This window comes from Dromiciops gliroides, chromosome 3 (genome assembly GCF_019393635.1).
Source record: "Dromiciops gliroides isolate mDroGli1 chromosome 3, mDroGli1.pri, whole genome shotgun sequence".
NCBI lineage: Eukaryota > Metazoa > Chordata > Mammalia > Microbiotheria > Microbiotheriidae > Dromiciops > Dromiciops gliroides.
The window spans coordinates 491108784-491180872 of NC_057863.1; the positions used below are offsets into that span (position 1 = coordinate 491108784).

The window sequence follows — 72089 nt, forward strand, 5'->3', positions numbered from 1 at the left end:
CAAAGTGTGCAAAAAACAAGGTTACAAAAGGATGAAGAGGGGGAAATGCAGTTTGTCTCAAGGAATTCAAAAGCACTGAGACCAACTGGCTCTGCTGGCGTAGCTGGGACCAGAGCAAGACAGTTCAACTCCGCGCAGGTATAGACAGACTTCAGCTGGTGGGGTATTAAACAGAGAATTTTTTTTTTGTAAGTGGTATTTTTAAAATTACATATAAAGATAGTTCTCAATATTATTATTATTATTATTATTTTACGGGGCAATGGGGGTTAAGTGACTTGCCCAGGGTCACACAGCTAGTAAGTGTTAAGTGTCTGAGGCTGGATTTGAACTCAGGTACTCCTGAATCCAGGGCCAGCGCTTTAACTACTGAGCCATCTAGCTGCCCCCTCAATATTATTTTTTTAAAAAGATTTTGAATTCTAAATTTTTCTACCTCCCTCCCCTTGTCCCTCCCCAAGACGGCAACGTATGCAATCATGTTAAACATATTAGAGCAGGGAATTCTTGTAGCAAGGAATAAACCCTCTGCATGTAGATGGCTAATATTTTCCTTCATTTCCTCTATTTCCCTTGCTTTCCATTAGTCTCATTTGAAATGAAAAAATGGATTTGAAAGAATCCAAAGTTGAAGTTCATAGATTTGAGAGCTTAAAGTGACCTTAGAGGTCACATACTCATTGCTTAAACTCATCAGAGCTCAGGATACTAATAAGCAGACTGATAGCAGAATTGCCAAAGATGAATATTGCTTTCAGATTTGTAAATATTGTGAGTCAAAAGTATCTGCCTCACCTGCTGTAGCCATTTTCGACTCAGAAATAGGTGGATTTGTGTATTAAAAGCCCTCTCGTCTGACATCCTGGGACTTTGCCTGGTCCTTGTTGAACCTTACTCATAATCCATGGACTTCTCTTTCCACTTAGATCTTCAGCAATGCTTCTATCTTTTCCCAAACATGTTTTCTTCCCCCAAACATGTTTTCTTCTTTCCTTTTAGGGGAGCTATAGAAAGTCAAGGCATCCACATGTGGGCATTCTCTTGACTTAGACTTTGTGTACAAATTGTTAAGAGAATCTCTCTTAAAAGAATTTTTTAGTGAATTTTTAATTTGTCTAGGTGAAAATGTGTATATATGCACGTGGATGCATCTATACCCACATATAGTTAGGCCTTCTAAAATCCAACAGGATTATGCAACCATCAGATTTCTCACTTCTAGAGTCTTCTTCCAGAAGACAGGCTAGTTTCGGAGGAACCAGTACCATTTGCATCATGGCTGCCAAAAATGGTCATCTTTAAACAGACCTAGTTGTTATCCTACTACGTTCTAATTCCGGGTCCAGTTGATACCTGATTTTCAGCTACAACCAATGGGTTTAGATTTTCCTTGCTTCCTTCTTTCTAAAATGTTTCTTTTTCTTTATAGGCCAATTAATTTCCAGTACAAATTTCCAAGTTATACAAGATATGGCTGCTTAATTAATCAGGTATTCCCCTGGTAACTTTTAGTCCATTTAGTTTGTAAATGAGTATTTAATTCACTTCATCAAGAACTTATTAAGTACTTTCCAAGTACCAGGTACTAAGGTAGGAGCTGGGAATACAAAGAAAAGTCTCTGCCCTCAAGGATTTTATATTATACTTGGGGGGGAGGGGAAGAGCAACAACATGTACATAGGTAGTAAAAACAAACAAATAATTTCAGGGTCAAAAATCTAACAATTATGGGTATAGGGAAAGGTCCAGTGTAGGAGGCAGTATCAGGGCTGAGCCTTCAGGAGAGATAGGGACCCTAAAAGCCAGAGATGAGGTAGGAGAGCAATGAAAAGGGGAAAGCCTGGGAAAGAACATGCAGGAGGCAGGAGATAATACTTGACTGGTTTGATTGCATTGAAAAGTGCAAGAGTGGGGGCAGCTAGGTGGCACAGTGGATAGAGCTTCAGCCCTGGAGTCAGGAGTACCTGAGTTCAAATCTGGTCTCAGATGCTTGACACTTACTAGCTGTGTGACCCTGGGCAAGTCACTTAACCTAAATTGCCTCACCAGAAAGAAAGAAAGAAAGAAAGAAAGAAAGAAAGAAAGAAAGAAAGAAAGAAAGAAAGAAAGAAAGAAGGAAAGAAGGAAAGAAAGAAAGGAAGAAAAGGAAAGTGCAAGAGTGAGAAGAATAAGAAAAAAGTCTGAAACTGTACGTCAAATACAGATTTTGAAGGGTTATAAATGTCAAAAGAGGAGATTGTATTTTATCCCAGGTCAATAGGGAGGCACTGAAGCTACATTCCTGTCTTGGATAGGGTCCTAACTGTTGATTTCTTCAACCATGTCACAGTAGCCTCCTGTTAATTTACTCTGTCCTTGACCTTCTCACACTAGATGTACACTCCCCTCTGTGGCCCCTTCTTCTGACTGGTTGGTTTGTCTTAGAACCTCCATTTCAAGGAAAGTGCCCAGCAAAGTCGCGTCTTCATTGCTCTCTGGGCTCCAAACTTTATCTACCTCTCCCTGAGCAGAGAGCTCTCTACTCCCAGGCTTTCTTTTCAGCTTCTTTTCATGCGTTGTATTCTCCCATTAGAATGTAAGCCTTTTGAGGGGAAGGACTGTCTTTCTTCTTGGACTTTTATTCCCAGAACCTATCACAGTGCCTGGAACATAATAAGTGCTTAATAAATGCTTCTTGACTTGAGTAAGGAAACTGATGATGCTCAACTCTACGTCTGAGGAATATTAGTTTAGTAGCTACATGGAGAATGAATGGGAAAGGGGAAGAAGTAGAAGGGAGGCCAATTAGGACTTTAGTACATAGTTCAGGAAAGATTTGATGAGGATCTGCACTGGGTGGTAGCCGTGTGAGAAGAGAGAAAGTATAGATGGGAAGGGATTGTGAAAGAAAAATCAACAAAGAAATGGCAACTAATTGAATATAGGAGAGAGCATATCAAGATGGCTCTGAGGTTGTCAACCTGAATGAGTTAAAGGATGGTGGTATCCTGAGCAGAAATAGGAAAAATTAGAAAGAAGAGAGAGCTCAAGAAGTGATGTTAAGATAATAACTTTTAGACATGAGTTAAAAATGATTATGGGACACGGAGGTGGAGATGTCTAGTAGGCACCTGGTAATACAGGACTGGAGCTCAGAAGAAAGAAGAGAGTTGGATATAGTGATTACATAGAGATAAAAATTGAAATGCCCAGTGAAATTCTAGAGAGAAAAGAGGGCCCAGAACAGAGTCCTAATGGGCCCTGCACAAAGAAGGCAGATCATACATGATAATCCATTAAAGGATACTAAAGACTGCTCAGTGAAGCAGGGGGAGAATCAGGAGAAAGCAGCGCTAGGAGAATCCAGGGAAGAGGGAGTATGTAGGAAGAGAGGGTGGTTACCAGTAACAAAAGTTGTAGGGAGGTGAAGAAGACAAGGACTGAGAAAAGCCCAATAGATTTGTCAATAGAGATCATTGGTAACCTTGGTGAGAGCAGTCTCATTTGAGTTGTGGGTCTGGAAGCCAGTTCTAATAGGCTGAGAACTGAGTGGGAGGTGAGGAAGTAGAGGCAATGATGGTAGATCCCACCCCCACCTCCATCCCCAAGAATCCAGCTGTGAAAAGGACATGTAAATAATATTTTGGTAAAATGGACAATTTTTTAAGGCTTAGAGAGCCTTGGAGAGATCTGAGCATGTCTGTAGGCAAGAGGGAAGAAACTAGTGGATAAAGTGGTTAAAGAATGAATGTAAGGGGTGGCTAGGTGGCGCAGTGGATGGAGAACTGGCCCTGGAGTCAGGAGTAGCTGGGTTCAAATCCGGCCTCAGACACTTAACACTTACTAGCTGTGTGACCCTGGGCAAGTCACTTAACCCCAATTGCCTTACTAAAAACAAAAACAAAAACAAAAAACAGAAAAACAAAAACAAAAACAAAAAAGAATGAATGTAAGAAGGCAGCTAGGTGGCGCAGTGGAGAGAGCACTGGCCTTGGAGTCAGGAGGACCTGAGTTCAAATCTGGCCTCAGACACTTAACACTTACTAGCTGTGTGACCCTGGGCAAGGCATTTAACCCCAATTGCCTCACAAAAAAAAAAGAAAGAAAGAAAGAAAAACAAGAATGTAAGAAGAGGGGAAGATCAAAGTGTCAGTCCCCTGGAGGAGAAAGAAGGAGGGATAAAGGCAGCAGTAGAAGGGTGGCCCTTTTCAAGAAGGAGATCCAGGGGCAGCTAGGTGGCGCAGTGGTTAGAGCACCGGCCCTGGAGTCAGGAGTACCTGAGTTCAAATCTGGCCTCGGACACTTAACACTTACTGGCTGTGTGACCCTGGGCAAGTCACTTAACCCCGTTTGCCTCACTAAAAAAAAAAAAAAGAAGAAGGAGATCCACTTCTTCCTTGGAGCTAAGGAGGAGAGATTTGGGCATGACGCTGAGGAGATTTGAAATATAATATTAGGGAGAAGAGGGAACTTCAGATGGATGGCCTTAATTTTTATTTTATTATTATTTTTTGCAGGGCAATGAGGGTTAAGTGACTTGCCCAGGGTCACACAGTAAGTTTTTGTCAAGTGTCTGAGGTTGGATTTGAACTCAGGTCCTCCTGAAACCAGGGCTGGTGCTTTATCCACTGCACCACCTAACTGCCCCTAGATGGCCTCAATTTTTTCAGTAAATTATGAGGCGATGTTATCTGTTCTCATGTATGGGATGGTATACGTTGCCTGAGAAGAAAAGAGTTTTGGAAAAGAAGCTTTGGGGATGTGACAACCAAACAGGGAGGAGGAGGTTCTTTGTGCAGGAGTGAAAGCCCAACTGAGATTGTTGTTACTGTTGTTTATTCCTTTCAGTTGTGCCTGACTCTTCATTACCCCATTTGGGGTTTTCTTGGCAAAGATCCTGGAGTGGTTTGCCATTTCCTTCTCCAGCTCATTTTATAGATGAGGAAACTGAGGCAAACAGGGTTGAGTGATTTGCCCAGACTCACACAGCTAATAAGTGTCAGGGGCTGGATTTGAACTGAGGTCTTTCTGACTCCAGGCCTGGGGCTCTATCCACTATACCACCTAGCTACCCAGCTGAGATTAGACAACATAAATTTGTAGTGGACATGGTTAAATGTGTCTCTATGACATCTTCTTTTGGTACTCAGCCCCAATTTTTACATATGACACTGTGCAGAGATTAAAATTGTACAAGCCATGTATAATAGCATATTATAATAGTATATAGTATAACCTATATTTTAAACTAAACTATAAATCTCTAGTTTATAATCTAGAACAAACTTAAACCAAATGCAAAGATAACTATGAGACTTGCATTTCCACTATTTTTATCCATCTCCTTATACATAGGGGTCCTACACAAAATAAGCCCACTGGTTTAGCTATGGAGATTAAATTAAAATATGCCAGGGATTAGTACGTACAATCTAAGTATGTAAGTAAAACAAATGGAAGGAGAAAGGCTTTTTTATCCTATATATAGACATGGGTCTTGGGGTTGCAATATAACATGCCTGACCCTTATTCCTTGAGGAATCAATCCAAGAGCCTAAAAATGTTCCAGACTACAGTTATGGGATAAAGGATGGGATAAGTAACAGGGCAGGTTGCTTAAAGGAAAAAATCATCAGAGGATCTTTTTAGGTTATTTGCTATTTGGATTAGACTCATTATTCAGTGGCATGAAATCCTAGAAGGGATTCTGGGAAATGCTTTTTCTAGTCTATTTTTGATCCCTGTAATGAGGTACTAGAAATTCCAATCTTGGGAAAGTTTCCAGTCTAATTTGGAAGTAGCTGGACTTTCCTGATTGAACCCTAACCCAATCATGTCCTACTTTGAGTTTTTCCATTTCAACTAAAAAATTAAGTTAGCCTATCCATTTTCTCTGGTTCCGTAACCCCCCACCCTGCCTCACCATATGCTCTTTAAAGAAAATGTGGAAAAGTTTTAAAATGGGGGAGGGAGGGGCAATGAAATGATGAGTCACCCAAACACATACTTATTGTTATCTTTTTCCTTCCATTACTCTTACAGCATGAAGAAATCTAGATTTTCTCTTAGAGGTTCTTAACCTTAACCTTCTCCATGTAAGGATCCACTTTGGCAGTCTAGTGAAGGCTTCTAAGAAGAATGTTTTTAAATACATAAAATAAAATGCAGAGTATTATGAGAGAAATGAGTCATATTGAGATATTTATCAAAATGTTTTTTAAAAGTTACAGACCCCCAGATAAAAACCTTTCATCTATAGTCTTCTACATAGAGTCCATGAGAAACAGGATTATCAGAGCAATAGGAACACAGAGTACAGAGGAAGAATAGGGGCTGGACACTGTTGTGGAGTTGTAAAAAAATCCAACCATTCTGGAGGACAATTTGGAACTATGCCCCAAAGGCTATAGAACTGTACATACCCTTTGATCCAGCAATACCACTGCTAGGTTTATATACCAAAGACATCCCCCAAAAGAGAAAAAGACCCATTTGTACAAAAATATTTATAGCAGCTCTTTTTGTGGTGGCTAAGAATTGGATGCTCATCAATTAGGGGGAATGGCTAAACAAGTTGTGGTATAAGATGGTGATGGAATATAATCATGCCATAAGAAATGACAAGAAGGATGATTTCAGAAAATCCTGGAAAGACTTGTACAAACTGATGTATAGTGAAGTGAGCAGAACCAAGAGAACATTGTGCACAGAGAGAGCAATATTGTTTGATGAAGAACTGTGAATGATTTGACTATTCTCAACAATACAATGATCCAAGACAATCCCAAAGGACTATTGATAAAACATACTATCCACCTCCAAAGAAAGAACTGATATTGTTTGAACACAGAACAAAGCATGCTATTTTCACCTTCTTTCATTTTTTTACTTTTATTCAATTTTTCTTATACAAAATGACTAATATGGTAATGTTTTACATAAGTTGTACATGCATAACCTATATCTGATTGCTTACCGCCTCAGTGAGGGGGGAGGGAAGGGAGGAGAGGAAGGATAAAAATTGGAACCCCAAACTATAAATAAAAATGTTTATTAATAATAAGAGCTTGAAAGGATGCTACCCCCCAAAAAGGGGAGATTTTTACAGTCTTAGGGTATTGATGGCAGAGATAGAATAGCCAAAAGAAAGGCAACGCATATCTTTCAGTTTTTGTTCCATACTTTGGCTAATTCTTTTTTTTTTTGGTGGGGGGAGAGGGCAATGGGGATTAAGTAACTTGCCCAGGGGTCACACAGCTAGTAAGTAGCAATGTCTGAGGCCGAATTTGAACTTGGGTCCTCCTGAATCCAGGATCACTGCGCCACCTAGCTGCCCCCAGACTTTCTAATTCTTATAGGAGTTTTTCTTTAGTTGTAATAATAACAATAATAGTTTTTAGATAGTGTTTTAAGTTTTACAAAGTGATATTTGTTTAATTTCATTTGATTTTTATAACAATCATGTGAAATAGGGGCTATTATCACCCCTATTATACAGATGAGTAAACTGAGGACAAGAGATGTTAAGACACTTGCCCAGGGACACTGTCAAATGTCTGGTAAGATGCTAAGTTCGGTTTCCAGTTTTCCTGGCTCCAGGTTCAATGTTCTTCCTACTGTACTACCCTGCTACCTTAAGTTCTCAGCTACCTTCCTAGTTGAAATAGAGTATCTTCTCAGGGAGTCTAACAACAGCCCAGCCGCAACTTTATTTTATAAAATACAATTTACTTTAAAATGTGGCCTCTCTAAGGCCAGTCCAGTAGGGTTTGTGCTATCCATGATCATGCCCAGGTTGAATTCATAAAATTCAACAGTCTCAAACCAAGTGCAATAGAATTAAATATTGTGGAAACTTAAATGCAGATTCAACAGGTTATTTTTCTACTCTCTCTCTTTTAAATTTTACATATTTTAAATAAACGAGAGGGACTGAGGGTAAAGTACAGAAGAAAAACCACTGATACAAAAAGCCAAATCTACAAGCCAATTTACACTGTGTTAACTGTGAATCTTTCATACAAATTTCTTCTAGTGTGTGAGTTTTGATGATTCCCACATTGCACAGGAGACTTCCTAGCAAAAGTGACTGGAAAATGCTGAATATCAACAGGCAGAAATTAAGAAGAGTCTTGGGAGCCAATAGCAATTTCAGTAATACATGTTCTTATCCCACCAGCCTGTAGGGGGAGAAAGAGAGTCAATAAGAAACATGGAGCCTCTGTGGGAGATGTAAAAAGGCAAATGCTCAATAAACCCCAGCAGGATCTCCCAGATCTGGACCCAAATTCTCTTCCATTGAGGTTACTTACTTCCTGGATAGCGTCTGATGAAAAGTTTTCGGAACTCGTCATATACCCAGATGACAATGGCATATGGTACTGCCACAAACCAATACTGAACCCTGGAAATGAAATGGAACCAAAGCCAAGAGTCAGAGTATATCAAAAGATAAGAACCAGCTTCTCAGGTAAACTGTGGTGGGGTTATTAACTTCACTGCCCTTCTTGGTAACTGCAACAATTTGAAGTGAATCTACTGTAGGGGCAGCTAGGTGGTGCAGTGGATAGAGCACCAGCCCTGGAGTCAGGAGGACCCGAGTTCAAATCTGGCCTCAGACACTTAACACTTACTAGCTGTGTGACCCTGGGCAAGTCACTTAACCCCAATTGCCTCACAAAACAAAAAACAAAAAAAACAGCCCAACAAAAAACAAATAGATGAAGTGAATCCACAGCAGGGAAGGCTTTTTCTAAACTGGCCAAAGCCAGCATTTTTCTTTGAAGGGACAATACAAAGCAAGGAATACTCGAAGATGAGAACACAAAGCATGCTTTTTCCCCCCTTCAAATCTTTCCAAAGGGAATGTGGTTTTGGATTTGATCTCATTCCCCTCAATGGTTTGAGCAGGCCTAGCCATTTTTTCCCCAGATGGTCTCTAATCCTTACTTTCTGATTTCTGATCCAGATATCCTAATCTTAGCCCAGCCTGATCCCCTAATTTAAAACTCTTCTCAGAATGGAGTCCAGTGCTTTCCCTTCCCACAGTAGAGCAGATAACTCACCGAAGTGTGGTGAAACTGAGGACTGTGATACTTCCAAAGCCATAGGAGAGGATAAGTGCTATGATAATTTGAGATGCAATCCCAACCCAGATGACTTTATTTCTGTAAGAAATAAACACACGAACAGATTTTGAATACACTTAGTTATTCCTCCCCTATTAATGTAGAAGGTATTACCACCCTCCCACTTTAGGAATCATCCTGGTCTCTGCATAGTCTTCCACCGTCCATATCCAATCAACTGCCAAGCCTTGTTGATTTCACTTGTGTGACATCTCTTGGACATACTTCCTTCTCTCCTCTTAGACTGCCATCATCTTGGTGCATCACCTTATGTCTTGCCTATTGTACTAGTCCACTAATGGGTCTCCCTGCCACAAGTCTCAGGTCTTCAGTGCATCTTCCACTTAGCTTCCAAAGTTATCTTCCTAAAGTTCAAGTCTGAACATGTCCACTCCTCCCCCCCACCCAAATCAATAACCTCCAGTGGTTCCCAATCACATCCAGGACCAAACATAAAATCCTATTTGGCATTCAAAGCCCTCTATAATCTGCTCCCTACCTCTTCAGTATTCTTATACCTTCATACTTATTCCCCTTCTCCCCCAATTCTGTGATCCAGTGACCCTGGCCTCCTTGCTGTTCCTCACACAAGACATTCCATTTCCCAACTCTGGGTATTTTCACTGTTTGTCCTCCATTCCTATAATGTCTCCCCCCCCCATATCTTTGCTTCTTGGCTTCTCTGGGTTTCTTCACATCTCAGTTAAAATCCTACCTCCTATAGAAAGTCTTTCCCAATCCCTCTTAATTTTAATGCCTCCAATTTATCCTGTATATATTGTTTGTATTTTTTGTATATATAGTTATTTTGTATATATAGTTATTTGTATTATTGCATATACAGTTGTCATATTGTATTATTGTATATATATTTGCATGGTGTTACCCCTTCCCTCCCCCCCACCCACGATGAGATTGTGAATGTCCTTCTGCCTCTTTTTGTGTGATAGTGTTTAGCACAATGCCATACCAACACATGGTAGGACACTTGAAGTTCACTGACTGATAGATGTCCATCAGGCTAATATGATCCAGAGTAATATCAGAAGATCTTTTGCCATAGTAGGTATCATAACTTTAGTTCCTTGGAAGAGCCAACAGAATTTTACCTCCTTTGCACCATAAACCTTTGATATATAGTATAGTATCAACTAATACCTGAAGAGACCTTGCTGGAAAATAGAATTTCTCCGGGTCTTTCTGATGATTAAATCTGCTATTTGCTGGACCATGATGGCAACAAAGAAAGCAGTATATCCGGTCCATTCCAAGTTCTTCCGCTGATATCTTGTCTGCAAATGATCAGAAAGATAGAAAACTTTGAGACCCAGCAGAGAAAGCTCTTGGCAATGTTAAGGGTATGCAAACAACTGGTCATTCAGTCATCCAGAAACAGTAAAAGGTGAGTAGGAAAGAAGGGGATATGTTATTTATTCTACTTATCCCCATATATGATACCCTGCAGCCTAGTTGTTCTTTTGTATCTGTTACAAAGCTGATGTATGTCAGCAGTGTTGTTGTTCCATCTTTTCTGCCTCTTTGTGATTCTGTGGAAAATATCATGCCAGTTCTGTCCACAGGGTTTTCTTGTTAGAGATAAGAGTGGTTTGCTATTTCCTTCTCCAATAGATTAAGGCAAACAGAGGTTAAGTGACTTGCCCAGGGTCACACAGACAATGAGTGTTTGAGGCTGGATTGTATTTAGGTCTTCCTGATTCCAGGCCCAGCATTCTATCCACTGAACCACCTAGCTGCCTCTAGCAACTGTTATTATGAGGACAAGTCCTCATAAAAGTTAGAGTTATTTAAATATTTTGCACCTGTCATTTCCATTCTGGAAAATCAGCTACAGTTCCAGTAGGCACAATTCTCATTTTCTGCTTTCTGACCACCTTAAAATACAGATAACCATAAGAATCTAAGCTGGGTCAAATGACATTTCTTATGATGAAATGCCTTATCCAAGGGGCAGTCTTCAATCACAAACCGAGTTTTCCTCCATGAGACTCTCATACCATTGCTTTTTTTTTTTTTTTTTTTTTTGCAGGGCAATGAGGGTTAAGTGACTTGCCCAAGGTCACACAGCTAGTAAGTGTCAAGTGTTTGAGGTTGGATTTGAATTCAGGTCCTCCTGAATCCAGGAGGCTGCCCCCATAGTGTTGCTTTACATTTGTTTACATTTGTTTTAAACTGATGAATATTATTTTTAATAAACACACACACATATATAGCCATTTTAATAAAAATAACTAGCACTTATTTAGCATTTTAAGTTTTATCTCATTTGGTTCTACAAATTTGGTACCATTATTTCCATTTTACAAATGATGAAACTAAGGGTCACAGAAGTTAAGTGACTTGCCCATGGTAACCCAGCAAGCAAGCGTCTCAGGCAGGATTTGATTTGAGGTGTTCCTGCCTTCAAGCCCAAAGCTCTAACCACTGTGCCCACCCCAAACTCCAAAAAAGCTAATGAGGTAGTAGCTAATGTCCACTATATTTAACCTGAGATCTGATGTAGTTTAATGAAGTCTTTATTTATACAGTTGAAGGCTAATTATGCATATTTTCATTCTGTTTTCTTCATTTTGTATTATTTTTTATCTTTTATTTGAAAATAAATTTTTATTCATACTTTTTTCCTCCATTAGTTACTTCCCAGTAACTGTTTCACTCCATCACCCTCATTTGTAAAAACAGGGAAAGGACAAAAACAGTATATTGACCATATGGCATTCCCCACCTATTGCTCACCACCCCTCAATCAAGAGGAAACATCGCATGATCAGAGACCATGACCTGAAGGTTTCAACCTTTTCATTTCTACAGTTTGCTGCCAAGAGAGTGACCTTTTCTCCTCCCTGCCAGCTCTCTTCTAGTTCTAGAATTGTGATCGAATCAACTGAGTTGTTCTGGGGTATGTATGTCAACTTACTCCCTTACAGCTTTATATCTGGAAGAGGGAAAGGACCAAAGTACCTTTTCCTGGGCTTTGTTGTCCAGTAGTTTTTCAGTCATACCAAACTCTTCATGACTCTATTTGGGATTTTCTTGGTTAAGATACTGGTGTGGTTTGCCATTTCCTTCTCCAGCTCATTTTACAGATGAGGAAATTGAGGCAAACAGGGTAAAGTGACTTGCCCAGGTTTGCACAGTTAGTAAGTGTCTGAGACTGGATTCAAACTCAGGAAGATGAGTCTTCCTGACTTCAGGACCAGTACTTTATCCACTGTGCCACCTAGCTGCCCTCCCAGGCTATGAACCACCAAACCTTTCCCATATTTTCTCCTACTATTAGAATATATGATCTCTGAGGGCAAGGGCTGTCTTTAGTATGTGCATAATAAATATTTTCATTCACTGAATTTGTATTCCATGCACTTAGGAGTGTCTGGTGCATAGTAATCAATAAATGCCTATTGTTTTTTTCATTCACTCATTGATTCTAATAGGGTAGTCTTACTAGGACAGTCCAGAAGATGGCATGTCAGGATCAATCAGATCAAATGGGCAATAGCATGGAGAATAAACAGGGTTAGAACTTTGACCTCTCTTACCCATTCTTGTCCATAGCTATCTTCAAGGTCATTTATACTATCATCTTCCCATTCTGACCGCAAGAAAATGAGCTGGGCAGGCTTGAATCCTTGTTCTGCATAGACAGTGAAATAGGCAAGGAAGGCTCCCAAAGATTGCAGGATTCCTATGGGACAGATGAAACATGTTGAGAATTTAGGACCTCTGATGACTTCAAGATATTCTCTTTCCAATTATCCCAACCCATTAAAAAAAAAAGCCAGTTTCTGAACTCATTAGAGGATGGGGACTTAGGAAAGACCTTTGATACCAAAATTACACAAGAGAGATCTCAGCATACCTATATGGAGATAAGAGTACAAAGCCAGCTGTTGATTCACCAGTCTGTCCCTCTTTTTGTGGCGTGGCTTCCTGTTCATGATGTCAGTCTCAGCTTTCTCATAGGCTAAGGCAATGGATGGAATCTATGGCGGGGAAAGAAGATGGTGAAACCCAGTCACCACTACCCTATAACTAGAAAACAGTCAGTTAATATCCAGATAGAAAATAAAATAGAGAGAATAAATGAATCTCAAGACTCTTGAAGAAGGTTTGCCAGTAAACTTTCAGGCCTCCAAGCAACACGAGTGATTTGCTATTAGTTTTTATTTATTTATTTATTTTTGCAGGGCAATGAGGGGTAAGTGACTTGTCCAGGGTCACACAGCTAGTAAGTGCCAAGTGTCTGAGGCCAGATTTGAATTCAGGTCCTTCTGAGTCCAGAGCCAGTGCTTTATCCACTGTGCCACCTAGCTGCCCCCTTAAATTATTATTTTTTTTCAGATTGCTATTAGTTTTTTTCAGTTAGAATAAAATTATACTTTATTTAGGTGCCAGGGAAAGGAAATTAAGAGAGAAGTCCTTGGACTTTTTCTCATGGGGAGAAGGCATGGCACAGAGGTATGGCTCTCTGAGATACCTTTCTCCACTATTAGTTTTTTTTTTCCCCCCACTATTAGTTTTTAAACAAAGAGATCTCTAACCATGCCACAATGTATGAGCAATGCAATATGTTACTATGTGTAGAGAAGAAAGGGAGGAACGTCAGCAAGGGCCATTTCCCTTGCTTTGTTTCTAGTTTTCTTCTCTATCATCTACTTAATCTTTATACACATATTCCAAAGTCATATGAATAATTTACCCTCAATAGTGTTTATTCTTCAACTATTCTTTAATCATTGTCTGTTGTGGATTTAAAGAACCTCAGCCTAAAAACATCTACTTGGTGTGTCCTTGTGCAACTCGTTAGGCTTTAGTTTCCTTATCTATTTTATTCCCTGGGACCTCAGAAATCTACTTACAACATCAGTGCCCAAGTCGACAAACAAGATGGTGACAGTACCAATGGGCAGGGGAATCCCAGCAATAATGAAGATCAGGAAAGGACAAAGCTCAGCAATGTTCTTGGTCAGGGTGAAAGCAATAGTTTTCTTCAAATTATCAAAGATTAGGCGACCTAGGAGGAGAATGTTCTTGTTAGAGAAATTGATTTTGACCCACAAGGTTAAGTCAACCCTCTGTAAAGGCATTTGTAAGATGTACCTTGCATGGGAGGGACCTTACTTACCTTCTTCTACACCTGTCACTATAGAGGCAAAGTTGTCATCCAGTAAAGACCATGTCTGCTGCATTTTTGCTGCATCAGAGCCTGCAATTCCCATGGCAATCCCAATATCGGCTTTCTTCAGGGCTGGGGAATCATTAACACCATCCCCTGTCACTGCAACAACAGCATCCTGAAAAAACATAGTGGATTCAAACTTTAAATCAAGAAATTTCAAGGAGTAGCCAAGTGATTGGAGTATTGATGAAAATAACATCTTCCATCTTCTCCTGAAGATAGGATGACCCTCTGTTCTGTAAGTCTTTTCTGGGAGGAAAGGGTCATGCTTCCATGTGATGTGAAATAAGCACTCAATAAGATTCTTTTAAAGTAATACAGATGGTAATGTGATAGAGGACAGAGATGGGCATCTCTAGCTTTAGTGATGAGATACTGAACACAGGTTCTTATTTTTCCTTAGTTATTTCTGCATCTAAGCCCAGTCAAATGAATTTACTCAAAAGAAAATTAATAAATTAGAGAATGACCATCACAGGGGCCACCATTTTCTTCAAACAATTAAGAGGGGAAAACTTGTTCAAGTCAAGGCAATGTTATGTGAATGTAATGACATAAAATAATGTAATGACAATAATGAAAGGTACCATTTCAGAAAAAAAAAACATTTTGAAAAAACTTGTATGAGTTGTTCCAGAGGAAAAGAGCAAGACCAAGATAATTTATAAAATAACCACATCATAAAGACAAAAGACTGTAATACTCTATCAACACAATGATCCATCACTATTCCAGCAGATTGATGAAGCGCACTCTCCACCTGACTGGTACAGTCAATGAAACAGAATGAAGCTTTTTAAAATTTTAATTTTTAATTTTTAGACATGGCTAATGAGGGAATTTGCTTTGTTAGGACATACATGCTTATTACAAAAGTTTAGCTTTTAGTTTTTGACTCTTTTTTTTTACCAATAAAAGGGGGAAGGAGAAGGACAATATGGGAGGAAGAGAAACTTTTTTGTCAATTGAAAAATTAAATATATTTTTAAAAGTTGAGAACAGGAGGATATACTTGATATAAAAATGGACTCTAAGGAGCTTTCTTTTTTTTTTCTTTCTGAAGCCAAATACATGCTTATATGATACAGTGGCTAGAATATTGGGCTTGGAGTCAGTAAGACTTCAGTTTAAATCTCGCCTCAGATTATTATTAGCTATGTGACCTGGGCAAGTTGCTTAACATATGTTTGCCTCAGTTTCCTTAACTACAAAAATGAGGTTGAAAATTAGAGAATAACCCTAATTCATGTCATTATTGTGAGACTCAAATGAAATAATATTTATCAAGCTCTTAGCACAATGCCTGGCACATAGAAAGCACTATATAAATACTAATTATAATTATTGTTTTTTCTTTGTATTCCTAATGCTTGGCACAGGGCCTAGAACATAGTAAATGCTTAAATAAATTCTTGTGGAATTCAGTTGAATTTCCTTGAAAGAACCAGTCATTTCTTCTCCTGAGGCTTGGGAGGGAACCTCAGTTGTGTTTTAGGAAAGAGCCTTCTGTTCTAACAAAGCCTCCCTTCACACTAAATGATAGTCTGAAGGTATCTGACTTGGACTCACCTGGATTCCTGTCAGTCAGTCAATAACATCTGAGAAACACCTACTATGTGCCAGGTACCTTGGTAAGTACCATCTCCCTCATCACTCACCTGTCTCTGACAGCCCTCTACAATGATCAGCTTCTGTTGGGGAGATGTCCTTGCAAAGACTATTTCGGTGTGGTTGATCAAGATCTCATCCAGCTGCTCTGTGCTCATCTCCTTCAGCTCCATTCCACTTACCACAGCTGCCTTCGCCTCCCTAGAAGGGCCAAAGCAATGCCCAATCATCAAAAAGAATAGCTCTAATGCTGTGAGACTTCTGGATTGAGAAGCCCAGTAGACAACCATACTCTGAGGGGACTAGTCCCCCACTTCTCTAAGGCTCCCAACACTACTGCAAAATAGAGAAGCCTAGCTCACTAATAGGCCTTGCCATCTCCTTTCAAGATAGGGAAACAGAGGCTAGCAGGGAATCATATTGGATCGCTTGCAAAGAATACTACCAAATCCTTCCTTTTACAGAGGGACTCCAAAAGATAGTGAGAAAATGCCCAGCAGCAAGAATGTCCCAGTGATTGGAATGCCCCACTTAGCATCATTATCTGCCTGGTGAATTCCTACTCATCTTTGAAATCCCAATGCAACATTTTGCCTCTTCAGTGAAGCTTTCCCCACTTCTTCCAGCCACCATTTCCTTTCTTGGACCTCCTAGTATATTGCTCATGTGTGTATGTATTCATTCACATATATATTATTCTGTTTTCAATCCAATGAATGTTCATTAAGTCCCAGTTATATATAAGGTAGCATGCATGGCAGCAAGGAAACAAAGGCAAAAGTCACTTGAGGAGGATGAGAGCTAGGGAGAACAGGAAAGGATTCACAGAAGAGGTGGCATCAGAGATGAATCTTGAACAAAATTGGGACTTTTAAGCAGTATAGGTAAGAAGTAAGCATATTTTAGGTAAGGGAGACTATGTATACAAAGAAGTTCTTAAACTTTTTGTATCATGGAACTCTTTGTCAGTCTGGTGAAACATATGGGGACCGCTAGGTGGCACCATAGTGCCTGGAGTGCTGGGTCTGGAGTTAGGAAGACTATCTTCCTGAGTTCAAATGTGGCCTCAGACACTTATTAGCTACTTGACCCTGGAGAAGTCACTCAACCCTGTGTTCCTCAGTTTCTTCATCTGTAAAATGAGCTGGACAAGGAAATGGCATACCACCCCAGTATCTCTGCCAAGAAAACCCCAAATGAAGTCATGAAGAGTTGGACATGATTGAAGACGACCAGATGACAACAAAGCCCATGGATCCCCTCTCAGAAGAATGGTTTTAAATGCATAAAAGAAATAGATCACAAAGAAAACCAGTTATATTCAAATATAGCTATTAAATTTTTTTTTGAAAAAAATATTCATGAACCCCAGGTTAAGAACACCTTTTCAATTCTAATGTGGACTTAATGTTGGATTTTTTAAAAAGATCCCATTTTTGGTGGCTTTCCTGAGCTCTTTAGAGAAAAAGTTATTGTGTATCTATGTATGTATATCAAAATAAACAACCCCCAGTAGCAGTTTAAGAGGCTACAGACCCCAAAGCAATGAGCCCCAAAACACTGCAGCCTTTTGGAGTCGAAGGGTGTTGGCTCACCTGCAGAGTCACATTACCACTGCTCTTACCTTTTGTTAACCTGCTCCACAGGAATGTTAAGACGGTTTGCCATTTCTTCCACTGTCTCACTATTGGCTGAAATGATGCCCACACTTTTGGCAATAGCTTTGGCTGTGATTGGATGATCACCTGTCACCATGATAACCTAAAATGGGTAAGAAATAGATATAACCAGTGAGAAGCGGCCCAGTAAAAGCAGAGGGAAAAGTGACCATGACTCTTATTGCCTGAATCAAAGACTAGTGGAGTAAAATCAGTGGGAATGATAGATTTTCCCTTTGGGAGACATTAGTTGTGATGGGTATCTTCCCTCCCCCTGGAAAAGACAAGCAGCAGTACATTGTCAATACATCAGCTTGTCCCAATGTTTCTTGATTTTTTTTTCCTCCATCAAATGAGGAAACCTTTATTTCTGGCACAATTCTCATTTGTTCTTCTAGGAAAAAAAAATATGGGACACCGACTATTTTTTTCACTGACTTTTAAAAACAGTTTATTGTGAGAAATTTTTTCTTATATTTAATAACTAATTATTGAATCAGGACCAAGTTTTCCCCCCCTTTTTCTACTTGCTCATCCAGAAACCAATCAGTGTGGCAAATTTCTCTCTTTATTTTTTTTTTAGTGAGCCAGTTGGGGTTAAGTGACTTGCCCAGGGTCACACAGCTAGTAAGTGTTAAGTGTCTGAGGCCTCATTTGAACTCAGGTCCTCCTGAATCCAGGGCAGGTGCTCTGTCCACTGCACCACCTAGCTGCCCCTGGCAAATTTCTCTTAAAGATTTACCTAGGACTAGAACTAAAAAGATAGCAAAAGAAATGCTAATTTTGGGCTAATGGGTGTATTCCTTCTTATGGTGTTTGCTCTGAAAGTTTTGGGAAAATGTATATCCTCCCTTTTGATATGTGACAAGTAATATGGAAATTGATGTCTCAGATCAAGATTTAAGTGATCTAAATCACTACCCCAAGACCCTCATTTTAATATAACCTGCCTCTCCTGATGTTAAACAATCAGAGTTTATTGGCACTCCTCAGAAATACCTACTCTTTGAAGGGCATGTAAACTGTAGAGATGGTCAGATGTCCATCCTTTTATTAATAATATGCTGGCTTTATTAATAAAGTGATTAAATTACCCAGGAATTATGCCTCTTGGAAGTTTTTAATCATCATAGTATAAATGTGGAATTAAATATTCTAAAAGATCCCAAAGAAATAGAATTAAGAAGATGCCATAAGCTACTACTACCTTGGATTTATGTAGTACATTATAGGTTAAAAGGCTATTTTGTGTCTATTAATATCAATATAATAATCACAATAGCTTGTAATTATATGACACTTCAAGGTTTGTAAAGCATTTAATCCTCTTTCTTACATGAGGAAATAATTTCAGGGAGGTCGTGATTTGCCCCAAATCAGACAATGTAGATTTGGGAATAGAGTCCTTTACCATACTGTCAAAAACAACCATTGACTTTAAAAAAATAGTCTTTCCTTTGTCTTTTCATTGCTTGTCATGGTTCATGGGAAAACACAATGGGATTCAATAAGATAATATGTGTAAAGCACATTGCAAACCATAGAAGTGAGTTATAAACGTAAGCTATTGTTATCAGTTAATCATTCTTAAGGCTGTCTCCACTCTACCAGGTGTTAGCTAAACAATGATTGTAGTGAGAAGAAACTTCTCTCCAGAATTCCTTGTGGTATCTTAAAAGGGATTAATCACTAAAAATTTGACATAGTCAATTTTAAAAGAACAGGGATTGGGGTCGGACCTGTAATTTCATCGATGAGGAAATGCCGTCTACCATTGCTAATTGGTGCCCTCTCTCTGCAATTGATAGTCTTACAGAATTGCCTACAGGACTGAGAGGTTATCAGTATCTTGCTCAGGGCCACTTAGTCACCGTATATTAATGAAGGACTGTTGTATCTGAGGAGGGATCGGAACTCAGTCCCTGGCTTTGAGGCCAGCTCTCTATTTATTATGTCATGATGCCTCTCAAATGTATGAGAGAAGAAAAATACATGGGATTGATAAAGAGGACTTTATTGTAAAATGAAACTTCCTCAAAGGATCTTTGGAACCTGGGAAGGGTTCCAAGAGGTAGAAAAAGGGAACTCTACCTTGATGCCAGCACTGCGGCACTTGGTGACTGCGTCAGGGACAGTGGATCGAGGGGGATCGATCAATGACAGCAGCCCCACAAAGCAGAGGCCAGAGGTGGGAAAATTCATGGTCTCTGCATCAAAGGGATAGGTATCTGGAAACTCATCTTCTGGCAGGTAGAGATGACAGAAACCTGGAATAGACACACATGGGGAACAAGAAGGGGAGGCATCAATCAGAACAGGAGGAAGATAAGAAATAAGAGAAACACTGTACTTTCATACCACAAAAGTACATTAAGGCAACAAAGTTCTTTTTTCTTGAATAGAAACTTGAGTCTCTCCCCTGCACCTTCCTTAGAAAAGATGCAGTAGGGGGCAGCTAGGTGGCACAGTGGATAAAGCACTGGCCCTGGAGGACCTGAGTTCAAATGAGGCCTCAGACACTTGACACTAGCTGTGTGACCCTGGGCAAATCACTTAACCCTCATTTCCTCATTTCCTTCCTTAGAAAAGATGCAGTAGATATTTGTGGGAAAGGAATCTTATTAGGTACAGAATAGAGTCCTTTGATTATCAAAAGGAGTATTTATCTAGTTCTAGGATATTGTAAAAGCCATTCCTGAATTAGGTTGAACATTAGGTTAAAGAATCAGAGATATTTAAGCTGAAAGAGGCCTTACATGCCAACTAGTCTAACCTCTTCAATTTTACACATAAGGAAAATGAGGCCTGGACTTGAAAGTTTAGGTAGGAAAGCTCCTAAAAGCCATCCTAGTTGGGTTAAACATCTGATGTTTAAAAATCTCCCCATTTCCCAGAAGCTACAATGTTTTTGAGCTTCTTAAGAACTCTCCACCATATCACCTTTCCCCAGTCTCATCACTGGGGAATCTCATTATGCTGCAAGATTAAATCTGCTCATCAATACCTTCAGCTTTTCTGACTGAATGGACCCTATGACTGGAGGGTAGGGGCCACCAGCTCCAAGGCCTCTATTTAAAAAGGGCACTCAGCAAAGTTTTTCCCCCATTTCCTAACCAGCTACATTTGTTTTTGGACTTCTTCAGAACTTTCCATTATACCCTTGGATGCATATTTCCCCTTTCCCCTTCCTTTTGTGTCATCTTCCCTATTAGATTTTAAGCACCTTGAGGTCAGAAACTATCTTTGTTTTCATTTGTATTTGTATCCTTAGTGCTAAGCACTGTGCATGGCACATAGCAGGTGTTTGATAATGTTTATTGACTGACTAAAGGAGATTATATGGTGATAACATTTTGTCAGGCAGAAAAATCAGATATTTCTGTGGTGGGATTTCCTTATGTGAATAAAATTGGTTCCCAACCATTAAACACCATTAAAAAATAAAAAGCATAGAGCATTCATTCAAAGATCCATGAGTTCATTGATAGTTTCTGTATTAGAGAATGGTGGGTCATTAATACAATCAAGGATCTTTGAAGCATTTTTAAGAATATGTTTAAACACCAACCATATGCTTTTTTTTCCTTCCCCCCCCTCACATGTGACCCTCACAAACTTCAACATCCTTTAGAGATACAAACTCCATCAATTCAGATTCATTTACTTCCCTTGGAATCACCTTCTATTGTTTTTAATAAATTTGTCATCCATTTTCTCAACTTAAATCCTTTATGTAGTACTGGCTAGTGGCCCCGCTCTGTCACCATCCTAGGCCAACTCACCCAGCACTCTCTCCCCTAAGCCTCCCAGCTCCATGTATGCAGTTTGGAAGGCCTCTGCTGTGCTTTCATCAAGAGGCTGTTCCTGGCCATTGATCATGATGGTGCTGCACTTCTCCAGGATCCTCTCAGGGGCTCCTTTCATCACCAAGAGGAATCGCTTGTCATTGGGGTCATCTGTCTCATGAATGGAGAGCTGGAGGAAGAAATTAAATGAAGGTGTTAGATGGGGAATGTCACTGTTACTGTCACTTCTTCTTTTTTTTTTTTTTTCAATGAGGCAATTGGGGTTAAGTGACTTGCCCAGGGTCACACAGCTAGTAAGTGTTAAGTGTCTGAGGCCGGATTTGAACTCAGGTACTCCTGAATCCAGGGCCAGTGCTCTATCCACTACGCCACCTAGCTGCCCCTGTTACTGTCACTTCTAAGAGGCCTGAAGAGTTCCTCCACAACTAGCCACAAATCAGGAGAAGGCAAACCATCTCTTCCTTTGTCTACACTAGACCTTGGTGTGCATTCAAGCCTCCCCCATTGAGGGAACAGGGAGCTAGAGCTTAGAGATCATATTGTCCAGGTTCCTCATATTATAGATGAAAAACCTGAAGCCCAGCAAGGTTAAATGACTTGCTTCACTTGGGTAACACAGTTAATGAGTGGCAGAGGTAAGATTTGAATCCAAGACTTCTGGCTCCACAGTCAGCATCCCTTCTATTGTGACATGCCATTGAAACCCATGGTGATCTCCACGATCCCTTGTGCTTCCCACTAGAAAAGGAGACTCAAACTTGACCCTAACCTAAATCTGAAACCTGGGCTTTCATATGAGAAATCAGCCTTGGAGGCAGTGGTGCCACCTCTTCCACACAGAGACAGTAAAGGGAGTTGGACAACTGGTCAGAAAAAAATGACAGGGGACTTTTTGTTGGCACTGGGGACAGTTGGTATTGATTTGGCAATTCTGTTGCCCATATATAATTGTGGGTTTCAGTTCAAGGGAGGAGAGGAGTGCTTGTGGTCCATCACAAAGAAGCAGAGAGAGAGGCAGAGAGACAGCGAGAAGGATAAGTGGAAGAAAATAGGATGGAATTAACAGTAATCATAGCTGTGAATGAGAATGGGATGAGCTCACCCGTAAAATGGAAGGAAATAACAGAATAGATTAGAAACCAGAATCTAACAATATGTTGTTTACCAGAGACACACTTGAAGCAGAAAGACACACAGAGTTAAAATAAAGGGCTAAAGCAAAACCTATTATGCTTCAGAAAAAGTGAAAAAGGCAGGGTTAGCAATCATGTTCGCAAAGGAAAAGTAAAAACAGACCTAATTAAAAGACATAGTCAGGGAAACTATTTTCTAAAAGCTACAGTAGACAATGGAGTAATATAAAATTTTTTACAGCAAGTTTCTCTGATTAAAGGCTGAGTAAAATTTATAAAAATAAAAGCCATTTCCCAATTAATAAATGGTCAATGAATATGAAAAAGGTAGTTTTCAGAAGAAGAAATTAAAGCAATCTATAGTCATATGAAGAAATGCTCCATTGCTTAGAGAAATGCAGATTGAAACAACTCAGTGGTACCATCTCACACCTATTAGAAATGACAAATGCTGGAGGGGATGAGGGGAAATAAGTACACTAATAAACTATTGGTTGAGTTGCGTATAGGTTTAACCATTCTGGAGAACAATTTGGAACTATGTCCAAAGGGCTATAAAACTGTACATACTGTTGACCTAGCAATACCACTACTAGATCTGTACCCTAAAGAGATCAAAGGGAGTCTAAATGTACAACAATGTTTATAGCAGGCAGCTATTTTTGTGATGACAAAGAATTAGAAATTGAGGGGATGTGCATGAATTGAGGAATGACTGATCAAGTTGTGGCATACGAATATGATTTAGCATTACTAATGCTAAAGAAATGAACAGGGGGTGGTTTCAGAAAAAAAATAAAACATGGCGAGATCTAAATGAACTAAGAGATCATGGTAATAGCAATGTTGTAATGATGATCAACTGTGAAAAACTTGGCTATCAATACAATGATTCAAGACAATTCCAAAGGACTCATGATAAATAAAAAAATGCTCTCTCTCTCTCTCTCTCTCTTTCTCGAACTGATAAACTCTTAGTAATATTGAAGTATAATTTTCTAGCTCTTTATTTTTTTGTTTTGTTTTTATGAGATGGCTAATATAGATATGTATTTTGTATTATTTCACACGTATAATATCGTTTTGCTTGTCTTTTCAGTGAGTGATGGAGGGGTAGTAGAGGGGGAGAATTTGGAACTCAAAATGTATAAAGAATATTAAAAATTTTTTTTTAATTTTTAAAAGAGGAAGCAAGATCTTTTTAGGTCATGGCACAAATTCCACTGAATTTCATAGCAGCAATAGTTATCTACTTCTGTGATCCCTTTCTCTATTCCAGATTTCAGGCTGTTCTTATAGACATTGGGGAGTAGGCCCCATAGTCCCACCATTAGTGTTGGACACTGTTTCTTTGTGGTATAGAGAACTGAGATCAGCAAAGATCCCCTCTGCTTTTTCCATCCATGAAATGACCTGCATGCTGATACATTTTCCCTGATCTCCTTATATTCCATCAGGGCCTCTTAAACATTAACCCAAACAGTAGGGAAATATAGGGTCCTGTCAAGAGAGGTAATTATTTTTAAAAAATTCTGGAAACCCAGAGACTTAAATTCCATTAGTTTTTAGTCTAAACTCATCTGGGGCTCTTTTTAGCTCACTATCAATGAACAGAATCTTACATTATATGTATTTTCTCTGACCAGCGCCTGGGAGTATAGGTTGATGGTTACCTTGGTGGGACTAAACTTATTTAATTAAGTATATTTTAGGAGGTTGGAAAGGAAGTGTATTTTGCATGAAGGGAAGGTTGGGAAGTGTGTGTTTGGGGGAAAGGAATTTCTACTTTATGGTTCAATTCCACTTTGTTCCAGACTGAGCAAGAAAGCCACCAGTGGAATTTCTAACATTAACTAGGCTTTTCTCACAGTACCAGCTGCCCCAACACTTAGTGATTTTCATTCCCATTCCGACAAGAAGGAGATAGAGGCTGTCAGCCTTTGAACACCCCTGAAGCAAAAACACCAATTGCTACTAGGTTGATTTCGTGAGATATTGGCAAAAAGACCCTACAGATTCTCAGAAGTTCAACTGCATGGAATGGGATGAAATCTAGAACCATCCTGGCTTTCCCACAGATTATCCACATACTATCAGAAAGGGTATTTATTTGTCTCTAGTTAATGTGGTGGACGTTTAACTGCTTTGCTGTCTTTTGAGATTTAAAAAAAATCATTTTATTTTTAATTGATGGAATAAAACAAACATTTCCATAACATAGTATAATAAAAAGATTGCACATGAAACCTCAAATCTATTATGTACAACTTTCTATTCCTTTTAAATACATAAAGTTAAAATGTAATTTTTTCTTTTCTTTTTTCTTCTCTCCTCCATTAGAAACAAATATGTATATGTATGTGTGTATATATATGTATATACACATGTATATATACATATATATACATACACATACATATACATGTATCTAAAATCATTCTATATATACTTCTATTTATCAGTTCTTTCTCTAGATGCAAATATCTTCCTTTATATGTCCTTTGTAGTTAATTTTTTTGGTGGGGCAGAGCAACAAGGGTTAAGTGACTTGCCCAGGGTCACACAACTAGTTAGTGTGAAGTGTCTGAGGACAGATTTGAACTCAGGTCCTCCTGAATCCAGGGCCTGTGCTTTATCCACTGCGCCACCTAGCTGCCCCATAGTTAATTTTTATAATAGTCAAAATGTCTTATTCACTCAAAGTTGCTCCTAAAACAACATTGCAACCAAAACCTAGACCCCTGATACCTCAGAATCAGAAACTAAGAGAGTACACATGGATGGATAATCTCTAAACTCATCTTTCTTTACCTTCTATACTTCTGTGAAAACAACAGTGAAAATACCCTAGATCAGAGATTACTAGGCCATATTCTTCAGGCTCTAGACCTGCGAGGGCATTTAGTAATTGTAGCTAAGAATACTGCTGGGCTAAGAAGTAAGATCCCCGGTCATGAGCAAAAACCCACCTGGAATTTGTTGGTGGAATTAAAAGGAATTTCCGCTACTTTTCTGTTTCTGTTTCTTCTTTCCATCACATCACCCATGATGACTTCTGAGAACTTCAGGAGGGCCGTCTCTGAAGCATCTCCCACCACAATTTTCTAGATTTAAAGTAAAAGTTAAACAAAACAAATCATTATAACCACATTCTGGCTCTTTCATGGCATTGAAAACTAACCTATTTACTGAATGTCCATGATATGTTTAAGTATTGAAGGTAATAAGAGGGGGGAGAAGATGATCCTTGCCCTCAAAGCCTCTAATCTTATTCATTCATTCATTCATCTATCTGTCTGTCTGTTCATCCACTTGTTTATCTATTTATTTGTAGGGCAATGAGGCTTAAGTGACTTGCCCATGGTCACACAGTTATTGTCAAGTGTCTGAGCCTGGATTTGAACTCAGGTCCTCCTGAATCCAGGACTGGTGCTTTATCCACTGTGCCACCTAGCTGCCCCCCAAAGCCCCTCCAATCTTATTGAAGATAAAATAAAAATAAATGAGACAAGATAATAAAATTAAGTATTGAATTGTGTTTTCTAGGCAATAAGGTTAGAGAAAGGGGAGATAAAAAAGGGCTGGAGTAGTTGAGGTAGGAAAGATTTTCTTCCATGGCAAATTTAAACTAGGCCTAGAAACATCAGAAAGAAGAAATGAAGTGGGGAAAAAAGTGAGTTATGAAGAAAGAAACAAGCTTGGCACATTGCCATTCATGATAGTAATGTAGTAGACTTCATTAAAGCTGGAAAATAGTAGAGAAACAAGCTTGGACAGAGCAAAGTGGAGCCACATTACAGAGAGGTTTGAAAATCAGGCAGAATTTAGATAATATAATAGACTAAGGAGCTATTGAAGAAGGAACAGAAAGAAGAACAGATGAAAATGTTGTTTAATCTAGCAGTGAGATGTATGAAGGATTAGAATAGCAGGAAGTCAATGTCCAGCAGCCCAGTTAGGTGACTGCTACAGCATTATGGGTAAAAGGGGATGAGGAAAGAGCCCAGGAAGTTAGAGATGAGTGACATTTTACAGGGGGAAAAAGGCATTTACAGCTATCTTGTGGATGTAGGAAATTAAGGAGGGAACCAAAGGTGACTCCAAAGTTAATGCTTGGGTGACAGAAAGAACGTGGTATTGAAAGACAGGATATTTAGAAAGGGAACTACTTTCCTGCCACTGACTGGTTCTGTATCTTTGGACAAGTTTTAACCTTTCTGAGCCTAAATTTCCTTTCATAATATAAGTGGATTGAACTAAGTGATTGCTAAGTTTCTTAAAAGTTTAGAAATGGAGACACAAATTTCACCATGAAAGAAAACTTCTCATCTCAACCACTCCAATCCTTGTTGATGTCCCCTTACTCTAAACTTATTGTCTAGAAAACACAATTTGATGCTTAATCATATTATCTTATCCAATTCATTTTTTTGGCCATCTTTGTTGAAAAGTGGAAGAGCTTAGGCTTGGTTTTAGATATATTGCTTTCAGGGTAGGTGACAGCAGTTTGGCTAGGTGGCAAAATCTATTAATCATTTGGAGATTAGATATGGGACTAAAGCTTGGATCAGATAAAACTGGAAATTAAGATTTAGCTAAGCACAAAGTCCCAGGGACTAAGCTTTGGAAAAATACCTATAGCAAGGGGCAGAAGGCAGATGAACAATAAAAGACAACAGAGCAGGAGAGGAAGTAAGAGGAGAAACTAAGGCAGTTTCAATACAGTGACTCTGGTGAGAAGTAAAGAGAGAATGAAGTACATTCTAGTATGCCAGTGTTCACAGCTGGATACTATGGATGAGAAGACTAGCTCTAGAATTGACCTGACTAATATATATTTAAATCTATAGTTGTGATTCTACTGAAGTAAGCAATTCTATCTACCAATGAAGATTAGCACCTTCTATGATTGTTGTCTGTCTTATTCTAAGAAGACCCAAAATGACATCACCATGTTGGAGTCAATGTACATAGTGTATCTGACTATGGCTGATCAGACCAATATGAGCTCAATAGGCTCTACCACAGGTCAGGCACATAAAGTCCATATGAACATTTGAAGTGGGGATGTCTCTAAATTCACACATGTTACATTTCTTTTGACCTATTGCAATTCTGCTTTGCTCAGAGAGCACGGTACCTTCTTTGATGTGGGCATGCCATGCTGGGAGGTCTTGTGCCAGTTTCTCCCATGTCTCACAATCAATTCCAAAGTTCTTCAGAGAGACCTTGAGAATGTCCTTGTATCACTTCTTCTGACCTCAGTGTGAACCCTTGCCTTATGTGAGTTCTCCATAAAATAGTCTTTTAGGCAAACCTGATATACAACTATAATCTTAGAGAGTAACTAGGGGCATTCCATTAATTTTAGCATCTCAGACATTTCTGAATTATATAAGAGAAAAACATTCTCCTTCTTACACCAAATTAAACAGAAGTCAAGGAAGTAAAATATGTTGCATAAAGCCTTATTCATTTGTGACTATCATTCTTCTACTCAAGAAGCATCATTGGCTCCCTATTGTATTCTGGTATACAATACAAACTCTTCTATTTGGCATTTAAAGCCTCATAGTCTGTTTTTTCATCCTACCTATAGTGACCAAATTGGACTTATTACTACTCCCCTTAAACAGCATTCTATTCCTCATGTTCTTGCTTTTGACAAGCTGTCTTTCAAGTCTGAGACCCACACTCTTATTACTGCCTCTTATTACCTTTTATTTCCTGTGGTTTTCAGCCCTAGTTCCATTCATTAGAAGAGAACTTTTGCTAGTGCTTCCTGCTTATTTTTTTATATTTATCTTTGTTCATGTCATTTTTTCCCCAGAAGAAAGTAAGCTCCTCTTGTTCCTTTAGTGATTACCAGAGTAAATACTTAATAAATGCTGAATTCAATTGTTTAGGTGAGTTGGGTCTTGGGAGGAACAAACAGGATTAATTTACATAGTTTCAACATTGGAGAGCAAGATCATATGTCTTCCTTTAACAAAATATTGAGCCAGTATTCTGGGTCCTACTCAGTAAGAGCAATAATGAACTGCAGCCTTTTTCAGTTTTATTTATAGGGTTTTCTTGGCAAAGATACTGACTGAAGTGGTTTGCCATTTCCTTCTCCAGTGGTAAACAGAGGTTAAGTGACTTGCCCAAAGTGGCACAGCTAGTAAATTTCTGAGGCTGGATTTGAACTCAGATCTTCTTGACTCTGAGCCCAGGGCTCTACTTGCTGCATCACCTAGCTGCCTTGTTCAAACTACTACAACAATATCTCAAGCCAGTATTTTGAGAGTTCCTTTAATTTTTCTATGACTCTATAAAGCAAAGTAGAATGAAGCTAAGGTACTATGATACTTGATTAGATAACATGTTGGCAATTTGAATTTGGTCTTATGTATACTAACTCTTCCCATCTCATTAAGTGGTACCACAGCAGAAGGGGATGGAAGACAGTAAGATGACCCAGAAATTGGCTTTGATGTCACAACCAGATGAGCAGAACCCCTACCTTCATGATGGGGACATTTTCTTGTCCTGGACTGAACTCAGCTCGGTTGCAGAGTGTTACAATCTTGGACAAGGAGGCCCAGGTTGCAGAACTTTGGTCAAAGATCTGGGCTGGAAAGCAAGAGAAAGAATGATATAGCATATAGAAGTCTGCAGGGGGAGGAGGGGAAAGGAGAGTGAGTTTGTATATACACAAGGTTCAAACAGATCTGATACAGCCTCCTCTCCCTCTCAGGATTGACCTTACCTTTCCCATACTCATTCCCACCTTGAGATTGCTTCCAGAGCCTCACCTTTCTGATCTTCACTTGTATCAGCCTGATAGACTTGGTTGTCAAACCACAGGTGGGCCACAGTCATTCTATTTTGTGTTAAGGTCCCAGTCTTGTCAGAGCAGATGATGGAGGTGGAGCCCAGAGTTTCCACTGCTTCCAGGTTTTTCACCAGACAGTTCTTCTTGGCCATCCGTTTTGCTGTCAGGGACAGACTCACCTAGAAAGGAAAGAAGGAAAAAGATATGAATGCTATTGAGTCAGAATGGTGGAAGACATTTGCTTAATCATTACCGCAGAGAGACACAATTTGACCTATCTCTTAAGAATAATCATGCTCAATGTTTATGGATGGATGAGTTTTTAGGAAAATAGTCATGATTGTTGTGTAGATAATTTTTGTGGGTTATTGATTGAATGATACCAAGAGAATTTTTAAAAAAGGCAAACAAAAGCCCAACTTTGGTTCTTTATTCCTTTGAATAAAGTGATCCACAATGATTTAGTGTTTAAGGAATGGTCATCAGGTTTATACTATATGGATGCAAATCACCATTTGATCTTGGGCCAACTTCAGGAACTATTCACCTTTTTAAAGAGACTGTAAGAAAGCTACCGGACCAACTTGTGCCAAAGTGAACATCCTAAAGCACTAGGTGCCATCCTAATACTCAACATTTCAAAGTCTTTTGGTTTTCTGTTGAACTCAGAAATCTCAAAGACACTCTAGTGTCCACTATCTTACACCTCAATTTACAAGTTGAGTCCAGGTAAGAGACTACCATAGAGACTTATTTAAAATTTAAAGTTAATTCTTTGCATCTTTTACCTTGTTTCCAGGGGAAAGTACAGTAGAGAAATGAATACATAAGCCTACTTTAACAGATCTCCTAAAAAGGAAGACTAATACCTTATAATCATGCATTTCCAATGTTGAAACTATCCTAATTAATTCTATTTGATCCTCTAAGACCCAACCCATTTAAAACATTCAAAATTTCTCCCAGTGGGGGAAACAATCCACTTTAAAATATAGAAATTATTTGTAACATGCACATCCATAATAGAGCATAGGGATCAAGTCAGAGTGCCTGGATCACATCTTGGACTTACAGTGACAGCAGCCAGAAGGCCCTCTGGCACATTGGCCACAATGATGCCAATGAGGAAAATGACCGATTCTAGGACTGGGTATTTCATGGATACCGCAATGATGAAGAAAATGACACCAATAGAAACAGCCACCCCTGCCACAATATGGACAAAATGCTCAATTTCTATGGCAATGGGTGTCTTCTCATTCCCAACACCTGAAGCTAGTGAGGCAATTCTTCCAATGATAGTCCGGTTGCCTGTGTTAATAACCATTCCAGTTGCTGTCCCTGCAAGGAAAATACACAGATGAAGTTTCAGGAGGCCTTGCCTATAAAGGGAACAGACTACTTGGGTTTCTGTTTTAATTGTCTGGCCTGACATAACCTGCCAGATAGGCATTGCCCTGATCTGAAGAACTGCATAGTGACCAAGTGTTGGCTTATTGGTTATAACTATATATATATATTTAAATTCCCTTTGGGAAAAAAAAGTCTTGATGAAGTAGTGGGAATGAGATGACTTTTATGGAATGTTTGCTACATATATCTCACCAGACCTACCTTCCAGGCAGGTTGTAGAGTAAAAGCCAATGTTCTTTGTTTCCAAGGGATTCTCATGGGTAAAATCACAAGATCGAGATTGAGGCTCTGATTCCCCAGTAAGAGATGAATTATCTACCTGTGAATGGATTCAATTCAGTTTAAGAAACCTTTATGAACCACCCACTATGTATAAAGCATAGAGATAGGCACTGAGGTTATAGAGACAAAAAAATATAGCATCTGCCCTTGAAGACTTTCTTTCTAATGAGGGTAAAAGAAACAACATATACACAGTTAAATAAACACAAAACAATTTCACAAAAATAAATTTGAGAAGTCTAGAATTAGGTACTTTGGCTTTCTTCCCCATTTGGCTTATTCAGGAAAGAGGAAAGTCAGGTAAAGCTGTAGGTTACAGTGACTGGGACTAGATCCAACCATCCTTACAGGGTACACCACATCGGTACTTACTTTACATCCATGTGAGGCCAGGATTCTGATATCAGCAGGAATCTGGTCTCCACCTTTAATCTCTACAATATCTCCTACCACCAGCTGCTCTGCAGGGATCTCCTTCTTTTCTCCATCTCTGATGACAAGGGCTTGCTGGGAAATGAAAATGTAAATGAAACTTCAGAACCCGACATGGTATCTTTTTTATTTACACTGCCTCCATCCTTTGGTCTGGATGCTCATCATCAGAGGGAATGGTGGCTATAGTTGTAGTTAAAACTAAAATCTGGCATTTAATTAGTGCTTTGATATTTGCAAAATGCTCCATTCTATCTCATTTGATTCTCACAACAACCCTGAGAAGTAGGTGCTATTATTGTACCCATTTTCCAGATTAAAAAAACAACTGAGGCTGAGATAGGTTAAATGATATATCTGGATCACAAAACTAGTATTTGAGGAAAAATTTCAACTTGGGTCTTCCCAGCTTCAAGTCCAACATTCCATCCACTATATTGTCTACCTGTAAATAAGGTAAAAATGTTTCTCTTAGGCCCTGAGGGTCTTTAGGTGAAACAGTACACAGAGGGACCAAAATATTGATAGAAGATTTGGGGTGGATTGCAGGCTTGACAAAAAGAGAGAAAAACAGGGACCTACTGGAATTGCAGCTAGGTATAGTCTAGGAAGAATCTTAGCTTGAACAGTGAAGACATAAGCCAAAATCCAATATCTTAGATTTAGAGTTGTAAGGAATCTCAGAGGCCAACAAGTCCTATGCCCTCGTTATACAGCTGAGACCACAGAGGTCCAGAGAATTGAATGGCCTAAGGTCATGCAGCTAGAAATTAACTGGGGTAGGATCTCAAGTCCAGTCTTCCTGACTCAAAGTCAAGGCCCTATCCCTGATGCCATGTTGATTTTGTGTGATAAAAAAACAACATAATTGTACCACTGATGAGTAGGATTCTTTCCTTCTTTATGCATAGAAGAAAGCCCACTTCCTCTCTTCCTCCCCCAATTAAAGTTGATAGTTCCTTTGGCCATTGTGGAAGAAAATTATTAGTTTCAAACATAATACAGAAAAATCTGCCATTGGAAGACCATTCGGTATGCAATAGGAAGGACATTGGGTGAAGCCATTTTGCTATCCTTCTGGTGGTACTGTAAATGGATACAGATAATAAGTTGAGGGATGCAAAGAGACAAAGTGTCAGGCTCATTACCCCAGGCAGATATGGACACTCTCTGTCCTAGTAAGTAACTCATTAAAAGTTATTGTCTGAAACTTTCAGGTGGCACTTTATGAGTGAATAAACAAAAATCAGGCAGAACCATATGAGAAGATTTAGAAGTAGCAACAAGAAGCATTTGCCATGACATAGGTCAAGAGAGTTTTGAGCTACTTACCCGAGGAATCATTTTACTGAAGCTGGCAATGATGTTGGTGCTTTTTGCCTCTTGGTAATAAGCAAAAATCCCAGTGAAGATAACCACCAAGGCAAGCACCACACCTAAATAGACCTGCATGAAAAGGAAAGAAGACCTAAGTCAGAGGAAGAGATACTCCAAATGAAGCAGGTATCTTTTAGGGTGAGAATCTCTACCTGCAAGCAAGTTAGAGGGCCAGGTATTTGTTATCTAGGTCAATGGGGAATCATTTCATACATTTTGGTTGCCAAGCAGGATGGTTCTGCTAACAGCTTTCCTAATGCTTCATTTATTAAAGTAAGAAGAAAGAAAACAGGTTTTGAGAGGGAGGAGGTTAGAGCCCAAGTACACTGATTATTGATACAGAACTTTTGCTCTTTAAGAACTTACAATGCTTTTTTGTTTTATCTCTGTGGGATAGGAATGGCAGTCATCAGTAGATCCTGACCCTTACCTCCTATCTTATAGACCTAGAAATCACAGCTTGGAGAGGTCCAGCAGGTTGGCCCTATTCAAGAATGATCCCACGACAGAATCAGGATTGAATTCCCTGCTTCCCTCACGTTCAGTCCTAGACTCTGGCTATGAGAGCCCTTAGACTCTGGTATCCCTCCTATGACAAAACCATTGAAAGAGGCCTGGTAGGTACTTACGTTGTCCATGGAAACAGAATTGTCCTGTGCAAACTGGATTCCATAAGCAATCCAACAGAGGACAGCTCCTGCCCACAAGAGGATGGAGAATCCACCCACCATTTGTTTGAGGAATTTGATGATTTCAGAAGTTTCTTTGGGTGGAGAAAGAGCATTGGGGCCATCTTGAGCCAAGATCTCTGCTGCTCTTGTGCTAGTGAGACCCTGCAAGGACAGAGCCAAGAAAAACATAGTTTACAAGTGACTGAACATTCCTAACCACAAAGATGTGGAACTCCAGATTTTTTGGGGGGTGGGGTGGTGGGATAGGGAGCATGGTTGGGAGGGGTCTTTGTGTTTGGAGTGAACATCCTGGCTTTATAAAGCTGCTAGTCATCCTTTAACTTTTACCTTTGGATTTTTGTGTTGTTTTCAGAACAAGGAAAAGACTAATACAAATTCCCTAAAGAGCTAGCCAGTTTGCTGATATAAAAAAGAAGAAATAACTTTTCTTGGGCACAGAATGAAGATTTGCAGAGAAGGCACAAACAAGATGATGGTAGCTCTGGAGACAGAGGACCCAGATTCAAATCTTGCCTCTGACTCTATATGACCTTGGACAATTTACAATCTTCATGATCCTCAGCTTTTTCTTCTGCAAAATCAGTGGGTTGGGCTAGAATGTCTTAGAGACCCTTTGTAAATCTAGATCTTTGATCTTTCAATGCTAATCAGGATTAAAATCAAAACAGTTCTTACCCAAACCTCTAGGGTAGAGATTTTAATCCAGTCCTTTTTCTATAACTCTCCAAGATAGTATGTCATCCATCATTATGAAATCCTTTATATCCTTCAGTGCCTCACTCTCATTTCACCTCCATGAAACATTGCTCTGTTATCCTAGCATTATGTGTCCTCTAAGAAATATGTTTCTGTCCTGGCCAATCTAAACAATTTTGGTTATACCACTTATACTTAACATATACTGCCTTGTGTTATATTTATTTGTATACATAGTGCCCATTTTCTCTCCCTTGCTATAATGAATTGTCACTAAAGATTGTTTCCTACTTTCCCCCAATCTCTGCCAGAAGGCAAATCCCTAAGGTTCATAAGTCATCCTCTCAGTGACTTACTCGGATGATGTTTGTTCCATACTTGTCTTCTAATTCAGTAGTGTTGAGTTTGTGGTCATCCTAACATTCAAGAGAAAAAAAGAGAGAACCAAGTGAAGGAGATGTCATTTAAATTAAGTGGCTATATTTCTGAAAGCTATTAGAAGATAGGGACAGAACTGGATTTAGGGTATAGAATCCTAGATTTGGAAGGGGCCTTGGAAGACATATAAATTAATGTTCTACCTTAATACATGCATTTTGTCAACAACAGCCCTAGTAAGTGGTTGTTCAGCTTTTCCTTAAGTACTTCTAGAGATAGGCAACTCATGACCTCACAACACAACTTATCCCATTGATGGGCAGCACAGATAGGAAATTCTTCCTTATATTGAAACAAATATACATCTCTTCAGTTTCCACCTTTTAATATATTTGAAAACAATTATTCTTTCTCATGAAGCCTCTTCTCCCAGCTCCTAGTTCCCCAGGACAAACTTCTTAGGATTCACAGGTAGGACACTGTGAATTACTTTGAGACAAAGCTACTAGCTGTTGAACACAGAACTGGTGCCTCATCTTCTCACACAGTGTGAACCCGACACAGTTTGTCAGCCTAATTTTTTTAGGGATTTTGCTTTCCTACCTATCCCAGAATGGTGTATACCACCTAGCACAAATATTCCTGTTATATGAAACTCACCAGCAATGCTCATAATCACTAATTCTACCCCCTCATTTCTAGGCTAAAGGAACACAACCTTCCTCTTAAAATAAAATCCAAGGTTCCCTATGGATGCAAATCCCCATGAAAATTCAAGCTAAATGTGAGATTAAGTGATCAAATGTCCTGTAGGTCTGAGGTCTTATTTTTCATACCCTAAGTATTATTACTTCAGGTTGATTAGCATTAGAACTTGTATCCACAACAGCCCTCGCCTTCAGTTTTCAGGATTTTACTTTGCCCTAGGTGAGAAAAGACTCCATTTACCATCAAAATATTAAATTTGAATTCTAGCTTTCATCTCCCAACTTCAGTTCTGCTTTGTTTACAAGTTTTTCCTACTATTGTTCCTTCCCACATGTTTTAAAAAGTGACTTTAATGCTAAACTAATCTATTCTAGTACAAGGTCCTGGACTCTTTCTCCTAGACATTATGTAATAACAGCATAATGCAGACCATCTCAACTGGGCAGCAAAAAGACCTTCCTTCTCTTTAACCTCAAGCCCAGTCATGCTCTCTTCAGCCAGAGCTCCCAGGGTAGAAGTGAAAGGCTAGTAAAAGTCCCAGAGTGGTCCACAGCACAAGAGGGTTGGTTAGAGGGGAAGGAATTGCTCAGAACACCATCTACCCCATGGTCTTACTGGTATCAGGAAAGAAAGGAGGACACTTTGGCCAATAACACTAGGAATCTTTGGATCACAAGCCATTTAGACTGAGGGACTTTGGACATCATTTAGTCCATCTCTCTCATTTTCCAGGTGAGGAAACTGAAGTTCAGACAGCCAAAAAAAACTGCTTGAAGTCACACACCCACCTGACCTATGGTATAGCTATGACGAGAACTCAGATCTCCAGATTGTCAGCCTTACTCTTTCCACTATGCTACTGCAGAGGCATTTATCTTCTCAGAAAGGTGTGAAATACCCAGAGAAAGGTTACTATCATATTAAAGAGTCAAGATAATATTTAGAAATAGATCTCCATTAAAAGTAATCATTTCATGGAGAGAAAAAAGGGCATTTTTTAAACCTTAATTTTAGATGCTTCACTTGTATCAATATAAATTTGCAATTTTAGTGTTGAAATAAACAGACACCCTTGAAAATACAGGAAACCCTTCCACAAAACTTCTGACAGATGGTCTTGAGCCTTATTTACTTGATCACCTTTAGTAACAGGGAACTTCCTACTCTGTGTGGCAAAACTGTTGAACAGTCCATTGTTAGAAAGCTCTTTCTGATATTGGGTATACTTTGCTGTTTGGTCATGCCCAGTTCTCTGTGGCCCCATGTCCATGGGATTTTCTTTGCAAAGATACTGGAGTGGTTTGTCATTTCCTTCTCCAGTGGATCCTTCTGTTCGGCAATCAGAGATTAAATGACTTGCCCAGAATCACACAGCTAGGAAGTGTCCGAGGCTGGATTTGAACTCAGTTCCTCCTGACTCTAAGAGCCCAGTGCTCTATCCACAGAGCCACCAACTATTTCATGGTGTTTCATATCTCTATATATGTATGTGTGTGTGTGTGTGTGTGTGTGTGTGTGTGTGTGTGTGTATGTGTACACACAGGCAGTGGCCATATATAGATATGTAATCTAGAGGCGGGATGACAGGAGAGTGGATAGATAGCTGCCTTTGGAGTTAGGAAGACTGAGGTTCAAGTCTTACTTCTCATATATAATCGCTGTGTGATTGGATCTTGGACAAATTACTTAATCACACAGTGCCTCAGGCAGCTAAAAGCATGTGTTAGCAGTAGACCTTATCTGCAAAGAGTGTATGTACTTCTATGGTGGGAATTCCGTACTCTGATTTCAGTTCACCTTTCCCCACCAGAAAAAGACAACCCCTTCTTCCTTCAATCGTTGGGAATTATTCCCCATTTTAAAGTATGATAAACAGAAATTCAAAGCTTCTCTATTAATCCCATGCCCTATTAATACCACTAGAAGAACTTAAAATGATTCATTTTGTTTTATCTCACTTTAAGCAGTCAGGTAGAAGAGAAATTCTAAACTATGTGCCAATGATCTTTCTGATTAGGATTCCTAACTTGAGCTTTACACCTCAGTGCCTTTATGCAGAATACAGGAACCATCTAGTATAGATGACCTCCGGGCAAAGATTGTATCGGCCTAATTTTAACATGGAACAAATTTCTTAGGTGCTTTTTAAAAAAAAAATTTCAGACACTGGATTTTTCTTCTGCAAGAGGTATCTTAAAGGGGCAGACCTCAAGGGGGTCTTGAGTACTATGGACAGGATGGTATAATTAATGGAAATAGCACTGGGTTACAGAATCCAGATGATAGAGATTTGAATCCTTACTTTACTAATTATTACTCATGTAACAGTCTTTGTGCCTCAGTTTCCCCATCTGCAAAATGATATCATTGAACCACATGATTGTTCAGGTCAATTCCAATTTGAAAATGTGATCCCTTGGCAAAATAAATGTGCCATGAAAACAACAGGATGCTCCTTGAGATAACTTACCAGATCAAGTTCTTTCTTTAGTTCTTCCTTCTGATGGTCCTTCTTATGTCCCGAGTGGTTCTTTAGGCCCCTGTACTTTTCTTTGCCATCCCCCTCATCCACTGTTTCGATGTCTTTTATTCCATTGACCTCAACAGAATAAACTGCTGATTTTTTCTGAAATGGAAACAAAGATTGAGTGTCGGCTGAAAATTGTTCTTTTGAGGAATTGGGGTCAGAGCGGTGAGAAAAAGGAGATGTATCATGATAGGTCTACAAATATCTCTTATGGTTCCCTGACTCCCATCTCCACAACTTTAAAGAGAGGGAGAGAAAAGTGGAGTATGGATGGACAAGGTATCTTTTTTCCATTAGCCCCAAGGGCAATGTCCTTTTTCTTCTCTTCCCTTATGGGAGAGAGAACCTTAGGATTTCTTTGCTACTCTTTAAGAGAGGCACTGTGGCAAGACACACAGAGACAAGCCAGCTAAACATTTCTTTTAAATGGATGATTAGTTAGGGGCAGGGTGATCCAATCTTAGGATAGACCAGAAAGGAAAATGTGCCACTCTTCCTCAACTCTAGAACTGAGCTTTTCAATGAAGCAAACATTTAAGTACCTACTATGCGGTAGGCGCTGTACTAACAAACTTTATAAATATTACCTTTGATCAAGAAGCCTCAGATACTTTCCTTTGGCTAAAACAAACATCCCAGACTAGAAGCCAAGAAGACACTTCCACTATCAGACCCAAGTGGGTAAGTCTCCTTTCTGGAGAAAGGGGATGTAGATCCCAATCATGTGAAGAGAAGAAGCTTAAACAGAAGGCAGCTCCCCAGAACTATGATTTGCCCATTTTCCTTTAGCTTTTCCCAATCCCAGAGGTCTCTGAGTAGGTTTATTTATTTTTTTTCTCTTTACTGTTCACAGCAGATCTGGGCTCAATTTTTCACAATGAATCTAAAGTTTTTACAAATTCGTTGTAGATAGTTGGATTGGGGAAACTGATGTGGAATTATGCCTCTCCATCTCTGAAGAAACTAATAAAACCTGAGGACAGAGAGATTCTAATGCACAGATTTCAATCCTTTTCTCTACTCTGTATAATCACCTCTGTAGAATTCTCCCAACCCGCACTTCTTCCTGCCTTTCCCAAGCCCTGTCAGCGTGGTGGTCTGCTCTCTTCAGCCAAAGGCAGGCACCATAAAGTGGTGTAGACAACTGTGCGGGTGCCGATTTTGCCACATCAGTCTAATACCCCTTCTCCCCCAACAAGTCCAAGAATGAGTCGTAAGGGTTTGAGGTGAGGCGCAACGCAACACGAACCTTGCCCATAAGTGCTGATGGCTTGGTGTAGGTCAGAGGCTGGGGTGAAACGGTGGGGTCCTGGGCTGAAGGAGCAGTGGAGAATTCAAGGAATTGAGCCGCAAGCCAAAGAACTCAGGAGTCCGGCGATCAGGTCACAGGAACTCACAGGTTCGGGTGGAACAGTTACCGGGTCCCAGAGGTAAATCCAATGTTAGCTGCGGGCTTCTCCCTCTGCTGACATCCTGACAGGTTCAGCGTACTGCTCCCTGTAGGGCAGTGAGCCCATGCCCTCCTCCTTTTAAATCAACACCTGGGCTCCTCCCACTCTCACCTCTTAGTGCTGGTCTAACCGGGTCTCTGACTTCTCTGGGGAGGCGGGAGAAAAGTGCCACAAGTATGTGGACCGCTTGGACTAGGGATGTAGAATGGGCATCTGGGGGCAGAGGCATGGGGGAGCGGAGGGGGGTGGGGGGTGAGGAGGGAGGCGGGGGTGGGGGAGCGACGGGAGGGAGGAAGGAAAGGAGCTCGCACCTCCCCGCCTAAATAATCGCAAGAAAAAATGCTCACCATTCTTCAGCCCTAATTGAAAACAGTATCTGCTGTTGGGGGAGGGCGCTGTGAGATGCTAAGGCCTGTGTTTTATTCACATGCTCATTCAAGGGCCAGCAAGACCCTAAAGAAATAGGAAGCTCTACTTGACATAATTTTGTAATTTAGGTTTTAATAAAACTTTCCTTTTCTCTCTCTCCCCCGCCTATATGTCCCAGGAGGCAGACCTCTAGGTAACCCATCTAGGTGTAAAGAAAAGTACCTCCTTCCTTTCTTTGCATATAGTGGAAGTACAGTCTCTGCTTGCATACCCAATCACCCTTTCATGGGATGGTATCTTCACATGAAAGCTAAGATTTGCTTGCTAAAGGAATGGGTACACACACATATTCATATGCACACACATTCAACCAAGACCCATCTGCTAAGAAAATGCTTTCCTTTTAAAATGATGTTTATCAAATGAAGAAGTAACTGCTATTTCCCCCAGGTCAGAAGATAGGTAATTTGTCATGAGCATAAAGCTGACTTTCTGGTGGTTTTTGGAAAGAAAGCACAGGCTTTACAAGCAGTAACAACTGCAGAGGAAAATCCTTTCCACCCCTCTCCCCCCTTCTGCTTACAATCCACTACTTCACTTACAATCACCATCTTCAAAGAAGCAGGTGTCATTGGATTTGGATCCACCTGTGATCCTAACATCTGAATTGTTGATTTGCTTTTGGTAGTGGGGGGTAGGGGTTGGGAAAGTAAATGGAAAGAGAATACACAGACTTTTAAAATTACCATTTAAAAACTGACCAGGGGAGAATGTGCCCAGCCATTCCCTTTTTGATTAATTTTAGAAACAAGTTTCTGCCGAACTGGACATACAGGTTTCCACCATCAGCTGATGGTCCCCCTATCCTCCTTTGGGTACCACAGGTCCCTTTGTGGGACATTTGCTCAGAACTTTTCCAGGGATGCAAATTCAGTCACCACTGTGGTGACCATGTGCCATCTTCTGGATGCCTGATTCTCAGGTGTCCCAGAGGGGTGTGTGTGTGTTGACATGTCCCAGGGAGAACAAATGGTATCTTTCTCCCAGGCTCATTCTTCTGTTGTTACAAGTCCTCCTACCTTACCTTGTGGGTATTCCACAGTGCCCTGAACCACAAGGGAGATGATGAGCTTTCCGAATTTCCCTGTGAACACCAGGTGTTTGTGATGCCATAACTCAAGTAACATAGCCGGCACCTGGTGTGGTCTCCACCTTGTAAAACTATGAAATGGATTTCCTCTCGGGAAACTCCTTCCCCGGGGGAAGTCATCCACACAATTTTGGGCGATGGCTTTGGAACTCCACACATCTCTAATGAATCTTTGAGGGAAATGGAAGCTGGGTTGTGACTGTGGTCTGAAGGAGGGAAGGGGTGGGGAAAGAGAATAAGCATTTATTAAGCACTTACTAAGAGCCAGGCATTATGCTAAGCGCTTTACAAATATGATGATTGCCACTGCCATCATTTTACATCCGAAGAAACTGAGATAAAGGATCATATGGTCAGGATCACCATGGCTAGGAAGGAAGTGACTCCCTCTAAGTGAGTTTATATCTTTAAATAGAAGTCTGTTGGAGAAAGGGTCCAAGATAGGGATTACTTCAAGGATTGTCCTGGGCATGCTCAGGTAGATGGAGTAATTGAGTAGGCTTATGCTTTATATCTGCAAGGATTATAATTTAGTAATGCAAGGACTTTAGGGGTCTTCTAGTCCAAATGTTTTATTTTATAAAGAAACTAAGACCTGGGGGGGGTAAGTGACTTGTTATGGTCATATATAGATAGACACTGGCAGAGGCAGGATTTGAACCCAGGTCCTTAGCATGGCACTCTTTCCATTGTGTCACAATAATTATATGTGCAATACTTCGCATTGCTCAACAGAATGTGTAGGCTATTCTTGGAAGGTTTTCAATCAGTCAAGTATTGTGGTACACCTTTTTACTCAGGGCTATTCTCAATGCTTTGTGGTTATGGAAGAATTATCAGGCATAACACTTGCCTTTAAAGAGTTTACCTTCTATTGGAGAGACAAGACTGACACACAAAACAACAGGGAGAAATACAAAATGTGTAGTAGAGTTTCTAAATACTTTAAGAGCTTAAAGGAGAGCTAGCTCAGAAGGAGACCAATAAGATTTCATTTTTTTTTCTCCCTTAAGATTCTTTTTTTTTTTTTTTTTTTAGTGAGGCAATTGGGGTTAAGTGACTTGCCCAGGGTCACACAGCTAGTAAGTGTTAAGTGTCTGAGGCCGGATTTGAACTCAGGTACTCCTGAATCCAGGGCCAGTGCTTTATCCACTGCACCACCTAGCTGCCCCCTCATTTTTTTTCTTTTGCTTCTCCATCTCTCAGGTCCTCCAACTCAGAAAGGTAGAGCAGAGAAGAAAGGTATTGGATTCCTGGAAACCAGGGATATTGGATTACTGGATTCCTGGAAACTATGTTTTGTAGAATACTTATCTAGAAAGGGGGATAGTCAGTCCCATACTGAATTGTTCATTATGCATTACCCCAAAAGGATTTCAAAGTATAAACTAAAGTAGAGAGAGGTGGTAGCTAGGCTCCAGGGAAGAGAATAATTGGGCTAAGAATGGAGAGCAAGATTTTACTTCCTGTTCCACATCTTGGTCAATTTATGATTCATCTGCTCTTCAGAGTCCAATTAATCATATTGATGCCTCACTGACCCACCTTTGATAATTCCTCCCAATACCTGTCTCACTTACCTCCTCAGGTAATGTCTAGATCAGTTCTACCTTCCCACTGAGTGAGGGCTTCTCTGAGCCTGAAGGAAAATTGTGGAAAGACTTCAGCTGAATATGATTGGACACTGCTACTAAAAGACCTTTGTTTATTAAGATGCTTAAAAATGGCAAATATGGGGGGCCATTTTGCTGAAAGAAGCTCACTATGGAGAAGTAGGTTTCTGTAAAAAGGATCTCTCTGCCTGGTGGTCTTAACTGATGCTAGGAGAGAATAATAGCTTGAATTTTTATAACCTTAAGGTTTACAAAGGACTTTACATATATTATCTTATTTGATCCCCACAAGAAGCCTGTGAAAAAGATGCTATGTTTAACCACATTTTATAGATTAGGAAACTAGGACTGAGGGGGAGATAGGTGGCGCAGTGGATAGAGCACCGGCCCTAGAGTCAGGAGTACCTGAGTTCAAATCTGGCCTCAGACACTTAACACTAGCTGTGTGACCCTGGGCAAGTCACTTAACCCCAACTGCCTCGTGAAAGAAAGAAAGAAAGAAAGAAAGAAAGAAAGAAAGAAAGAAAGAAAGAAAGAAAGAAAGAAAGAAAGAAAGAAAGAAAGAAAGAAAGAAAGAAAGAAAGACTGAGAGAAATTAAGTGACTTGCCCAGAGTCACACAGCTAATGACTGTCTAATAGGATGCAAACTCAGTTCTTATTGACTCCAACTCCAGTGAGAGATAATCGGATCCCTGAAAGTATAGGCTTAATAAAGAAAGATGCTATCTGCATCCAAAGAAAAAACTGATAAATAGAAGTATGTATAGAATAATTTTACTTATATATACCTATTTGTGTTTCTAGGGTGGTAGGGGTGGGGGGCGACCTCCAGGGAAGTTCTCTTCTTTCCTTGATGAGTTCAGTGTCTTTGGCTCCTCCCCAACTTCTGCCCTAATATTAGGAAACTTCATCATACCTATTGATACTCTGTCAAACACTCTAACTCTTAAATTCCTCAACTTATTCATTTCACATGACGTATTTCTCCACTCCACCTGAGTCACATACAAAGATGGTTATATACCAGATATTTATGAAATGTTCTATGTTCATGAGCTCTGAAATTCTTTTATCTGATCATTGCCAGAACTTCTGGTCTTCATTTCACCTCCCCCACTGCCTTGTTCATCTACCCCGTGGCCTCCAAACACTTGACACCTCATTTCTCTGGCAGGCTATCATCCCTACACTATCTCCTTTTCCCATTTTGACTCCTTGGCAAACCTGTTCAACTTTATATTGGTCTTTTGATTCCCTTGCCCCTTTATCATGTCATTGATCATACCCTACCAAGCCTCGGTCTTGGATCACCTCCAGCATCTTCTGTCTTTGCTCCTACACAATTGCTACTGAATGAAGCTGTAGAAAATCATGAAATCGTGCTCACTGGGTCCACTACAAATTTATGTTACACAATCTCAACTGAGTCCTCACTGCTACAAGGCAATTCTTTATCTCCCTAATTAACTTACTATTTCACTCTCCATAGTGGCTCTTCAAACTTTTTCATCCCTCCTCAAGTCTCCCATGGATCACCTTTCCTCTACCTTCTCAACTAAGAACCTCGCCTCATATTTTACTGAAAAAAAAATGAGACCATTCACCAAGCACTCCCTTTTCACCCCTCTTCCTCATCGCATTACCCAGATACCTTTTGTCATTATCTCCTTCTTCACCCTACTTACATGAAGAGGTGGGCCTTCTCCTTGCCAAGGTACAAATGATCCCATTCCATCCTTTCTCCTCCAGCTGATTGCCCTCTCTATCATCCCCACTATCCCATTGATCTTCAATTCCTCCCTGTCTATTGGCAGTTCTCTACTGCTTATAAACATACTTATGCCTCCCCCATCCTCAAAAAGTCCTCATTTGATTTATCCATTCTTGCTAGGCATCATTCCATATTTCTGTTGCCTTTTGTGGCTAAACTTGAGACATAGGTGCCTCAACTTCTTTCCTCTAATTCCTTAACTTTATATAGACTGGATTCTAATCTCATCATTCAAAACTCTCCTCCCCTAAATTACTAATTATTGTTAATCACCAAATCTAATGGCCTTTTTTTTTCAATTCCCATCTTCCTTGATCTCTCTGCAGCCTTTAACACTTGCAATCACTCTCTTCTCCTTGATACTCTATTTTTTTCTAGGTTTTATTTAAAAATTTTTTTTAAATTACATTTTTTTGTGTTGGGCAATGAGGATTAAGTGACTTGCCCAGGGTCACACAGCTAGTAAGTATCAAGTGTCTGAGGCCGCATTTGAACTCAGATTGTCCTGAATCCAAGGCTGGTGCTTTATCCACTGCACCACCTAGCTGCCTTTTCTAGGTTTTCAAGACACTATTCTCTCCTGTTTTACCTCCTATCTATCTGACTGCTCCTCAGCCTCCTTTTCTTTATCCAGGTTTCTGCTAATCTTGGGTATCCTGCTGGACTTGGGTGTCCTGGCCCCCCCCCATACTATTTCTCTTGGTGATCTCATTGACTCCAATAGATTTAATTATCATCTCTATGCTTTTGATTCTCAAATCTAAACCTTTCTCCTGACCTCCAGTTTCACATCTCTAAGTGTCTATTGTACACCACAAACTGAATGTCTTGTAGAAATCTTAGACTGAATATATCCCAAACTGAACTCATTATCTCCACCCCCCCCTTCACAAACCTTTCTAGTCTTCTCACACCTTACACTCTTTCACCTACTCTGAGATCCAATGACACAGTTCCTTCTGGAGCACAAGATACTCCATTTCCAGGCTCTGGACATTTTCACAGACTGTGCCCCATGCCTGGAAGGCTCTCCCAGCTCATTTCCACCTCCTGGCTTCCCCGGTTTCCTTCAAGGCTCAGTTAAAATCCTACCTTCTAGAGGTAGCCTTTCCTGATTCCTCTTAATACTAGTGCCATCCCTCAGTTGGTTTTTCCTCAATTTATCATATCATATCATATCATATCATATCATATCATATCATATCATATCATATCATATCATATCATATCATATCATATCATATCATATCATCCTATCTATCTGTGTGTCTGCCTGCCTGCCTGTTTCTGTCTGTCTGTCTGTCTGTCTCTGTTTCTGTCTCTCTCTAGCTTGTTTATACATAGCTCTTTGCATGTTGTCTTCTCCAATAGATTATTAGCTCAAAGGGCCAGGACCTGTCTTTTACCTTTCTTTGTATCCCCAGCAGTTAGCACAGTGCTTAGCACATAGGAGGTACTTAAATGTTTATTGATTCACCTTGACATTGAACCTATCTCAGCCTCAATTTTCTCACTTGGAAAATAGCATCTCCCTCTCAGAGTTGTAATGAGCATCAAATAAAATAAGCAAAGTGCTTTGCAAACCTTAACTAGCTATGTAAGTGTTAGTTATTTTCAGGCAGCTAGGTAGCCCATTGAATAGAGTTCTGGACTTAGAGTTAAGAAGCCCTGAGACACTTACTAACTGTGTGGCTCTGGGTGAGTCACTTAACCTCTATCTAACTCAGTTTCCTTATCTATAAAATGAAGGTAATAATAGCACCTGCCTCCCATGGTTGTGAGTACCAAAGAGGTAGCTTATTATGTAAAGTTATCTTGTAAACCTTAAGCACTATACAAATGCTAGTTCTACCCCCTTCCTGGAATTTTTTTCTCTGGTTCTTTTAACATTTCATGGCTACTGGGCAGCACTTGGCTTGTCTACATGCTAACTGCTCATTTCCCTTCCATGACTGGCCCACTTTTTTGATCATCTATGTGTAACGAGTGAGAAACTTTCATACTAAAGAGATCAGAGTTTGAATCCCATCTCTGGCCCTTATAGTTGGGTGGTCTTGGATAAGTCAGATCTCCTCTTTGAATCTCAGTCTCTTTATCTGTTTAGTGGAGACAGTAATACCCATAGTATCCACCTCACAGGCTGTTGTAAGGGTCTAATCAGATAATGTGTGCTAAGGGCTCTAATTATTTTATGGCACTTCTTCATTTGGTAATTGGATACAGCCTATTTGCATCCACTCAGCATCTTTCCATTGCCCTTTGGATCTCTTGATGTTAATTCTTCTGATCATGGTTTGTAGACATATATCATCATGGGGAGAATATTAGTAATAAAAACATGGGTTTTTACCTAAGCTTGGGGTAATTTACGATACTACAAAATGTCTCAAATATGGTAAGTTCTATCTCCTTCTCTGACTAATTCACTTCTGAGAACAGCTCACCATACATCTGTAGTGAATGTGTGTGTGTATATACACACACAAATATACACATATATGCATACATACATACACATGTACATATGCATGTGTACTCATGTGTATTCATATGCACGTGTGTATATATGTGTGTGTGCACACACATATATGTTGCTATCTGGTCAATATGTGCTTTTCAAAGACTTTGTCTTTTTCCATTGTGGGTCACCAGGGAGATCTTTGCTAAATAACCATGGATCTTACTAAATAGGCTTGTCCTGGACTCTGATGGTATCAGTACAGTGTCATCTGTGAATAGGAAAATCAATAGAACCTTGTTATCTATAGGAGAAATCTCTCTTTTACATGGACTCTTTACAAGATGCCATCTATGACATTGGGTAACACTTGAGATAAACATGTCTCCCTTTTTTTTTTATCCTTGCTGTTAATTGTTAGAAAGCCAATTGCTGAATAGACTTGTCTCCATGATATCATCTCTTCCAGGTTCTTATATGTTATTAAATATGAATGGGAGACACCTCATTTTAGAAAAACTGAAATTTAAAGCTTTATTTTGTTTGGTTGAATTAAATACTTTATAAATATATCAACATGAAATAGATACAACACAAACTTTTGTGACCCTGTTTCTACCCCAAAGTGGTACAGCTTTCCTGAGGGGACAGCCCCATGACTTGCCTTGCGTTTGTCTATGGGGAGATGACTCCTGATTGGTTGAGAGAACACTGAACCTTGATGCTGTTTAAGAGAAGAGTCTTGCTTCACTTTGTTGGGGATACACTTGGAGAGAGATTAAGAGAGGCAGAGCATAAACTTCTGAATGGTTAATGGGAGTCAATGTGGCTACAGACCATAGGGAGATGGGCCCTCATCAGTTTCCTAACTTCTAGCACTTGCAACCACTAATTGTGGGTTTCCTTTGGTGAGGTTGTTTCTTCTCTCCGTGGCTGAACTGAGGTATTTATCTCACTCCCAGCAAAATAATTCCTTTGCTAAAGTCCTTTCTTTTGGGCCTATTTCACTCTGATTAACCCCTCTGATTTCTGTGTAGTATTTTGCTTGGATAAATGGGTTTACTCGATATTTGTGAAGGTTTTTTGTGTAATTAGCACTTGTTAGGAAAGTGCTAAGCTGGTGAGTGTAAGTTAAGGGCTCCTTTATTTCCCTCTTCTCCCTGCCACCCCAAGACTGATCAGGGATAGTAGCTTTCATTCTTTGGGGTTTTTGGTTTTTTTTTTAGGCAATGGGGGTTAAGTGACTTGCCCAGGGTCACATAGCTAGTAAGTGTCAAGTGTAGCTTTCATTCTTAACCCACTCACATATGCCTAGACTAGCAATATTTGAATTGTGGCAGATAGATATGTTTAGCCCCTCTTGGAAATTAGAGGAGCATATACCTAAATCTTTCCTTTCCCTCCCCCTAACTAAGCTACTGCAGTGTCATCATAGCCCTGTTCATACTATACATAAAGGTACATGAAGTCATTAAATCCCCCTGTCTGTCCATGCCACCCAGGAATAAGGTCACATTGAGCTTGGAGTGAGGCAAACACATAAATATATCTTACATATTGGGACAGGCCCACTTTTCTATTAATTTGTATGACTCTGAAGATGTGATCCACTGTAGAAAATTGTCTGTGAATGCTTTCCTGTTTCCTTCTCGTGTTTTCATCAAAGAAACCTTTGACACATGCATAGACAACTCTCAAAAATATTTTAAGGGGATGAAACAACAACAGGCGTATGTGTTCACAATTGCTGTTGTTTTTCTTGGCTGCCTTTTCTTGGTAAAAAAAAAATCACCTGTGATCTTTCCTATTATTTTGGAATATTATCTGTTTTCATATTCCTAGACTGTCATCCTCTTGAGGGGAGTGATCATAGGATTGTAGAATTAGGAATTAGGAAGGGATATCTGAGGGTCATCAAATCCAATGCCTCGCCTCCCTTTCCTTACTCCTTTATCCTTCTCTTCTCCTCTCCCCTCTATTCCTTTCCCCTTTTCTATTCTTACAAATTCTCCTTCTTTTTCAATTAAGTCAACATGCATTTATGAACTTCCTACTATGTGTCAGGCACTGTGCTAAGCTGGAATGAACAATCATTTATTTCTTTTCCCCTCCCCCCTCCTCCAATTTAAAAGACCCCCCCTTTAATTTATAGATGAAGAGGGGACAGCCAGGTGGCACAGTAGATAAAGCACTGGCCCTGGATTCAGGAGGACCTGAGTTCAAATGTACCCTCAGACACTTGACACTTAGTAGCTATGTGACCCCAGGCACTAGCTGTGTGACCCCCATTGCCCTGCCAAAAAAAATAAATTTACAGATGAAGAAACTGAGGCCCAGGGAAGGGAAACAACATAGCCAATTTTATACAGGTAATAAGTAGTATAGCTGGTAATTTAATCCAACTTCTGCCTCCAGGTCCAGTGTTCTTTTTACTATACCACACTGCCTCATATCTCCCATGCTTACTATATGAATTAACTATATCCAATTATATGAAATATGGAAGAAGAACCAGATTCTAGTATTTGGAGCTGGAAGGGACCTTAGAGGTCATCTAGTCTAAAGCCCCCCTTTTACATATGAAGAACGAGGGCCCTGAGAAGCTATGTGACTTGCCTGATGTCTCACAGGTAGTCAGTTGCAGAGTTGGGGTTTATACCAGTTCTGTTGATTCCAAATTCAGTAATCTTTCCAATTTACCAAGCTGCCTCTAAAAGGAATAATTATAATTATTCCATTTAGCTCAAGAGAGCATACATTGAATAAGCAGTCATAGATTAAGGGAGGTTGGTTTCAGCTCAGCAGAAGGAAGAATATTCTCTAACAATTAATGCTATCTGACTATGCAGGCAGCAACACCTTCCCCGTTCTCACACCAGTTCTCTACCTCCAACTCCACCAGCTGGCTCTTTGTAATCATGATGGAACAGACCATCTCTTTCACCAAGGACTTCCTGGCCAGTGGACATTGACATTGCTATCTCCAAGACAAGGTGGCTCCCATCGAGAGTCAAGCTGCTATTGCAGGTACAGCACCCAAGCAACACATTGCTGCAGATAAACCATAGAAAGGAACAATGGGTTTGTGTAGTATGAATTCCAAAGGGAAAAAGGGCTTCTGGTGGGGGTAACTTAGCAAATGTCATCAGAGCTTTTCCCATCCAGGACCTTACCTTTGCCTTTAAGGATGAGTATAAGTAGGTATTTTTGGAAGCAGTGGACAAGCACACACGATTTTGCAAGTATTTTGCTGGTAATCCTGCCTCTAGTTGTGCAGCTGGAACCACTTCTCTCTGCTTTGTCTACCCTTTGGATTTTTTTTTTGTGAGGCAATTGGGGCTAAGTGACTTGCCCAGGGTCACACAGCTAGTAAGTGTTAAGTATCTGAGGCCGGATTTGAACTCAGGTACTCCTGAATTCAGGACGGGTGCTCTATTCACTGCGCCACCTAGCTGCCCCTACCCTTTGGATTTTGTGAGAGCTTGCTGGTGGTTGATTTTGAGAAACCTGGCACTGAGAGAGAATTCAAAGTCCTGGGAGACTGCCAGGTTTGATAGAACTCATGGCTTATATCAACATTTCGATTTTTCAGTGTATGATATTATATCTATAGAGTAGCCTACTTTGGAATCTATTATATAGCAAAATGTAGGCTCCCAGATCCTAAGAACACTCATGTTGTGATAAGTTGGGTGGATGATTGCACAAATATTGACTGCTGTAACAGCTGTGGTTTCCTATTCCCTTGATAAAGGGGTAAATGATGTAGTCTGGGTACAAAGGAGCTGATATCATGTACACTGGGACACTTGGCTACTGGAGGAAGATTGCTAAAGATGAGCTTGGCAAAGCTTTCTTCAAGGGTGCCTGATCCTGTGTTCTTAATGGCATGGGTGGAACTTTTGTACTTGTCCCATATGATGAATTGAAGAGAGTAATCAAAGCACATTCTAACTAAAAATGGAAACAGTGTGTATAGCTCATGTAGAACACTTTACTATACTTAGCATTTTGGACCACAGATCTTCAAGAAACTACTGTTGTCTTTTCGTCCAGGCAAGATCATGTTTGTAAGCTCTTAGGAAAAGGCACTGATTTTTTTAAGGGACTCATTTATTTATTTATTCACACAATGGAACTGATGATGATTTAGCTTATTGATTCTATTGGGTTTGGGGAAAATAACAATTATTGTGGGTGCAAGGAGGCAGATCAACTTAGACCATCTATTTTAAATAGTTTGTAGGACCAAGATAGTTTATGCTTAAGTATTTATTTTGCGGGGCAACTAGGTGGTACAGTGAATAGAGTATTGGCCCTGGAGTCAGGAGGACCTGCGTTCAAATCTGGTCTCAAACACTTACTAGCTGTATGAGCCCGAGCAAGTCACTTAATCCTGTTTGCCTCAGTTTCCTCATCTGTAAAATGAGCTGGAAAAGGAAATGGCAAATCCCTACAGTATCTTTGCCCAGAAAATCTCAAAATGGGGGCATGAAGAGTTAGACATGATTGACTAAAAAATAAATCATGTCTCTCATTTGTATTTAAGCACCACATATACTCTTTTGCACAGCTGACCATTTGGCAGTTATGATGATCTGTGTTGGGCATTCTGCTGTAAAACAATAAATACACAGAAAATTCTAAACCCCACCCCAAACAATTAATTCTGTCTCCCCATAGAATAGTCTCATTATTTTTTTAAGCAATGAGCTTTCTGTTTCTTGCGGGCATTGGAACAAAGAAGGATGACCTTCTGGCAGGAATGTTGCATTGCTCTGGAAGTTGGATTAAATGGCCTCTAATGACCCTTTCAACTTTAAGATTCTGTGATCCTGGGGGCAGCTAGATGGCGCAGTGGATAGAGCACTGGCCCTGGAGTCAGGAGTACCTGAGTTCAAATCCAGCCTCAGACACTTAACACTTACTGGCTGTGTGACCCTGGGCAAGTCACTTAACCCCAATTGCCTCACCAAAAAAAAAAAAAAAAAAAAGATTCTGTGATCCTAATATTCTATCACTGCTTGACCACTGAGAGAGTTTGTGCCTTGAGCTATTTTTCCAAGAATGATAATGGACCCATGTTAAGACATGAACATCCTCATCTGTAGGCTACTATTTGTGATATGTCTGTCTAAGTTGAGGGGTGTAGCCTTTGACTGTAGAATAACTAACTTGCTCATGTGGGGATCATACTTATGACCAATGTTACCTCTAAGCCATGGGTCTTTTGTGCCATTAAGCACTGAATTATCTCAGTGAAGGTGGGGAGGCATCAATCAGGAAGCAGGTATGGATATGTGTATAGATGTGGACTTGACAGTAGTATATAAAATCTCTAGAGCTTTGAAACCTCCACTTCCTGGTTCTGGCTGCCAGATTTTCACAAGTCAGGTTTTCCTTTTGAGTACCTCTCCTCTGTGGTTTGATATTTCAGTAAGCCTAATTCACTCACCACTTGAATGTGAAAGAAAACTTCCAAATCCAAGGAGCAACATTACCTTTTATCTCTGACCTCATTTGCACCATGGCTTAACCAACTGATGACATTACAAGAGACTGGAAGTTCCTTGAGACAGACAATCAGTCAGTCAAGCACTTATTAAACTCTCACAATATGACAGGCACCCTGCTTTCTGTTGGGGATACAAAGAAAGACAAAAATCCTATACCTGCCCTCAAAGAACTTCCTTTCTACAGGGGAGATTCTAACAAGGAAGACAACATGCAAACAACTAAGCCAATACAAAACCTATACAGGAGGAAGCTGCTGCCTCTGTTTACATGGGGCAATCCTTCTAAGGTTCTGGGAGCCTCACCTTAGTGTAATCATGTCTTTCCTGACTGGCTGTGTGCAGAAAACTTAAAGGGGTTTCCTTTATTTAACTCTTAGTAGCTCTGGTCTTAACTGTCTTTAGTATGTCAAGAGAGTTATGGATTATCCAGAGAGTCACTGTTTGTTATGGCTACTGAGCATAGGATGAAGGAGAATAATTTTGGAATTTCAGAGATGGAAGGGACGACTTGGGACATGAGATCCTACAAACAACATCAGAACAAGAATCCCTTCCATAATATCCCTGTCAGGTTCTCATCTGGCCTTTGTTTGAAGACCTCCAGGGATGGGGAACCTACTACCTCCTGAGGTAGTCCATTGCACTGTTGGATAACTAATTGTTTTTTTCCTCAATTTACTTTTTCATAACTTTGCCCATTGGTCCTGGTTATGCCCTCTGAGATAAAACAGAACAATATTGTTTAGATTATACTGATACAAAGAACTTGAAGGCTGTAGGGGATTATGAAATGCTGGAAATATATCTCATAAAGACACCTAGTGGTGTCTTCTCCTCTGGAGAGTAAAAAAAAAAAAGTCTGGGATATTTTGGCCATGTAGCCTTGCTAGGAGGCAAAGGATGAATCAGAAAATCCTTTGTTAGCCTCCCTACTCCTGAATGACTCTGATAGAGGAGAAAGATAGTCTAGAGGGAGGAATGAAAAGTACTGAAATTATCCTTCTCCACAATAGGAATTATTGCAAAAAACTAGGATAAGGGGAAGGTAAATTTAGAACTCATCTTCTAGTCTAAACCCGTCATTTGACAAATGAGGAAACTGAGACGAGAGGTTAAATGACTTACCTAAGCTAATACTCATACTAAATAGTGGTATGGACAGCATTTGGATCCAGTTCCTCTGAATTCAAATCCAGTCATCTTTCTTCTGAAATGCACACTGTCTTGGTGGAGCTAAGCCAGTCTCCATCAATTTTCAGAAATGTATTTTCATACAAAAAACAAACAAACAACCCTATGATTTCCTCATTGTGAGCATTTCTTCCTCTGAGCTCTTCCCTTCCTCTGTATGAGGTTTTCTTGATCAAAATAATTAATGATCTGGTGGTCAGCAGCTTCTAACTTAAGATAAGAAGGAAACAAACATTTATTAATTACCAACTATGTGCCAGGCACTGTGTTAAGTTCTTTACAAATATTATCTCATTTGATCCTCACAATCTTGGGAAGTAGGAATCCATGCCGGGTTCTCTATCCATTGCACCATCTAGCTGCCTATAGAAAAGTTAAAATACCTGATCCCTAATGATTGGGCCTAAAATTTTTTTCATCTGGGTAAAAACTGCTGCGACTTGTCTTTTACTAGGATATCTTTTGAGAACTCAGGGTCACTTCCACACTGATTAGGAATCCACTTCACAGGGGCAGCTAGGTGGCACAGTAGATAGAGCACTGGCCCTGGATTCAGGAGGACCCGAGTTCAAATCCAGCCTCAGACACTTAACACTTGCTAGCTGTGTGACCCTGGGCAAGTCACTTAACCCCAATTGCCTCACCAAAAAAAAAAAAAAGAAGAATCCACTTCACAAATACAAATGGTGAACAATATGTCTAAAAATGATCTATTTTTCTTCTCCTTTTCACAAGTTCCATAGAAATCAGTGGTATGACACAACAGCCAGAAATTCTAATAACATCTTAGGCTAAATCAAGAGAGCACAGCTCCTAGGAATATAAAGATGTTCTGGTAGAGAATTAGTCATCTAATCGCTACCAGGGTTTACCAGGTCTCGTTGTCATGAATAGCCTTCCTCCTCCTACTGCCCAGGTTTGTATTTTTTCCCAGTTCCCCTTTCTTGGAATTCTCTTCCCTCATCTCTGCCTCTTGGCTTTCCTAACTTCTTTTGATTATCTCCACTTCATCTCTTTTGTATGTAGTTGTTAGAATATTATCTCCCCAATTAGACACTAAACATTTTGAACTTAAATGCAAAAAGATCCCTCCACAAAAGAGGGGAATACATTTCCATGTACACAGCACAACATAAAGAAAGGATTCAATATAAAACCATGAACTTCCATTTCAGTTTACTTTTAAAAAAGCCAGGGGCTGTCTTTTGCCTTTCTTTGTATCGCCAACACTTTGCACAGTACTTGGTACTACTAGGTGCTTAATAGATACTTCTTGACTGACTGGGCAATGGAATGGAGGATGGTGTTGTCAAGATCTGGATTTAGGAAAGGGAACTATGGAAACTCAAGGAAATCCAAAATTCATGTGCAAACTAGCTGGGCATTCTGGCTTTCCTTTTTTCCGTGCTGACCAGCAGAGGGAGCATACTCTAAAATAACAGCCTAACTTCCTGATACTTACCTGAAACTACTGACACACAATTAAGCCAAGAGGAAATCTGTCAAGCACCAAGTATTTGCTTAACACATACATACGGAGTGGGCAGCCCTGTCCCAGGTGCTTCCCATTGTCTCTGACTAAGCAGTGGGCAATTTAAATAGAAGATAAATAGAAAAAACAAAACTATAAAGAAAAAAAAATCGCAGGTTGTCTTAGAGACTTTTTCAATAGAATCAGGAGAGGAGAGAGGATGATGTCCAGTGTCTTCTGCCCTTCCTCTGTTTACTAGGTGATGAGCTTTCAGGGGGATTGTAGGCTTTATAGCTTAAAGGGAATTTGGAGCTGGCAAGTTAGGGTATAAGAATTCCACTCCCCTATTCCTGTTTACTCTTATTTAAAAAAAAATTAACTGAACAACATTTATTAAACAAGAACTATGTGAGACAGTTAGGAGGCAGCTAGATGGCTCAGTGGATAGAGTGCTGGGCCTGGAGTTAGGAAGACCTGAGTTCAAATCTGATCCACTTAATATCTGTGTGACCCTGGGCAAGTCACTTAACACGGTTTGCCTCAGTTTCTCCATCTATAAAATGAGCTAGGGAAGGAAGTGGTAAATCACTCCAGAATCTTTTCCAAGAAAACTCCATAATGGGGTCATGAAGAGTCAGACGTGACTGAACAACAAAAACAACAAAAATGTGTATATCAGGTGCTGTGGATACAAGGATAAAAACCAATGCATATTCTGCCCTTAGGAACCTTATATTCTGGTGACTACACACAAAGGATGCAACCATGATGAAAACAGGGGATAAAAGGAGGGAAAGATGATTTCTACACAAAATGTTCGAGGAAAATTTGAGGAAGAGAGGGCTAAGGTGGGTGGTGAATCAGAAAAAGCTACACGGAAGAAGTGGGACCAGAGATGAACCTTGAAGAAAGAGGATAGGAGAGATGAGGATGAAATACATTCCAGACCTGAAGGGTGGCCTGTACAAATGTACACGGTGGGAGGTAAGAGGTCTAGCTGGAGCATAGTGTGCATAAAAGAGAGTAAGCTGGAGAGGTCGTGTGGAGTTGGATTATATGGGACTCTAAATGTCAGACTACATATTTTATTTAGGTAATAGAGAGCCATTGAAGGTTTGAGAGAGGGGGAATATGCTTAGATCTGTGGATTGGGAAGATTATTTGGGCATCTGTGGAAAGGATGTCATGGAGAAGAAAAATAAAACGGAAAATATTAAAGTATCTTTTATAACAGTCTTGGTAAGCATTGGTGAAGGTCTGAACTTAGGTGGGAGCAGCATGAATGAAGAGAATAAGACAGATTCAAGAGAGGTTAGAGAAGTAAAATGGATGTTTTTGTGATTTGGTTGTTTTTCAATTGTGTCCAACTCTCTGTGACCCTATTTGAGGTTTTCTTGGCAAAGATACTGGAGTAGTTTGCCATTTCCTTTTCCAGTTCATTTTATAGATCAGGAAACTGGGGCAAACAGAGTGAAGTGACCTGCCCAGGGCCACATAGCTAGTAAGTGTCTGAGGCCAGATTTGAACTCAGGAAGATGAGTGTTTGTGAATCTAGGCTTTGCACTCTATCCACTGTGTTACTTAGCTGCCCCCAATGGGGTTGGGCTTCAAGAGAAAGGGACTAATCAAATATGCTTCAAAAGTTTTGAACCTGGCTAGTAACTAGGAGAATGGTGGAATCCTTAATAGGAACAGGAAAGTTGGCATGAAAAGCATATTTAAGGGAGAAGATTATTAATTTGGTAGATGGGTTGAGTTTGTAGAGGGCAATAATATCATCCTACCATTCCCCTCCCCCCCCCCCCCCCCCCCCCCCGGCTCAAAACCTAGATGTCATCCTCAATTCCTCATTATCTCTCCCCCTCCCCCCATATCTAACCTTTTGCCAAGGCCTGTTGATTTTACCTTTGCAACATCTCTTGGATATGCTCCCATCTCTTCTCTGACACTGCCACCCCTCTAGTGTAGGGCCTTATCACCTCACACTGAGACTACTACAATAGTCTCTTCCCACTCTAATCCATTCTCCATAGAGCCACTGAATTGATTTTCCTAAAATGCATCTCTAATCATGCAACCACCCACCCCTACCTTTTTTTTTTCTTTTTCTTTTTTGTGGGACAATGAGGGTTAAGTGACTTGCCCAAGGTCATACAGCTAGTAAGTGTCAAGTGTCTGAGGCTGGATTTGAACTCAGGTCCTCCTGAATTCAGGGCCGGTGCTTTACCACTTCGCCATCTAGCTGCCCCTTTGTGCCATCTAGCTGCCTCCACCCCTACCTTTTCAATAAACTTTAGTGGCTTCCTATTGTCTCCAGAAACCAATACAAAATGCTCTATTTGGCATTCAAAATCATTCATAACCTATTCCTACCTTTCTGGTCTTCTAATACCTTACTTCCCTCCTATACTCTTTGTTCCAGTGACACTGGCCTCCTGGCTGTTCCATCAACAAGACACTTCATCTCTCAGCTTCAGGCATTTTCTCTGACTGTCTCGCATGCCTGGAATACTCTCCCTCCTCACCTTCACCTCCTGACTTCCCTGGCTTCCTTTAGGACTAGACTAACATCCCATGTTCTACAGGAAGCTTTTCCCAATCCATCTTAATTCTAGTGCCTTCCCTCTCTTAATTATTTCCTGTTTATCTTGTATGTAGCCTGTCTGTACATATTTGTTTGCTTGTTGTCTTCCCAATTATGTTTTGAGTGCCTTGAGGCTAAGGACTGTCTTTTGCCTCTTTTTGTACCTTTCATACTTAGGATAGTACCTGGCACATAGTAGGTGCTAAATAAATGTTTATTGACTGATTGACATATTCAGGTGGAGCTATCTGGTAAGCCATTAGTGCTGCAGGACTGGAGTTCAAAGGAGAAATTTAGGATATGAATATATAGATTTGGGAGTTGTCTCTTAAATATATAAATTTAGCAACTTCACTTGATGACTATGGGCCACATTGATCTTTTCCCTCTTTGGACCTTATGAGACTTGGATGAGATCACCAAAGAAAAAAGTAGCGAGAGAACAAAGAAGACTGTGACTAAGTCTTGGGTCATATCCACCCTTAGAGGTGAGGAGAGGGTGAAGAATAAGAGACAGACAAGTCAGGCTGGGAGGTGGGGAACCAAGAGGCAGCTATATCCAAGGAAATCAGAAGAGAAGACAATTTCCAAAAATAGAATGGTCAACAGTGTCAAATTTTGTTGCAAAGAAGATGAAGTCTGAGAAAAGACAATTGGATTTAGCAATTAATTAAATTTTGAAAGAACAGTTTCAGTAGATTGGTTCAGTCAGAAGCCAGAATGAGAGTTAACAACTGACTGGGTAGTGAGGAAATTGAGGCAGCAAGTATAGATGATTCTTTCTATAAGAAGTTGTGTAGTAGATAGAGATCTTGTCAAGAAGACCTGAATTAAAATCTTGTCTCACATATGTATTAGCTATACAATTCTGAGCAAGTCACTTAACCTCTCTGGACTTCTATTTCCTCACACTGAAAAGAGGGGATCAGACTCAAAGGTCTCTTCCAGCTCTCAATACTTTGAAAGCGAGGAGAGATATGGACTGATAAAGTGAGTTAGTGGCAGGATCATGTTAGTATCCTTAAATCCTAAGACCTGTCTTTCTTTTTATTTGATAGTATTTTAAAAATGCATGTAAAAACAATTTTAACATTAATTTTTTACACAATTTTGAGTTACAAATTTTCTCCCTCTTTCTCTCCTCTCTTCTTAAAATGGTAAGAAATTGGGGGTGGCTAGGTGGCGCAGTGGATAAAGCACTGGCCCTGGATTCAGGAGGACCTGAGTTCAAATCCGGCCTCAGACACTTGACACCTACTAGCTGTGTGACCCTGGGCAAGTCACTTAACCCCCATTGCCCCGCAAAAAAAAAAAAATGGTAAGAAATTTGATATATGTTGTAAATGTGCAATCATGTAAAATATTTTTATATTAGTCATGTTGTGAAAGAAGAAACAGAACAAAAGGAAAAAAAAACTATGAACAAAATAAAGAAAGTGAAAGTAGTAGGTTTTGTTCTATATTCAGACTTGACCAATTCTTTCTTTGGAAGTGGATAGCATTCTCTATCATGAGTCATTTGTATTTATCTTGTATCGCTGAGAAGAGCTAAATCTATTATAATTGACCATTGCATAATGTTGTTGTTGCTGTGTATAATGTTCTGCTAGTTCTGTTCATTTAATTCAGCATCAATTCATGTAGGTCTTTCCAGGTTTTTTTGAAACCCACCTGCTCGTCATTTCTTATAGCACAATGGTATTCCATTACATTCATATACCACAACTTGTTAAACCATTCTTCAACTGTTGGGCATTCTCTTAATTTACAATTCTTTGCCACCACAAAGAGATCTGCTATTCATATTTTTGTATATGTAAGTTCTATTCCCTTTTTATGATCTCCTTGGGATACAGACCTAGTATTGAAATTCCTGAATCAAAGGGCATGCAAAGTTTGATTGCCCTTTGGGCATAGTTTCAAATTGTTCTCCAGAATGGTTGGATCAGTTCACAAATCCACCGACAATACATTAGTGTACCAATTTTCCTACATCCTTTCCAATGTTATTTTCCTTTTCTGTTATATCAGCCAATCCGAGAGGTGTGAAGTGGTATCTCAGAGTTATTTTAATGTGCATTTCTCTAATCAATAGTGATTTAGAGCATTTTTTCATATGACTGACTATAGATAGCTTTGATTTCTTCATTTAAAAACTGCCTATTCATATCCTTTAACCATTGTATTCTTATACATTTGACTCAGGTCTCTATATATTCGAGAAATGAGTCCTTTATCAGAGACACTTTCTGTAAAACAATTTCCCAGTTTTCCTTCTAATCTTCTTTGTATTGCTTTTGTCTGTGCAATTAAAAAAAATGTTATCAAAATTATCCATTTTTTTTGTGTTTTAATGTTCTCTATTTCCTGTTTGGTCATAAATTCTCTTCTTCATAGATCTGACAGGTAAACTATTCCTTGCTCTCCTAATTTGCTTATGGTATCAAACTTTATGTCTAAATCATATACCTATTTTTACCATATCTTGGTAAATTGTGTAGGATGTTGGTCTATACCTAATTTGTGCCATACTGTTTTACAGTTTTCCCAGTAGTTTTTGTCAAATGGTGAGTTCTTATTTCAGAAGTTGGGAACTTTGAGTTTATCAAACACTATGTCTTATGTACCTAATCTATTTCACTGATCCACCACTCTATTTCTTAGCCAGATTGTTTTGATGATTAATTCTTTATAATACGGTTTGAGATCTGGTATGGCTAGGCTATTTTCCTTCTCATTTTTCATTAATTCCCTTGATATTCTTGACCTTTTGTTCTACTAGACAAAATTTTGTTATGATTTTTTTCTAGCTCTATAAAATGACTTTTTGGTAGTTTGGTATGGTGCTGAATAAGGAAAATTATTTAGGTAGAATTGCCATTTTTATTATATTGACTTGGGCCACTCAGGGAAAATGTACTATTTCTCTAATTGTTTAGATCTGACTTTATTTCTGGGAAAAATGTCTTTTTCTTATTTTTATCCCAGCACTTATCATGGTTTCTAGCACATAATAGGTGCTTAATATATGCTTATACTACTACCCATCCTCATGAAATTCTTAGCTAGCCCTTATCAGAACTGTGAGCAGATTTGAGGAGAGACATCCCCTTTTCCTTCCCTTTGCCCTAGGATAAGGCAGCCAGGTGGTCCAGTGGCTAGAGTGCTGGGTCTCCAGTCAAGAAGATGCATCTTTGTGATTTCAAATCTGGCCTTAGATACTTACTAGCTGTGTGACCCTGGGCAAATCACTTAACCCTGTTTGCTTCAGGCAAAGGTTCTTTATCTATAAAGTGGACTGGAGAAAGAAATGGCAAACCACCCTAGCATCTTTGGTAAGAAAACCCCAAATGGGGTCATGAAGACTTGGACATGACTGAAATGACTGAATGACAGAAGCAAGCTAGCCCTCTGTTTTTCACCTGCTACCATCAGCTTGGCTTGGATTGAAGCTGAAGGAATAAGGCTCTATGCCATACTTCTGGAACTCTCCAGCTCTTTGTGGAGGAGTAATTTAGTTTGGTCAGAGAAATATCTCTTTCAGAACCTGGCATCTGGTCTACAGTGCCAATTCCATTTTCTCCAATGAAGAAGCATGTAAAAAAGCATGATCTGAAAAGTTGGATTCAGTTCAGGCTACTCTATTTAGATTCCAACTTGAACCACTGCGTAGCTCTAGAGGATTCCAAACAAGTGTTGTGAGGCAGATGCAGTCCAAGAAACCACCAAGGCACATACTGAAATTAAGAACAGAGATCAAATTAAATTTAAATAATTTTCCAGTCACTTAACTGAGAACAAAGAGAGGACACTCAACGTGACTACTGGGTTTATGTGAAAGGAATTTTTATTTGCATGCAAGTCCAGATGTGAGAGGCTGTCTACCCACTGATGCTTCAACTCCAATAACAGAGATTGGTTTCACAGTCTACGTGGTTCTCTTATGCTGCCATGTATTTTTCAAAAATCTTTTTTTCAGAATCTTTTTTTTTTTTGCCTGTGGTTTTATACTGAAGAGATTTTGAGGAGGTTGGGAATTTTGTTTCCAGTGGGGAAGACAAGTACTTACCCCTTCAGAATGTAGAAGAAATAATGCTATTCTGGACTGATTCCATCAAGAAAGAACTATCATATTTGGTCACAAGTTACCCATCATTTAAGAGATTTTAAAAATAGGCTGAATATTGTAGAGGATATTCTGGACAGAGAATATTCATGCATTAGGTAAGAGGGTAGACTATATGTCTTCTATGTTGTCTTTTGTAAAGGACCTAATCCTGGTCCTATGCCTTACAAGAAACATTTTTCCTTCCCCCCCTCCCCCCCTCCCCCCCCCCCCGCCCTTCTGGGCACCAGTTTTCCCCAGAATTCATCTGAAAAGTTGGCCACATGTCCAAGGTATTTCTCCTTTAATCTTTTCTACATTTTCATTGCTTTCTAACCTGCTTCCCCCACCCTGGCTCATGGCATTCAGTCCCATGTAGCCTTCATGCTCCCCAAGACTATTTGGGTTATTGATTTCAGAGATTAGGTGCACTCTAATCCCTTAATCACGTAACCCTTAATATAACCCTAGCCTTTCCCTTCTTTCTTTGCTACAGCTTCTGTATCTTGGGGCTTGAATCTAGTACCTAAAAAATCTTATTTTCCATTTATCACATCTCAGCTCTCTTAGCTTTAAGCATATGTATTTCTTGACAGGGAAGAAGAATATACAGATACAAGAGGGTGAGGGGATTAGATGTGTCCATAAAAGCAAGAGATGTGGGGGCAGCTAGGTGGCACAGTGGATAGAGCACTGGCCCTGGATTCAGGAGGACCTGAGTTCAAATCCGAGCTCAGACACTTGACACTTAGTAGCTGTGTGACCCTGGGCAAGTCACTTAATCCCAATTGCCTCACCAAAAAAAAAAAAGAGATGTGGCACGGTGTACTGGGTAGAGAAGAGGTTTTGCAGTCAGGCAGACCTAGGTTCAAGACCTGTCTTTCACACACTGGCTGTGTGATCCACAATAAGTCACTCAACCTTGCAAAGACTTAGGCAACTCTCAAGGACTGTTAGAGGCAGAGAATGTGCCAACTGACATTGGTAGGGGAATTTCCACACCAGAAAATCCCTAAACCAATGAAATCACAGATCTAATTTATTAAAAAGGACGGGATGGGTGGTACTTTATCATTCTAACCTCAAGTTGCCCAATTCTAGCTTGGTCCTTGTGGTCCTCTATATATCTGAAGCCTACCTCATGGTTCTTCATTACCTTATGACCCCCAAAGATTATTCTGTTTATGGCACCAGCACCTATCTATGTTGATTTGAAATTGACCCACTTGGAAATTTTCTTGTCTGTCTATAATCCCAATCTCAGTTTTAGCCCTTCAAGAAGTCTCTTGATTCCTGGAAAGCTTTTGCTGCCGAGACATCCACATTTCTATATAATCATTTAGCTAATTAGGTACTTCTCTTCCTATGTTTGTTGGGGCATAAGGCAGGGATAGAAGGAACTATCATATATCACTAAAGTGTTTCTCATCACTCAGCAAAAAAAGAATACTTTACACGTTTCACACCCAAAGTTCACAGAGTCGTTCCATTTAATTACATCTTCAGACTCTGTTGCAATGAACTTTCATATAGCAGTTGCTCCCCCACAGTTTAAGTCATTTATTGTGGAACCACCCTATTTTTTATTTTATTGTTGGCAACTGCCATAATCTTGGTATTGATGGGGCAGTGATACATGGCATGTAGGCAAATGTAGTGGGAAACTTAATAGGCTCTGTTCCAAGGAGGGATGCTATTCTAAGGAAGGGGAAGAAGTTAAGGTAAGCCACATAAGACAACTTAGCAAAACCCATTTCTGCCTTGGTACTGATATTAGAATTTTTAATGAACATAGTCCAAGGAGAGGCTTATAGAGTCAGACAGAGGGGATGGGAATTGGACTAGCTAATCTAGCTGGAACACTCCGATTCTCTAGATTAGAAGATGGTGGGAGTCATATAGGCAGTTGAAGGTGGGGGCAGAAAGAAGACATGTAGACTTGGAAAAACTTTATATGGAGGTGGAAAGAAGGTAGATTTGTGGAATCTTCTTCCTTGGCAACCTGTAAAACTAAGTTGGGTAACTCTTCAGCTGGGACAATCAAATGCGGCCTGCCTGCATTTAGATAGTGGCAGAGACTTGTCATATTACGTGCTACTAGGCAAGTTATAAGGTGAAAAATGCAGCCATTGAGGTCAGAGGCATTGCTTTTCCTAAATGAGAAGGCTTCTGGTTGATAGGTAGATGATGGAAGTCCTTCAAATAGAATTACTTAGAATTATACTTTATAGTTTCTTTGTTAGATGAGCATTTTCTTAATATGGAATTTTCATGAGTTTTCCTACAAAGTCTATGTCAAAAAGAATTCTAATGTTGTCTGGAGGTTTTTGATCCTCAAGGGCAGAACTGGTTCTCATATATGTCCAAAGTGTGGGAGTTGCACTTTCAATTTAATTTCGTTAACTTCTAGTTTTACTTTGGGGAATGTGAAACAGGAGAGGATGGAAGTTCATTGAACCACAGACTCCTCCTAGAACTCAAAGGGACCTTTGAGATCATCTTGTCCAATCCCATCTCATTTTACAGATGTGGAAACTGAGAACCAGAAAGCGGGTTTTGGGATGGGACACAGAAACCATGTCTCAGGTCACACGACAAATTAGTGCCAAACTCCTTCAAATCATACTGGACTATTTCAAGCTGCATCCCTGAGATCTGATTTGTGGCAGAGTGGGCCAGCTTTAGCAATCCTGAACAGCCAGAAAGGGAGAGAGAGATAAAAGGGGGCAGGCCATCCATTCATTCCTTTTCTTTATATTCATGGACTCATCAACTCTTCTGGCACTGCTGCTAATAGAAGGACTCCCCCTTATCCCACAGTGCAAATCCCTCAACTGGGAGCAGTTGTCCTAAAAGTGGTCACTTGGAACAAGGAATGATGTATATTCCATGAAGAGGGGGAAGGGAATACTGGCTACACATACACTTCTGCATATGTCTCTCTTGTAGCTGCCCTGCATGTCTGCTCAGTGGCAAAAAAAAAACATTGTCAAGGGGCACATAATCTTAGCATTGTGTTTAGTTTTAATTTCATTGCAGTTTAGTATCAGCTTGAATTTAAATGAACCATTGGTCTGTTTTGGCACAGCAGTTCCAAAATAGTTGGAATAATTCTTTTATAAAACATCCTCATTCAAGAGAAAGTAGGTGAAAGACCCTGGGAAGCTCATTTGGTCAGGCAACAATTCAACTCTATTCCAGAATCAAATTAAACTCATCCAACCCAACCTAGTTTATTGCAATAAGAAAACATTCATCCATTTAGTCTCCCATCTAATCTCAATCTCATCTGCCCTCTCAGCTTTTTGTTTTTCATGTTGTTTTTGGCCCCCAACAGATTTCTTCTCAATGGCAGCCTTTTGAGGATTTCTTTCTTTGTCTTGTTGCCTTTCATTTCTTCTATTTTTTCCCTTTAAAAAAGTATACATTTGTTTTCATTAATTATTAATTTTAATAAATATTCATTTTTTCACCCTCTCATGGCCTCTCCCCTATTGAACAACTTAAAACACACACACACAGTCCCTGATAACAAATATGCATAGTCCAATAAACCAAACTCCCACAATGACCTTATCCACAAATGTTTATTTCATGCTGCATTTTAAGTCCATCACCTCTTTGAGAAGATGTGGGTGGCATATTTCATCTTCAGTTATCTGGGCTTGTGGTTTGTCATTTAGATCAAAGTTCTAAAGTTTTTATAATATATTAGCGGGGGCAGCTAGGTGGCACAGTGGATAAAGCATCGGCCCTGGAGTCAGGAGGACCTGAGTTCAAATTCAGCCTCAGATACTTGACACTTACTAGCTGTGTGACCCTCGCCAAGTCACTTAACCCTCATGGCCCCACTATATATATATATATATATATATATATATATATATATATACACACACACACACACACACACACACACACATATATATATATAACATTAGCATTGTATAAATTGTTCTCCTCATTCTGCTGACTTCACTCTGCATCTCTGCATAGAGATCTTCCCAGTATCCTATGAAACTGTCCATTTCATCATTGTTTGTGACACAATAATATTCTATTACATTAATAAAACATAACTCATTTAGCCATTTCACAAATTAGACACCCTCTTAATTTCCAATTTTGGGTTATTATGAAAAGAGTTGTTATAAATATTTTTGGACTATATATTATAGATCCTTTTCCTCTTTCTTTGATGGCTTTGTGGTATAGGCCTATTAGTGGTATAATTGAATCAAAGGATTAACTTAGTAACTTTTTTTTTGGATATAGTTCCAAATTGCTTTCCAGAATGGCTTGACCAATTCCCAGTTCCATAACAGTGTACTACTGTGTCTATTTCTCCAAAGTCCATCTAACATCTGTCATTTTCTTCCTTTGTTGTTTTTTTTTTTGCCAATTTGATGAGTGAAGGAGAAAATCATTGAATTGCTTTAATTTTCATTTCTCTAATTATTAATGATTTGGAACATTTTTCCTGTGGGTGTGGTTAACTTAGATTTCTTTCTTTGAAAAATGTCTGCTCATATCCTTTGACATTATCTGTCGGGGAATAGATATTTCTTCCATTTATTACTATACCACATTTATCCCTTTCCACAATGGTTAGTATAACTGGTGCTCCATAACTAATTAGAATGTGTTTCTCAAGTAGAGAATAAATAAGTAGATAATAAAAAAATTAGATGCTAAAAAGGTCCTGAAGTTCAGTATATAAGAAAGTAATGATTATAAGATAAGAAAGTAATAATTATAGTGAGCCCAAATGAGCCCTAAAAAGGGCATTATAGAATAAAGCAAAGACCTTCTATTATTATTATTTATTTATTTTTTTTTTTGCGGGGCAATGAGGGTTAAGTGACTTGCCCAGGGTCACACAGCTAGTAAGTGTCAAGTGTCTGAGGCTGGATTTGAACTCAGGCCCTTCTGAATCCAGGGCTGATTCTTTATCCACTGTGCCATCTAGCTGCCTATTATTATTATTTTTAGTCTGGACTTGTAATTTTATTGATAAAGAGGATTTTTAGTGTGGAAACTCTCCATATATACAGACTGAGAACTCTTCTATAAACTTATAGTCTTAGTGGAGGGATTTGTGATAATTATGATTTTTGAAATATATTGTTTAATATTGTAGTTATATGTGATAAGATTATAATATGGAGTCACTTAGGCTAAGTGGTCCTGATGACCATAGATATATAAGCAATAGCAAAGCCTATTCTTTTCCCCTATCCTGACTTATTCTGACCATATGTCAAACATATAAATTATCACAACTTCTGATTGGATCAGACTCCCATTTCAGGGATCCCTGATTTTTTTTTAATAAAGTATTTTATTTATTTATTTTTTCCCGTTACATGTAAAAATAGTTCTCAACTTTTGTTTATCCAAGCTTTCCAATTTCAGATTTTTCTCCCTCCCTCCCCTCCCTCCCCTATATAATGTTTTATATATATATATATACATATATATATATATATATGTATATATATATATAAAACATTAAACATATTTCTGCATTAGTCATGTTATAAGAGAAAAATCAGAGCAATGAGGAAAAACAAAATAGAACAACAACAGCACCAAAAACAAAAGAAATAGTATGGTTCATTCATCATCTATACAGTTCTTTTTTTTCCCCTGGATTTGGAGATCCTCCTCCATCATGAGTTCTGGGATCCCTGATTAAAGATTCAGACCCTCACCCAATTTCTTGTCCTGGTTAGGAAACTCCCGCACCTGAGTTTCATATCCATAGGTGACTGTGGGGAATTTCCCCATTACATCAAGGTCTGATTAGGAATACTCACTTCCATTTTAACATAAATTACCTGTTCTCAACCAAGATCTTCTTTAAAGTAAAACACTTCCCTGCTTAGACCTCATTCTGGGTGCGTATTCTCACCAACATCACTGTCACTGTCCAAATCTCTCTCACATGACTGACCTTGACCCTGCATGGCCCAATCTCTGTTTTGAGTGCATTGTCATATAGTGTGTATATCTATGTGTGTTTCATTTTTATTTGCTTGCTATACTGCATAGTGATAAATCTGCTTGTATGAGATTCCTAAGGATTAATTTCCTATAAATCCTTGAACCTGAATCTTTGCTCTAACCTGAACTGTGAGGCCAAATAAAGCAGAGTTCTTAACTTTTTTCTTTATCATGGACTCTTGTGGCAATCTGGTGAAGCCTATGGACCTATTCTTTTTTTTTTTTTTTTTTTTTTTTTTTTAGTGAGGCAATTGGGGTTAAGTGACTTGCCCAGGGTCACACAGCTGGTAAGTGTTAAGTGTCTGAGCCGAATTTGAACTCAGGTCCTCCTGACTCCAGGGCCGGTGCTCTATCCACTGTGACACCTAGCTGCCCCCTATGGACCTATTCTTGAAATAGTGTTTTTAAATAATCTAAGAAAATTCTAAATTTCAGTTAAAGGTTAGTGAAAATAAGATTTTTTTTTTTACCCTTCCAAATTTGCAGACCTTTCTGAAATGTATCCATGGATCGTGTGTGTGTGTGTGTGTGTGTGTGTGTGTGTGTGTGTGTGTGTGTGTGTGGTGGAGGTTACTATAACTCCCAGAAAAAGAGCCCCCATTTTAGAGAGCCATCAGGATCTCTGAGTGACCAAATGATCACATGTGCCAGAGGCTGTTATGTGATCCCAATCCTTCATGTCTCTAAGCCCAACTCTCTGGATATGATACCATGCTGCCTCCTAATAGGTGGCATGGTAGGTAGAGTGGTGGGCCTGGAATCAGGAAGATGCAGGTCTGAATCTTTAGATGCTTACTAACTAGATGAACCTGGGCAAGTCACTTAACCTTTCTCAGTCTCTGCTTCCTCACCTGGAAAATGAGTATAATAATAGCACTTAACTCATGGGATTGTTGTGAGGATCAGATGACTTCATATACGTAAATGCTTTGCAAACCTTAAAGTGCTATCAAATATTATCTATTGAAATTATGCAACAATTGAGTTAATACTAGACTCTTACTTCATAAAGGGTGTCCTCTCTCTCACCCAAAGGCCAGGTGACCACTTGTCAGGTATGTGGTAGAGGAAATTCTTATTCAGGTTTAAGTTGGACTGGATGGTCTCAGATATCTTAATTTACTCTTAGACTGTGAAATTTCCTTCTCCCCTTTTCTTTGTTCTTTCTTTCACAGACCAATGTTTGCTGATTTTATTTGTGTTTTTTTGGGGGGGATGGCAGGACAATGAGGGTTAAATGACCTGCCCAGGGTCACACAGCTAGTAAGTGTCAAGTGTTTGAGACTGGATTTGAACTCAGGTCCTCCTGAATCCAGGGCTGGTGCTTTATCCACTGCACCACCTAGCTTCCCTGATTTTATTTGCTTTTGAAAGGTACCTGCCCAAATTCATGTAGAGAACATAGTCACTATTCTGGGAGGTTATAGCCAAATCAATGCTTATTAAATGCCTACTATGTGTCCAAACTTGTGCTAAGGAAAGTAGTATTAGTAGTGAGGCTTTAGATATGATTATTGCCTGGTATTTCTTAGGAACTTTACATTAATAAATGAATTACTAAATCATTTTCTGTGTTTAGCCCAATGCCATGTTCATCAGTGGTGTTAATGAATGACTTGAGCTGTTGACATTTTTAGTGTTCACTGTAGTACCTAAAAAATTTATAATCCATCACTTATAGGGTTGGAAATAAAGGTACAGAGTGGTTAAATGGATGACTAAAGATGACACAGCAAATCAGTGGCAAAGTATGAGAGTTCTCTATGTAGAAGGCACTAACTCTAGGACTTACCACGCTCAAGTATTTATTGTCAAGAATGGACCAGTTGGTATCAACTAAGTTGTATCCATTGAATTGTCTTCCATAAGTGTAAGAACAGGCAGTGGTAGGCCCTGAAGGTGTTGTGAACACTGGGAAAAACCTGACATTAAAGTCTAAAATAATGATGTCCAATGTGGGCATGAACAGATAGGTTGTGATCTTCGTTGTTGGAAGTATTAGAATATTATAAAAATATTGTAGTTGAGCAAGTACTTGGCCGGGAGAGCTCAGGGCTGATAACAGACAATCCTGGCCAAGGATAAGGCAAGAATGGGTCAGGAACTGGAACAAGATGGAGGCAGGAAGAGAATCAGGGAATCCTTATTAAAGTAGGCAAAAGTGGGCAGATTAGGGAGGTGACCTGGAAGGTCTAAGATATTTTATATACCTATAATTTTATATACCTATAATTTTAGTCAGGAGACAATTCACTTCAGTCAATTAATTCTGACCTCCTTTCTTTCACATAATTCTCTTGGCTTTCTTAAGAAAAAGAAATTTGAGGGGTAGCTAGGTGGTGCAGTGGATAAAGCATTGGCCCTGGATTTAGGAGGACCTGAATTCAAATCCAGCCTCAGACACTTGACACTTACTAGCTGTGTGACTCTGGGCGAGTCACTTAACCCTCATTGCCCCCCCCCAAAAGAAATTTGGGAAATAAACAGACTCCCAACCTTATCTTTGTTCACCCAGATTAGTCTACTCCTTTGTAGTATTTCAAACACACTTATGCCTGCCTCTTGGATTTGGTGACTTATTATTCTGCTTCTTTTTGCCTGTCCTAGCTAGACCAGCTGGTAAAGTCAAGTTTCTAAGATCCTAGATCTCCACCATTATACGAGCTCTCATTCTTGGGGATGTCAATATACATGTGGATGCCTCCTCAAACACATTGGCTTCTATGTGTTTTATCTTCTGTGATTTGACACTAGAATAGATCTTATTCATTCACAGGGATATTGAAAAGGATATCCTTGATCCTCCATAAATGCTAGACCTCCATGACTGAGAATTCTGAATTTGTTATTTCTGTTCACAATCACCTGTCCTTCCATCTATCCTTCTGCCTTATTCCCCATAAACCTATTCTTGGACTTCATCGGGACCTCTAGTTTCTCTACCCCTCCCTGCTTTCCTAGCCAGTGTGCTCTGATCTCACTTTTCTCTTTTTGGAGTCTTGATACTACAGTTTAAATTTTTTAAATTTATTTATTTTTCAATGAACAAAAGTCTATTTTCTTCAACACCTTCCCCCTCCCCATGCTGGGGAAAAATAGTCAGTCACATTTGTTAAGCATCTACTATGTGTCAGGCATAGTAGGAGACAACAAATGAGCCTGTGTAATCAGTGGGGTGACCCTCTGCAATGTGCCCCCAGAGGTACAAAAGGGAGATCTTCCTTTTGTCACTATTGTAAATAGGAAGTTAAGTACTGTGGATATTTTTTTAAAAGGCAAAAATAAGCTCTGCCCTAAAGGAATTCTCAGTCCAGTTGGAGTAATAGGATTGATACCAGTGTATAGATAACAGCATAAAGTAGTATGGAGTCAGTGCCAAATGTACAGATTGCAAATACTACATACAGTTCAGAGAAGGGAGTGATCCCTTTAGCCTGGAGTCTTCTGGGAGAAACTGGGATCTGTGTTAGAACATCAAGAATGGATAGAATTTACAGAGTCCAAGGGAAGGAAACAGCATGAGCAAAGGTGTGGAGGCAAGGAAGACATAATGAAAGAACAGATAATAGACCAGCTTCATTAAAGTGGATAGTTTTTGGAAAAGAATGTGATTATATAAGACTAGAAATGTAGACTGAAGTCATATTGGTGAGAAACTTAAATGTCTCACTAAGGATTTTAGAATTTATTCTGCAGGGGCAGCTAGATGGTGCAGTGGATAGAGCACTGGCCCTGGAGTCAGGAGTACCTGAGTTCAAATCCGGCCTCAGACACTTAACACTTACTAGCTGTGTGACCCTGGGCAAGTCACTTAACCCCAATTGCCTCACTAAAAAAAAAAAAAGAAGAATTTATTCTGCAGACAAGAGGAAGCCACTGAGAGTATTTGTTCACAGAAATAACAAAACTGGTGAGCTAAAGTCCGTCTCTGATGTCTCAGTCTAATGTGGAGATAGATGATCTTGGATTCTCAAAGGCTGTGTTGGTGCAAGCCAATCTCTGACAGGTGCTACCAACATGGAAAGACTTCCATTAAACGTCTGGAGATGGATTGTTGCAGAAGAACAAGTCTAGCTGAATGTCCAGACATATATCACCTAAAGGTTGGCTAAGAGGTGATGAAATTTTGGGCAGTTACTGAAGCCATCTGTTAATGTGTGGAGGCTTTGTAATTTGCATCAATGGAGGGAGTGCCCACAATGATGAAATAATGGATTAAAAATTATTGAAGAATTTGACTGCTCTGTATGGATTGGAGGGAGGGAGAGAGGGAGAGATTAGGCCAAAGCAAACTTCCTTTGCTTCCTAGTTTTGTCCAAAGTCAACCTTGGGAAGACCATTTCCTATAAGGATATGTCAGAGTTTCAGAATACTACAGTCACAGAAAGGAGCTCTCCTGGGATTGAAGTTAGGAGAACTCAGCTTCCTATTTACAAAAATGACAAAAGGAATATCTCCCACTTGTACCTCTGGGGGTACATTGCAGCTCAAAGAAGGGAACAACCAATTTACTCGGTCCAAAGAGCGTCACCAGGATCATTCCAGAGGCTCATTTGTGGTCTCCTACTATTT

The 72089-nt window shown here is 39.6% G+C and overlaps 1 protein-coding gene and 1 pseudogene across 1 annotated transcript; one reads left to right on the plus strand and one right to left on the minus strand.

Moving 5' to 3' along the window:
• Positions 1 to 8130: 8130 nt before the first annotated feature.
• On the minus strand, positions 8131 to 39089 carry LOC122748994 (potassium-transporting ATPase alpha chain 2-like). The gene is made up of 23 exons (XM_043995128.1): positions 39081 to 39089; positions 37775 to 37930; positions 34575 to 34634; positions 33460 to 33663; positions 32786 to 32899; positions 31394 to 31528; positions 30941 to 31058; positions 30399 to 30667; positions 29307 to 29505; positions 29015 to 29124; positions 25479 to 25613; positions 21353 to 21545; positions 19662 to 19837; positions 17537 to 17673; positions 15963 to 16113; positions 14251 to 14419; positions 13985 to 14139; positions 12985 to 13108; positions 12665 to 12810; positions 10266 to 10399; positions 9045 to 9146; positions 8292 to 8383; positions 8131 to 8159 (listed from the first exon to the last, which is right to left on the minus strand). The coding sequence occupies exons 1-23, from the start codon at positions 39087 to 39089 to the stop codon at positions 8131 to 8133; spliced, it is 3117 nt and encodes a 1038-aa protein (XP_043851063.1).
• A 10473-nt stretch (positions 39090 to 49562) lies between these two features.
• On the plus strand, positions 49563 to 50602 carry LOC122747818 (annotated as a pseudogene).
• Positions 50603 to 72089: the final 21487 nt, after the last annotated feature.

Coding starts and splice junctions, on each gene's coding strand:
- LOC122748994 (XM_043995128.1), bottom strand. Junction 21,546..25,478: donor ATTCCACCAACAAATTCCAG/GTGGGTTTTTGC, acceptor TTCTTCCTCCAG/CTCTCCATTCATGAGACAGA. Junction 19,838..21,352: donor CTTAGGGGAGAGAGTGCTGG/GTGAGTTGGCCT, acceptor TGTCTATTCCAG/GTTTCTGTCATCTCTACCTG.